This window comes from Muscardinus avellanarius (genome assembly GCF_963383645.1).
Source record: "Muscardinus avellanarius genome assembly, chromosome: 7".
Taxonomy (NCBI): domain Eukaryota; kingdom Metazoa; phylum Chordata; class Mammalia; order Rodentia; family Gliridae; genus Muscardinus; species Muscardinus avellanarius.
In genome coordinates this window covers 4,508,744-4,569,317 of record NC_137793.1, presented here as the reverse complement: position 1 = coordinate 4,569,317, position 60,574 = coordinate 4,508,744, and the positions used below count along the sequence as shown (strand labels likewise).

At 51.6% G+C, this 60,574-nt stretch overlaps 1 protein-coding gene across 1 annotated transcript; it reads left to right on the top strand.

Annotated features, from left to right (window-relative positions):
- Window positions 1-29,984: 29,984 nt before the first annotated feature.
- Window positions 29,985-56,365, top strand: SLC36A2 (solute carrier family 36 member 2; the record flags this gene model as incomplete). The annotated part of the gene is made up of 10 exons (XM_080698403.1): window positions 29,985-30,148; window positions 33,670-33,760; window positions 34,146-34,234; window positions 35,470-35,565; window positions 39,074-39,158; window positions 43,721-43,939; window positions 46,300-46,398; window positions 51,684-51,850; window positions 54,640-54,809; window positions 56,094-56,365. The coding sequence occupies 10 exons, from the start codon at window positions 29,985-29,987 to the stop codon at window positions 56,363-56,365; spliced, it is 1,452 nt and encodes a 483-aa protein (XP_080554529.1).
- Between the last annotated feature and the right edge of the window lie 4,209 nt (window positions 56,366-60,574).

Here is a 60,574-nt window from a genome sequence, read left to right as displayed (position 1 = left end):
GGCGGGGGGCTTGGATATCCCAAGCACTTTGGGCTACAGGAGCACTGGGGGGGGGGCAGGAGCAGGCTCAGCAGTCTCCCCACCCTAGATGTGCCTCCCCAAGGTGCATCTAGATCCTAGAACCCCTCTCCCCTGAAGTGGCCACAAAACCTAGAAAGGCCCCTTGTCCCTTCTCCCAGAGGACCTATCCAGGGCGGAAGGAGTCCTGCACGCAGGGGTCACGAAGAACCTGGCCAGACCGGCCCTGCCAGCTCCCGTCTGTCCCACTGCCTCGGACCCTGCTGGCCAATACCCCATTTCCCCAGCATTGCCCACACTTCAGCAGACATAGGCATTCAAACACACAGTCTGAGCAGGCGTGATGGTGCACGCTCGTAACCCCGGTACTTGGGAGGCTGAGATAGGAGGAGCGCGGGTGGGAGGACAAAACCTCAGCAAACAGTGACACTTTTACCAACCTAAGTGAGACCCTGTTTAAAAAAAAATAGGGCTGGGATGAAGCTCGGAGGTAGAATGTCCTGGATTCAATCCCTAGTGCCACATAAAAAAAAAAAAAAAGTAGTCCGCCCGGGTCCAGGTCTCATTTCTGAAGACAATGTATCCCATAAAACTTGGGTTCCGTGTCACGTTTTCTTGTTAACCTGCCTTGTCCCAGGGTCACATTTTCTTGTTAACCTGCCTAGTCCGGGCTGTTGGCCATGACCTTTACGATGGGGAGGGAAGGGAGCACACCGTGTCCACTCTTCCACCTCCCTCCTCGTTCTCCCAGATGTGCTTGTGTTTAAAGGATGAGGTGGGAAGACGCCCTTCCTGCTGTGTTGGTGAAGAAGGTGAGGGGCGGACTCGCCCCGCAGTGCTATTCCAGAAGGGAGGAGAGAGGGCCTCTCTCAGACGCAGAGTAGGCCTGGACGGCGGCCGAGAGCCCTCACGGGCCACGCCACGCCGTCACTGGACAGGCGAGGGATGAGCCCCCAGGTGATGCAGCGCTCAGCCGTAAAGCCTCAAACATCTCCGGACACCCTGTCTGAAAACAGACTGAACAGAAAGCCCGGCACCATGAGGGGGTGTCACAGTGAAAAAGAGTCAGACTCCAGTACTTGGGAGGCTGAAAAGGGAGGATCGCAGGTTCAAGGACAGCCACAGCCACATAGCAAGACTCTAAGAACCTAAGAAGATACTGTTTCAAAAACAAAACAAGAAAAGGGCTGTGGGGTGTATGTAGCTCACGGGTAGAATGGGGCTAGGTTTGATCCCCAAATTACAAATAAAATCCTGACAGTTGGCAGTCTAGCAACTCCTAGCCCAGTGCTCTCCTCCGGCAAGCCCGGCCCCCACGCCAACTCTGATGTGCTGTCTCAGAAACCTGGGGAGGAGAGAGGCTCTCCAGCGGCCATTACAACACCCATTTGCCCGGCATCCAACACCAGCTGCCGCCGGACAGCTTTCGGCCCTGGGGACTCCTGGAAACTGGCCCCAGCCCTGGGCACCAGAGAGCACATGCTCTCCCACAACTGTGATATGGAAAAGACTCCATGCAATCTTACCAGAAAACCCTGGGTGGAAAGCCAGCAAAGGGCCTGCCTTACTTTCTGTCCCGTAACAAAACAGCCGCGGCTGGGTAATCTGTAAGCAAAAGAGCTCCCGGCAAGCAAAGCCAAAGAGCGAGTGCCCATGTGCTCAGAGGCCTGGGCTCTACGCCCGCTCGGGGGCCGTTTGATTTGTACGTCTGAACAATTATCTACGGCCAAGGATTTCACGTTGTCACACAGCAGAGGGAGGCTGGAGAGTCGGCCGAGACATCTCTTAGCTCCTCTCTCCGGCTAATGCTCCAGAAGCCAGGGTTGTCTCCAGCCTCTGCAGACATGCCTAAAACATCTGTATGTGTGAGCAGAGGATGGACTCGGGAGCGCTCACCCCCCGCCCCTCCCGGTCCACCACCACCGGGGAAGCACTCAGCCACTCCCTGGGGACAGAGCTCGGCTCATCTCAAATACCGGAGAGAGGCTTATTTATGTCACACATAAAGACTGCAGCTACCCACAGCAGAATGCTGCTTAAAAAAAAACAAACAAGAGGCTGAAATCTAAAGATCTGAAGCCCAACAGACAACATGAGGATGTGGGAGACCTGGCTCAGCGACTGCACACTGAAAAAAAAAAGAAGAACCCAGCTGTATCACTCCGGGGCGTCTTTCCAAAGGGACGGACACCAGAGTATTAGCGTAAATATTTATATCCATGTTCACAGCAGCACAATTCACCATGGCCGAACTATGGAACCAACCTAGGTCTCCATCACCAGAGGAATGGATGGCAGCACTGTGGGGCATCCGCACAATGGAATTCTACTCAGCAATACAAAAGAACAAAATAATGTCATTTGCACAAATTGGGGGGTCCAGAGAACATTATGTTAAGTGAGATTCGCCAGTCACAGAAAGTGCAGGGTCCCGTGTTTTCTCTAATATGTGGAAATGAGAAAGTAACGGGGAGACCAAGGGGCTTCAGAATGGAGGGGACGCCGCAGTGGAACCAGGGTGAACAGGTGTCAGGGTGCACGGGGAGGGAGCCGGGAAGCCCGAGTGCTGGGCTATGTCACTATCACTGAGAGCCACGCTAGGATGTGAGGCCATAATGTACCAATAAAAGTATTTTAAAATGAAAAAGAAAAAATATTACTTATGGGCTTTGGTTAATGATAAGCTCAAAAACAGTCAATAATATAACAATAGATGCCAAATAAGCAGATATGACTGTAGGTCACAGCAGGAAGGGCGAGGGCCAGGTGGAAGGTACCCTGACTGAGCCTGGCCAGGCCCCGCCCCACACTGAGGGAAGACCGGCACATGCCGGGTCAGGGCCAAGGTCAAGAGGGTGTGCAGGGCAACTCCCCAGGAGGCTGGCAGCCCTGCAGAGGCACAAAGAAAGGCCTTTGGCGAGTGAATTCCATATGTTCTGTGGGGCCCCCAAAACCCATCAGCACTAAGGGTGAACAGGCAGAAAATACAGGAAGGCAGATCTTCGGCTAGACATCGGGAAGAACCATCTGTCAAAGACAGAAATCAACCGGCCGAGGAGAATCACACTTCCCCTCCCCAGAAAAGTGGAAGCAGGAGAGCGCTCCCAGATGCCAGTGTGGACACCTGCAGGCAGAGAGGGAGTGTGGGCACGGCCACCCTCCTTCCGTGGCTCCTTCCGGCAACCAAGGCCCGCCTGGTCTCCGGCTGGCCCACGGGTCTGGCCGGGGGCTCCCCTGGGTGAAGCCTGGTGTCCAGGTCGCTGGTGTCTAAGCCTGCCAGTTCCCACCTGTGGGAGGTTTTACTAGGACCTGTTCACTGGTAGAGTGAGGCTCGTAATTCCTGAAAGGTGAAGACAAGCCCGTCTTTCAGGTTCTTGAGGGCAGGGGACAGAGTTTGTGCATCACGTGTGATGTGTGGTCCATGAGCACGTCAAAGCCTCCACCAGATGTTTAGACCTGGAAAAGTAAACCATTACGAAAAGTCTGTTGGGGAGTGGGGGGGGCTTCAAGAGTAGATCCAAGCAAAACTGCATTGAAAGAGCAGCTACTTGTATAACCTTGATATATTTCCTTTTTTCCTTATACAAACTATTTTTTAGGTGTATCAAAGATAAAAGAGTTGTGCCGGGCGTGGTGGTGCACGCTTGTAATCCAGCGCTTGGGAGGCTGAGACAGGAGGATCGCACAGGTTCGAAGCCAGCCTCAGCTACTTAGTGAGGCTCTCAGCAACTTAGTGAGACCCTGTTTCCAAATAAAGTATAAAATAGGTCTGGGAGTATAGCCCAGAGGTAGAAGGCCCCTGGGTTCCATCCCCAATACCCCAAAAGTAAATAAATAAATAAAAATAGAAAGAGTTGCTCTTTTATCTTTTTTTCCTTTTTTGGCACTGGGGATTGAACCCAGAGATATTCTACCTTCAAGCTGCAGCCCTAGCCCGATTTTATTTATTTAGAAACAAGGTCTCACTAGGTTGTTGAGAGCCTTGCTAAGTTGCCAGGCTGGCTTTGAACCTGCGATCCTCTTGTCAGTCTCCCGAGTACTAGGATTATGAGCGTGCACCACCACATTAAGTGTGGCACTAAAAATGAGCAGAAGGAATCACTTTGTACAATGAATAAAGTATGGGAAATGTTTACAAATTAAATTAAAAAAAGAAATCATGTCTTAAGTTTTCTGGAGATGGTCAATCCTGAAGGGAATTTTGTAGTGATTTTAAGGTAAACACAAAAGGTTCCTTTTTTTATTCAAAGACTTTCTGTTTTTGTTTTTGGTTTTTTTTGGATGGGGGGGTTACTGGGGATTGATCCCAGAGGCATCCTACCTCCAAGTTACACCCCCAGACCAATTCTTTAATTCTTATTTGGAAACAGGGTTTCACTAGGTTGCTGAGATACTCACTAAATTGCCAAAGCCGTCTTCCAGCCTGCGATCCTCCTGTCTCAGCCTCCCAAGTACTGGGATTACAGGCATGTGTCAACACGCCTGGCTTTGTTTAAAAACAGTTTGGTGTATTAAGGGTCAGTAGAACATAATCTAGCCATCAAAGAGTGCTGTGGTCCAGACGCATTTTATTTTGGTATAGAATTGAGGACATGATTCCTAAAGTACAATTCTAAAATTCCAGGATTTCTATTTCAATTTTTTTTATTCAAAATAAAGGAGGAATAAGTCTCAATAGACAGTACATATTCTAATGTGGCGCCGTCCAAATCAGTAGTCACGACCTCCAAGTGGCCACTGAGCACTTGAAACAGGGCTGATAAAGCCAGGATCATGGCCGAAGGGCAGGCGTCATGGCCGAAGGGCCAGGCGTCAAGGCACAAGGCTGTAATTCCAGTACTTGAGAAGCTGAGCTAAGAGGATGAAGGTTCAAGGCCAGCCTGAGCAACTTAGCAAGACTCGATTTCAAAATAAAACAGAGCCAGGCGTGGTGGCGCACGCTTGTAATCCCTGTGCTTGGGAGGCTGAGACAGCAGGTTCACAGCCAGCCACAGCTACGTAGTGAGGCCCTCAGCAACTCAGTGAGACCGTGTTTTACAATAATTTTAAAAATAGGGATGGGGGTATAGCTTGGAGATAGAATGCCCCTGGGTTCAATTCCCGGTACCAATAAATAAATAAATAAATAAATAAATAAATAAATAAATAAATAAATAAAATAACAGGGCTTGAGATGGAGCTTGGAGACAGAAGCCCCTGGGTTTAATCCTCAGTACCACTAAAATAAAGAAAAGAACTGAACAGAAGGAAGGAAAAAAGGTGGACAGGCAGGCAGGTGGGCAGGCAGGCAGGCAGGCAGGCGGGCGGGCGGGCGGGCGGGCAGGCAGGCAGTTGGTCAAAACTGCAATACATACACACTGGATTTCAATGACTTGGGACAAAAAAATTGTGTAATGTATAACTTTATATTGAGTATACAATTCATTAGTATTTTAGGATAGATGGAATTAAATCAAGTATATTAAAATGAAAAAGAAGCCATGGTGGCATATGCCTGTAATCCCAGCATTTGGGAGGCTGAGACAGGAGGATCCCGGTTCATGGCCAGCCTCAGCTACGTAGTGAGGCCCTCTGCAACTCAGTGAGACCCTGCTTCAAAAAAAACAGGGCTAGGGGTACAGCTTGGAGGTGGAATGCCTCTGAGTTCCATCCCCAGTACCGCAAATAATAATAATAATGATAATAATGATAATAATAATAATAATAAATGAAATGAAAATCCCACAGATTTCTGGGCTCCACCTGATTGTACCTGAGCACTTTTTTAAAACAGCTTCCTGGGTGATTCTGATGACAAGAAGAGTTACATAAAACACTACAAAAAAATATGATCGTTTTACGAAGGCTACACCTCGGGCCTCACCTTCTACCCGCGGTCAAGCATAGGGTGATATTTGCGAACTGAAGGGGCTGTCCCTTGTTTTGAAATTACACTGGGTTCTCTGGACTTTGGAACCCAGCAGCAGCAGCGGATGCACTCAGCCTGGTTTCTCTTCTTCACTGCTGGAAGCCCGAAGACAGGAGCGGGGACAGAGCCGGCTGCTCTTGGCGGCCTAGAAGGAAGTAAAAATGTCTGACTTTTACGTGAACTGATTTGGAAACAGCATCAGAGGGGCTCCATCCACGCCTCCGCACAAGTGCATTCCGTAAGCCCAGACTCCTGCCTGGATGGCTCTCCGCGAGCACGGCCCAGGCAGCCCGCCACACAGGCCGCCTGCTGACCTAGGCACGAGGTCGCTCGGTACAGGACAGGCACCACCAGCTTCCCATTCAGAAGTGAGAAAACCAAACTCCAGGTAGAGGCTGCCCCAGCCGGGCCGCTGCTGGCCAAAGGTTTGCGATTAGAATCTAGCAGACCAGGACTCCCAGGCCAAGATTCTTTCTACCACACCATGTTCTCCACCCTCTTTAAACTCCAGAACAAAACTGCCATTCTGCAGAATAAAAAGCTTACGCGTCCATCTCTGAGCCAATGACCAGAGATGCCTGACTTTCCCTCAGCGGGAAGATGTCATTAGGGGTTACGAATCACAATTCTGTTATGAAGAGAAACACGAGAGAAGTCATCCGGCACATAAAGAACCTCATTTACCAGAGCCACCGTGACTCTGACCACAGGCACACTCGTGGACGAGAGCACGAGCACTCAGGACAGAAACTCGGCGGGACCTCTCCACCCAAGGCTCCGGAGAGCTGAGCCGGTGCCCCTCGTGGCAACAACGATCCAGTGCCACCAGAACTCAGCAGCTCGCAGATTTCTAACTTCACGGCAAAGGGAGGCTCGGAGGAGCCCTTCCTGAAAGACAGGTGGCTCTGGCATTCAGGCTTCCAACAGAAATGTGACAGGTGGCAGGAAAGGAACAGCATGAGACGCGGCCAGAGGAACACAAGGTTTGTTTTTGACATTATTATTATTGGGGGGGGGGATCAAACCCAGAGGCATTCTACCTCCAAGGTACACCCCTGGCCCAATTTAATTTTTTTGTTTGTTTATTTTGCAATACTGGGGATGGAACCCAGGGGAATTCTACCTCTGAGGTACATTCCCAGCCCAGTTTATTTTATTTTTGTATTACTGGAGATAGAACCCAGGGGCTTTCTGCCTCCGGGCTACACTCCCAGACCTATTTTATATTTTATTTGGAAACAGGGTCTCACTAAGCTGATGAAAGCCTCACTAAGTAGCTGAGGCTGGCTTCGAACCTGCATGAACCTTCTGTCTCAGTCTCCCAAGTACTGGGATTACAAGCGTGCACCACCACGCCCAGCTTTTGAAACAGAGTCTCAATAAATTGCAGAGGGACTCACTGAGGAGCCGAGTTTGTCTGCTAACCGCCATCCTCCTGTCTCAGCCTCCCAAGTACTGGGATGACAAGTGTGCACCACCACGCCCGGCTTATCGGGAGGTTTCTATTCTGCCATACTTTGAATGGCCCATCCCCTGGATTCTATATCCATTAAACAAAGGTCGATTTCGGGGGCTCAACCCTGTAAGGCCTGGCCAAAGGAAGGTGGGGTACAGGGTTCCCCCAAGGCCTGCACTGATGTAAACAGACTCAACAGATTTCCTCCATGGGAAAAAGAAAAGCTGTTCCAGGTGTTAATCAGTGATACCCTTCTGGAAGGAGTTATCAGCACCAACCCCGCAAAAATAGAAACAGAAGGCCATTCTTCCAGGTACAGGATCGTGCTTCAAGTCACGGAGGAAGAAGAAATGTATCAACAGCTGTAACTGCTCAGCACCTCCCCCAGGAGATATGACGCTGAAAGAACCGGGCGTGGTGGGCACGCCTGGAACCGCAGCACCAGGGAGGCTGAGACAGGACGATCGCAGGTTCAAGGCCAGCCTCAGCAACTTAGCAGGACCCTCAGCAACTTAGCAAGATGCTGCTTCAAAATAAAAAGTAAAAAGGGTAAGCCGGGCGTGATGGCGCACGCTTGTAATCCCAGCATTTGGGAGGCTGAGACCGGAGGATCGTGGTTCGCAGACAGCCTCAGCTACTTAGTGAGGCCCTCTGCAACTCAGTGAGACCTGGTTTCAAAATAAAGAATAAAAAATTGGGCAGAGGGTGTAGCTTGGAGGTCAAATGCCCCTGGGTTCCATCCCCAGACACACATTTAAAAAAAAAAGGCTGGGCTAGGTGTCCACCAACAGATGAATGGATTACAAAATTAGATGGGGGTATACACACCATGAAATTCTACTCAGTAATAAAGAAGAACACAATTATATCATTTGCAGGAAAATGGATGGTTCTGGAGAACATTATGTTAGGTCATGCAGAAAGGGAAGGGTCCTGTGTTTTCTCTCTTATGCAGAAGGCAGGGAGTAATCAGGAGAGCAGAAGAAGGGTGAGAACCCCCAGTGGCAAGATGGAGAAGAGGGAGGGTGGTAGTGAGGGGAGGGAGAATTAACGAAGGGAACACATCCGCCGAAGTTGTACACATACGTGAAATTACCCACCAATATCGATATGGTGTACGGGGAAGGAGGGAGGAGCTCACCCCTGCTGTGGGCATGTCCGTCCCTATCACTCTGGGCTACATTATGGTGTAGCCCACAAAGCACCCATAAAAGCACGCATGGGGGGCTGGGGTACAGCTCAGAGGTAGAATGCTTCATGTGTAAAAAAGCCCCTCGTGGTGGGGTGGGGTGTGGGGGTAACAAAACTTAAAACTCTATCTAGGCCAACCCTCTACCAACACTTTAATTTTATGTGCAACATCCCCCAAGGGAACAGCCCAGTGGCAATTACCTCCTGCGACAGAGACCTCAGAGAGCTCGGTGCTCGGTGTTCCGGGGCAGGAACTAATTCTTTGAAAGTTGCCATGCCCACCCCAAATCCCAGTTCCCTCACAGCGCGTTTATCGCTGATCCTAACTTGCAGTCTCTGAAATACTACAGAGGGAGGGGATTCCGCCTTCCCTGCTCCTCCTGGGTAATGGACCAAGCCGGCGCGGAGCACTTCGGGCTCCAAGACACAATCCAGACGCCGAGGGAGAGGGCACAGCAGGCCCTCACGGAGCGGTCCCTGTCCCTGCGACCCCCATAAACAATCTCACACTCAAAACAAAGGACCCGGCTTCTTGGCCTCAGAGCATCTCTCTGATATTCTAAATACACGAGTTAATAATTGCAAACTAAGATCGAAAAAGCATCAAAGGAAGGCCCTGGTCATTTCTTCTGTGGGCACTGAGCTAAGATGTAATAGGAAAAGAGAGACTTTCATGGTAATTTAGGAGCAAGTACTAGAAGCTGCTTCCTGGACAACGGGGTTAGTTTTTCGTGTCTGCAGAGAGGAGAAGAAAATCTCTATGAATAAGAGGACAAACAGACCTAATGCAGAGGATGCCAGCGCAGAGAGAGGGGCCCTCAGGGATTCAGCCTTATTTGTAGGGATCAAAACACCGAAATCCAGGCTGGGACGAGCGCCACCTAAGGTGGCCCAGGAGGCGGCAGAGGTAAAGCAATCCTGGTTCCCGCCTCGGTTCTCCCTCCAACACCACTCCGCGCTCTCATTCCAAGGAGCCTCCGGTAACTGCAACGCATCCACTCGAATGCCCAGTCGTCCCCAAACCTGACAGTTGCAGAAAAGAAAAAATAATAATAATAAAGCCCAGATCTCTCTGTCCTCCGAGCTAAGCCGGGGCTCCCCTCCCACTCAGCGGGGCCCCTCTCCTCCCAATTCAGACTTCACATTTGGGGCAGGTTTTACACCAATTTTGCAGAACGGTTAGAAGCCAACGCCGCACAATGATGAGTTTGCAGAAAGCTCCGGAACGAATAGGGAACCACACCCAAAGGCCATCCGACCCCCGCGATGGAGACAGGGCTGGGAGGGGAAGGAGCAGGAATGGGGTGTCCTTTGACACCCGAGGTCTCCGCCTGCGGGCGGCGTGGCAGCGACGCCTCCGCTGCGGCGCTCGGGGCCCCGGACTCCAGTGGCAGGTGTCGCCGGGTGACCTCAGGCTGCCCGGCCCCTCCCCGGGCCTCGGTTTCCCGGCTGTGGGGGGAGGGGGCTGCAAGGCTGACTCCCCGGGTCCTGCAGCTGGGATACCGTGCAGAGCCCCTGGCTAGCCAGGCGGGCCCAGCACCCCGGCGGGAGAGGGAGACCCGCCCGACAGCAGGGCGCCCTGGGGGCGCGGGGCACCCGACGGGGGGCGACCTTCCCGGCTCGGGAGCTCAGCCGTCAAGTGCGAGCGGGAGACCCCAGCCCCGCGAGCAGGCGGGAGCGCGCAGGGGCCGGGGGTCCCGCGGCGCCTCGCATTCGGGGAGCCCGCGCCCAGCCGCAGCGGCAGCGCGGAGCCGGGCGCGCCCGTCCCGGCCCTGAGCATCTGCAGAGGGGCGAGGCGGGCGGCCGGCTGCAGGACTCACCGCGCGGGCTCCGGCTCCCGCTGGCGCACGGCCCGCCGCCTCAGCGCGGAGCCCTCGCCATCCTTTTCGGCCGCCCCGGCCGCCGCTTCCGGGCGCCGTCACGTGACGCCGGCGTGCGAGCCCAGGTCACGTGCTCAGCCCCGCCCCCGGCGCCGGCGTGGTCCGCGGCGCCACCTGGCGGCCCACTGCTGCAGCTGCAGGAAGGACCGGGCTCCGGGGTCCGCAGGAGGGATGTCCAGGGGACCCAAGACCACTCCTTGGACCAAGGGAAGAGTGGAGCGTTCCCTTAGATGTGGGCTTGGGAAATAGTCCTTTTTTTTACCCTTGCTATGTCTTCTGTAACAGATCTCAAAGGAGCACATTATCTTTTTTTTAAAAAAATCATCTCGTCCTATTTTTAGAAACATATACCTTCACTGCTGCTGGAAAGGAGACTGTAGAGGTAGGGCCGCTGCCTCTCAATATGTTTTAAGATTGTAAGTCATTTATAAATGAATGGCGGCATTTCTTTAAGTTTGAGGTGTATTATGGGTTACCTAGGCTTTTCTTTCCTCGTCTTCTCTGCAGATTTTTGCTTTAAAAATTATACAACGAATAGACTTCAGGTCACAAAACACAAAGAAGGCCATTGTTTAATGATAATGGAATCAATTCATCAAGAGGTCATAACAAGCCGGGCGTGGTGGCGCATGCTTGTCATCCCAGCATTCAGGAGGCTGAGACTGGAGGATCGCGGTTTGCAGACAGCCTCAGCTACTTAGTGAGGCCCTCTGCAACTCAGGGAGACCCAGTTTCAAAATAAAGAATAAAGAATAGGGCAGGGGGTGTAGCTCGGAGGTCAAATGCCCCTGGGTTCCATCCCCAGACCCGCAAAAAAAAAAAAAAAGAGGTCATAACAAGCCTGCATTGTGGTGCAGAAAACAGGAGGATCACAGGTTCAAAGCCAACCTCGGACACTTAGCAAGGCTCTCAGCAACCCAGGGAGACCCTGTTTCCAAATAACATATAAAGTGAGGCTGGGGAGGGTAGTTTGGAAGTAGAATGCCTCTGGGTTCAAGCCCCAGTACAAAAAAAAAAAAAGGTCATAGCAAATATTTATATACATCCAATATCAATATATATGCACCCAGGGGCACAGCACCTAAATACATACAGCAAATGTGAATGACATAAAAGAGAAATTAACTGAACTGGAATCACCATAGAAGATCTCAATGCCCCCGCTTGTAACAGTGGCTAGATCAACCAACCAAACGAAGAAAATGCCGGATGGAAAGAGGCCTCAGACAGAATAAAAGAACAGTGATATGATTCTTTATTAATAATTAATGTTTATAAATAATTAACTCATCTGTTTGCACCCAATCCCACCGCATTTCCAATCTCCTTCCCCGCGTCCCCACCCGCACCAGCCCTCCAGGGTAAGGAGCCTCAGATGTGACTGGAGCCCCGCCCAGTGTCCCGCCCCTCTCCACTTCATCCCAGAGCTCCCCTGCGTCCTCACCCATGGTCCTGCGCCTTCTATGAGTGATGGCCCCTTTCCCTCCCCTCCTCTCCTGGAAGCGCTGCCCTCTAAAGCTGCTTCTGGTTCTAAAGTTCTAAGGTTTGGGATGGTGTGTGTGTGTGTGTGTGTGTGTGTGTGTGTGTGTGTGTGTAGCTGGGGATTGAGGCCAGGGGCATTCTATCTCCAAGCCACATTCCCAGCCCAATTTTATTTTTTTACATGGAAACAAGGTCTTGCTAAGTTGCTGAGAGCCTCTGTAAACTGCTGAGGCTGTCCTTGAACCTGAAATCCTCCTGCCTCAGCCTCCCAAGTACTTGGGATTACAGGTGCAGCCATCTCCCCCGGCAGGCTTGGGGTCTTACAATGTACGAGGAGCCACAGCAGGTTTCTTGTTTATTACGTGACCTCGGCACCGCGCTGGCCCTTTGGGCACACGGCAGGCGCTGTTGGTGCCCCTCCGGCATCAGCTTCACCAGAGCACCCCCTTGGGCCTGCTGAGATGTACCTGGAGCCGCTCTCATTACGTAGTGTCGGTGACGCAGGGCCCGAAGGTGGCCACTTTGGCTAGGACGCAGAAAGGCCCACCCACTCTCCTCGTCTCCAGAGAGCGGTCCACGCCCCTGGGTCATCTGCGAGTGGGGAGTTATGTGCGAGCGTGTGAGCGTTGGTCACCGTCCTAACCTACGCCTCGGCAGGCCACAGCCACGTACTTCAAGAATTCATGGTGTGGTGCGAATGCTGGACGACAAATTCGAAAATCCTTAATCTGGGAATGGAAATGAGGAAAGGTCCGATCGCTGGGGAGAATGCCAGACACCTGCGGCCGTGTCCCAGACAGTGCCCTGGAAAGGGGATGGACGCCGGGCGGGCCGAGCGGAGCAGCCAGGAGGGCAAGAGCGCCCCCCAGCGGACACAGCCGAGAGGCCGACAGGGCGCTCGGGCCTGGGACCACAGGTCGCCTGGGCTCCTGGTGGGACCTGTGATGATCTGAAAAGACGACACAAACATTTTACCAATAGTGTGTTCTGTGGCGAATAAAGTACAAAGGGGGAAACATGCCACCTGGCAAATGGGTGTGTGCGCTCTTGGGAGTCCACAGCCTCCTGGCTCTTGGTCTTGCATAGGCAGGGCCAGCTGGACCGTCCCCGAAATAAGTCAGGAGAGGGCGGCGCTGGAGGGACACACCCAGCAGCGGCCGCAGTGGAGGATCTGAGCAGAGCCCCATCCCTGGGGCGGGCAGACCCGCCAGTGGTCACCCAGGCCTGGGTTCAAGGGTGAGAGGGCGTCTCCTGGGGCCCCAGAAGAGGCTGGGCCCGCTCTGCCCCTGCCGGCTCACCCATTCCTTGCCGAGACATGAGCAGAAAGAGGCCCCATCCCAATCCTCCGGCTCTGTGAGGCCTCAGCTCCCTGCTCTGGCCGCCTCCCTCCTTCCAGAGACGAATGGGGTGGCGCCACAATGCCCCCAGGACCATTCTCGGTCTCCATCGTACAGGGAGCTCCCTGGAGGCAGCCATTGCAGTTCCATGGTTTTACACTAAGGGAAATGGAGCCTCTGAGAGCAGGGGGCGTATGTTCAACATCACACTTGGTAATGAGCGTGAGAATCTGTGAAGAAGGAGAAGAAGAAGAAGAAGAAGAAGAAGAAGAAGAAGAAGAAGAAGAAGAAGAAGAACAACAACAACAACAACAACAACAACAACAACAACAACAACAACAGGAGGAGGAGGAGGAGGAGGAGGGGGGAGGAGGGGGGAGGGGAGGGGAGGAAAAGAGGAAGAGGAGGAAGAGGAGAAGGGGAGGAGGAGAAGGAGGATGAGAAGGAGGAGTTGGGGAGGAAGAGGAGGGGAGGAGGGAGGGTGAGAGGACAAGAGGAGGAGGAGGAGGGGAGGAGGAAGAGGAGGAGGGGAGGAGGACTTGGGGAGGAGGAGGAGGAACCCTCAGCTGCAGGGGCTGCGAGGGCTGAGCTAGACTTCAGTGTCCTGTGAGGACGCTCAGAAAGCATCGCCTGACTCCATCCACCAGAAAGACAAGTCAGGCTTCAGCCGGAGTGACAACCATGCTAACAGGGGTCTCAGACCAGAAGGCCCCGTGAGACGGCGAGCCCCGCGCAGCCTTCACAGCGCCTGGCGCACCGAAGCCGCTCGGCACAAGGTTAGCCGACACCATCGTGGACCAGACTAGCTGCAGAGAGCGGCACCCCAGAGGTTTGCAAAGCGGAGAAGCAAACAAGGTGGGGTCCTCTGCGCCTGTGTCTTAAACTACATGCGAGGGCAGATGTGAGGACGAGCACGCTTGAACCCTGGAAGGGATCTGTAAAGAAGGCTGTTATTGCCAGAGATCCTGTAAGAACATCAGCCGTCGTCGGTTCCTGGGGGTTTCAGGCTTGAGCGTGTTCAGAATGTCGGCAGAAGCTTGCCGGCTTGGCTCACAGCAGGAGAAGGTGAGGACGGAGGGAGGTGGAACAGGAGGCTGAGGTTCCAGGGAACTGAGGGCAGGACCACCGGAAACTGCCTCAGATTCCAGGCCTCATTCTGCAGCTTGCCTATGGGCTGCGCAAGCTTGGGGACCTCTCCTCTGAGTCACAGCCTTGTGAAAGTAGGGGGGAAGAGTGAGGAGGAGAATGTCTTAGTCTAGTTTCACTTGCTATAACCGAATGCCACAGACTGGGTGACTTATAGAGAATGAAGGTTTAAATCAGGCATGATGGCACACAACTGCAATACCAGTGCTTAGGAGGCTGAGACAGGAGGATCCCAGGTTTGAGGCCAGTCTCAGCACACGCAAGGCCAGTCCCAGCAATTTAGCAAGTCCCTCAGCAACATAACAAGACCCCGTTTCAAAATTTAAAAGGGAGAGGAGAATGCTCGAGGTATAGCTGAGAAGTAGATTGTCCCTGGGTTCGATCTCGAGTACCAAATAAATAAATAAGGAACGAAGGCATATTCAGCTCCCAATTCTGAAGGCCCAAGGTCAAGAGGCTGCCTGTGGCCAAGGGCTTCCTGCTGGGAGGGACACAGCAGAGCTGTGAGGCGGTGCTGGATCACATGGCTAGAGGGCCGCAAAGGAGACAGGGCCAAGCTGGCCTCTGTGACTCGTGACTCCACTGACCCACAAATGGTCTGGCCCACTCGTGAGGGCAGAGACCTCACAACCCAGGCACCTCTCCAGCTGTCTCCTCGGGGCAGCCCTTAATGCACCACAGTGGGGTTGCAACATGAGTTTTTAGTGGGGTCGTTAAAACTCTAGCAAACACCCCTTGCTTAGAGTTAAAGAGAAACGAGGTCAGGAGTATCGGGCCGCAGAGGCAGCACTTACGCCGAGGGCTTCTCCCAGCACCCTGCGCCGGGAGACCGGAGTCGGCGTCTGCCGTCTTGGGGACCGGGGCCGTCCACGTCGGCAGCTGCTGAGGCCAGTGTCCCCGTCCCGGGAACAGCCAGAGCCGCAGCTGGGACTGGCCCCAAGGAGGCAGGAAAGACCCAAGGACCCGGGAGTGCCACGGGCACACCCCGCCCAGGGCCGGGACAGCCCTGGGAGCCCTGGGAGCCAGCACCCCCGCTCTTCCCTTCCCAGGACTGACCCCATGTCCCTCCAGACAGACACCTGTTCCCGAAATGTCACTGCTTCTCCGAAGGGTCAGGATCATGATGTCATGGACGCCGTGTAGGACGGCACTTGGCCGAGGTCATCTGTACCCCCTGGGTCCCGTCCGTCAGGGTTTAGGGTCGGAAATGTTACAGTGGTGACGACGCTGAGGGTTCTTTTCCTCAACTCAACTAAGATTTGTTGAATCGGGAAATTAAAACTAATTAGCAGCTCAGCTGTAGCTTCAACGATTCTTTCTTACAAAGTCAGTGGGAAATAGAGAGGAAAGAGAAGAAAAGCAGCGTGCCTGGCAGACACACTGGGGAGCCCCAAATGGAACTGTGCCCCCTCTGACCCCGGCCCTTAAATCCGGTTTTCTTATGGGTATGCTCGTATCCGCGTTACCAAGGCAACGGGCTAGAGACTTCTTTCTTAGGCAGATGGTGCCTCCTCTCTCTGGGCAGGGCACTCACTCAGCGCAGGGGTTAACCTCCCTGCTTTCGCCTCTGTTGCGCTGGGCTGCACTGGTTGCCCATCGACTGCGTGTGCTTTGAAGCAGCACACGGAGGTCACCTTTCTGGGTCCCAAAGAATAGGAGGGAGACAGGCAAGAATGACAGCCAGTGCGCTGAGCGTGGCCTCTAAGCGCCAGGCGTGAGGCCCTTGCTATCTGAAATGCGCCAGGCAGAGTCACGGAGATCTGAGGGTTTGCAATTGTCTCTACATAGTTTTGAGGCCAAAGGACCTACTGTGGGTGAACATTGGGACACAGGGCAGAGGGGCGGGGGAGCTTGAGGAGTCACAGCTGCCGCCCTCCCTGCCTGCGCGCCTGCGCAGCACCCAGCCTCTGACTGCCTTTCACATTTTATTGGAATTCAATACTGGAGCAATTTTCCAATGCCGGCACAAGAAACAGTGTCCTAGACAGAACCGCGCATGTGCAGAATGAGTCCTGGGAGGTGAGGCTGCTGGTTCCAAGCCCACACTCTGAGCGCCCAGCTCCAACGCACCGTGGACACGTCCAGGCTTCCAAGCCCTCCGTAACGCTAGAGGACCGTGACGCCCACCGAATTCCAAAGAGTGCGGCTGGAATAGCACCACTGCTTCTTCTATTAAACAGCCAGTAGCAAAGTAAGGAAAGGGAAGAGCCGGACGTGGTATCATCCCGGTACTTGGGAGGCTGAGACAGGAGGCTCAGAGGTTCGAGGCCAGCCTCAGGAAATAGCAGGGCTCTCAGCAACCTAGCAGGACCCTGTTTCAGAACAAAACAAAACAAATAAATAGGAAGGCCTGAGGGTAGAGCTCAGAGGTAGAATGCCCCTGGGTTTAGTCCCCAGTAATACACACACACACACACACACACACACACACACACACACACACGCTGAGGCTCATCTGAACCTGAGATCTTCCTGTCCCAGCCTCCCAAGAACTGGAATTACAGGTGTGTGCCGCCTGGCCCAGCTGGTCAGAGGATCTCTAAGGCCCCTCCTCCCTTTCCTGGCCACCCCCCCCCCCACTGCTCCTCCTCACTGAGCCCAGGCGTCCGTGCCAGGGAGTGGCTGAGGGCAGAAGGCCGACTTGCACCTCACCCCAGGTCCTCGCTGTCCTTTACCCACAGAGAAACTGAGGCCCAGAGGCCTGCCTGGCGATTCAGCCTAGAACTCAGCCCGCTGACTCAGTTCCTCCTCGAGCCTGGGGTCTCCCGCCTCCTCTGGGAGCCTAAAGACACAAAGTCTGAGCCAGGTGCAGGTGACACATGCCTGGAATTCCAGTGCTTGGGAGGCGGAGTCGGGAGGATAGCAGGTTTGAGGCCAGCCTCAGCAACTTAGCTAGACCCTACTATTTATTTATTTATTTATTTATTTATTTATTTATGTGATACTGGGGTTCCTGGAAGCCCTTCTACCTCCGGGCTACACCCCCAGACCTATTTTATATTTTTATTTGGAAACAGGGTCTCTTAAGCTAGCACGGCTGGCTTCGAACCTGCGCGATCCTCCTGTCCAGCTGAGTTTCAGCCCCTGCCAGCCAGGGCCTCTACAAAGTACAGACGGTCCACAACAGTTAGAAACACACGACGCCATCCCTCGGGCTTCACCTCTCACACCTGTCCTTAACAGGAGAAGGAAGCACGAGTCTCCGGGAGCTTCACAGGTACTAAGTGGCTTAGTCACGATTTCATTTTGTCCGTATCACTGTCCACCTGCCGCGAGCAGGCGGCCCAGGTGCAGGAGTCCTGATGCCGTCTTCCCCAGCCTGCGGAGAGGCCGCGTGACCCGGTGAGCACTCGCTTTACGGGAACCCCAAAGAAGGAGGCTCCATCCTGGCCCCGGGGGGGGGAGGGCATCGCAGACACCCCGAGAGTTGGCCTTGAGCAGGACTGGGCTGCTGATGAATTCGGGGGCGGGGCCGTCTTGGCAGAGGAAATGGGTTTGCAGAGACCTGACTGTGCAAGGTCTGTCAGCTCAGGGAGTGCGCCTCGTGGCCTGGAGCACGCGAAGGTGCAGGCCGAGGGAGGGGAGGACCGCGCCACGCTCCAAGCGTGACCCGGCTCGGCCATTAGAACCGCGGGACCCGATGCTGCGGGCTTGGGACTCCGGGCTCAAGTTGGGAATTCTCCTGCAGGCAGTAACATTCCACTGACGCCATCTGAGCATCTAGAGTAATATAAGCCCCAGTCTTTCTCTTGTCTTATCTCTACTAAAAGGCTTTTTCCTATTTGTGTGTGCGTGTGTGTGCATGTGTGTGGTACTGGAGTTTGAACCCAGGGGCATTCTACCTCTGACCTAACGCCTATTTTTTACTCTTTCTTTCTTTTCTTTCTTTCTTTCTTTCTTTCTTTCTTTCTTTCTTTCTTTCTTTCTTTCTTTCTTTCTTTCTTTCTTTCTTCTTTCTTTTCTTCCTAACTGGGGATTGAGCCCAGGGGCATTCTGCCTCCGAGCTACACCCCCTGCCCTATTTTTTATTCTTTGTTTTAAAACAGGGTCTCACTAAGTTGCGGAAGGTCTCACTAAGTATCTGAGGCTGTCCGCGCACCGCGATCGTCCTGTCTCGGCCTCCCGAGTGCTGGGATCACAGGTGTGCACCACCCGGCTTGGCTGGACCTCCCGCCCCCTTGGCTTCCTTCCCAGGCTGCACCCTCTGTCGAGCGTCTCTACCTGGTGGCCCTTCCCCCACCTGACCCTACAGGTCTGTGAGGTCATATCATGGTGCCCTTCCCCCTTTCCCAGGCCCCGGGCACTGGGTCTTCACGATAATTTCTGTGGGTTCTTGGCTTCCATGATGAAAAAATTTCAACACAGGCCTGTCAGAGAAAAGGACAGGCCTAATTCAAGAAAAGCAAAGGCACATGTTCAACAGAAACGTTGCTTCTGGGAATCTTGAGGGCAGCCAAGAGGCTGACAAGAGCTGCCCGGCGCGGCCGAGGCTTCCCGGGCCCCCACGTCTACCCTTTTATCGTACGGTCCGCAAGAGGGGGATGGCCAGGGGCACAGGGGCTGGGGGGCTCCTTCTTTGAAGCTTAGGGTAACAGAAGGTAGACATTCCTTTTGGTTAAGAATCCCAGGGAGCACAGACATGAAGCTGGGGTGCAGGGCTCTTTAACAAAAAGTATGACTTTTGGGGGGAATCTTTTCCTAGAGGCCAGTGGAACTTTGACAAAGACCAGGCTCCTCAAGGATTGAGGCTCCTCAGGAATTTTCCATGTGGATCCAGCCCATTATGATTTAAAAGTATGGGCCTGGCTTTAAAGATAAACAAGCTCTGCTAAAGTGAAGCCAAAAATTATGAAGCTTTTCATATGTTAAAGCCACATTTTTCTTTCCTTCCCAATCTGTCTCCTTTCTATTCAGATTTTTATTTCTTCTATTCTACCTCATCAGACCCTCTATCACACCTCCATGCCTGTCTCCCTGGGTTGCTGAGAGTCTAACTAAGTCTGAGGCTGGCCTCAAACCTGCAATCCTCCTGTCTCAGCCTCCCAAGTATTGGAATTATAGGTGTGCACCACTATGCTGGGCCTGGATTCCATTTATTTTTAGAAAAATGGGGTTATACGTTATTTAGTGTGGTTAGCATTTTCTATTCGACGCCCAAAAGACAAAGATATATCTCTAACACCCCTCCACATCAGGATGCAGATATACTTGAGTCTCTTTAACAGCAGCCAACTTCACTGAACAAAATTATAGTAATTTATGGCACCACCATTCCCTTGATGCACGTCAGACTGTCTCCATTTTCTTGCTGTTACAAAGAATGCTTTTATAAACACCCAGGTGTGGAGCTGCACGGGCTAGGATGGAGTCCTAGATATGCAATTGCTGAGTTCAAGGGAATATATATATATATATATATATATATATATATATATACATTTTTTTAATTTTTGGTGTGTGTGTGTGTGTGTGTGGTTCTAGGGATTGAGTCCAGGGGCATTCTGCCTCTGAGAGCTACACACCTAATAACTCCATACCCTTTAAAAAAAATTTTTATGAAGCAGAGTCTTGCTAAGTTGTGGAGGGCTTCACTAAGTTGCTGAGGCTGGCCTCGAACCTGCAGTCCTCCTGTCTCAGCCTCCCAAGAACTGGGATTATAGGTGTGCGCTACCATGCCTGGCTGGAAACATGCCTTTTAAAATTTGATACACATTACCAAACTAGATCTTAGTGATGTTTCTGAATGTGCTTTTCCTCAGCCAGTGGAGAGGGCCCGCCAAGCCCTCTCTTGTACTATAGCTCCTAATGTTGAGTTTCTTGTCCTCTCTCTTGTGACCATCTGTTTCTGCTTCCCAGTACTCACCTTCCCTCTGGTTCTTTTCCTCTGGTACTTGTTCCCTGTTTTATTGTTTTTTTTTTTGTTGTTGTTGTTGTTTTTCTTTTTCTTTCAGGAAGCCACTTCTACTGCCTCCCGTCTATAGTTCCATGGAGGCTGACTTTGCCCCAGGCCCAGTGATGAGCATGCTGGACCCTTGGAGTTCCAGCCATTAGTTTAGGTATATGCGTGAGTGGTATGGTTAAATACAGAATGTCTGCCGGGCGTGGCAGCGCACGCTTGTCATCCCCGTGCTTGGGAGGCGGAGACAGGAGGATCGCGCAGGTTCGAAGCCAGAGGCGCTGGCTTGAGAGACCCTGTTTCCAAATAAAAATATAAAATAGGTCTGGGAGTGTAGCCGGAGGTAGAAGGGCTTCCGGGAACCCCAGTACCACCACACACAAAAAAATACAGAATGTCTCCCGAAGAGCCCATGTATTAATGTTCAGAGTTGGTGGAAGTAAGTCACAAGGGTTGCAATCTCATCAGTGGAGAAATCCACTATAACGGGCTTACTGGGCAGCCACGTAGGCAGATGAGGTGTGGCTGGAGACGGTGAGAGCCGGGAGTGTGGGCTTGGGGACTGGGCCTGTGTCTTTGAATCCCCGTGCTTGCTGGCTCTCTTGCTTCGGGCCTCCACGATGTGAGAGCGGAGCCCTGCTCCCTCCCTCTCTGCTTCCCGCTGCCATCTCCTGGGCTCCGCAGACCAGGCCTGACATGGACCGAACCCTGAGATCTCCAAAATCTGTGAGCAATTAAATCCTTCTTCCTCTAAGTTGTGTGGTCAGTTGTTTTTGGATTACATCCGTGAGAATGTTGACCGAGACGGTGTGCGTGTGCCGTGGTCTACCCAACAGCAGCCGACGCGAGCTCTGGGGGAAAGGAGAGTTGGCAGAAAGCCACCTGTCCTTCCTGTCCTCACCCATGCAGAGACCAATCTAAGTGACACCTAACTCCAGCTGAGGGTCGGGGCCCAGGCAGGACAGGGGCAAGTCCCTCTGTGCCTTAGCTTCCCCATACATAAAATGAAGAGTTTGGATCCTGTGATTTCTAATTTCGTTTCGGCTCTGTGACTGTGCATGCATCAGATACAGGAAGCACAGGGGTTTGCCTGAAGTGCAAACATTACCTTGACAGGAGGAAATTTCCCTGGGAGTGATTGCTCTGCAAACCCAGCCGAATAATATGATGATGTCAGTAGGACCCAAATGCGTGGAAAATTCCTGTCACCCACAAAGGCCTGGCAGAGCAGGGTGGCAGCAGGGTAAACTCCCCAGCACTGTCTCCCCAGGGGCACATCAACTGGGACAGCTATTTACTTGCAAAACTACCTTCCCAAGTACTAAAAGGAAATCAGATAGAAGATCACACTACTTGCTTTTAGCATAAGAAAAAATGTACTGAAGAAGGCAGGAAGCTGACCATCACACCTCCCTCCAACTCCAGCAGAGAGAGCTCTTGCTTGGGGGATAGAGAGAGAATTCATAGCAGGTGGGAGACTTGGAACTCAGTGCCAGGAAGAGCCCCACCTCCCTGCCATGTGGACTGGAGCCCAGTACCGGAGCCTCTGGACCTGCCTTAGCACCAGCAGAGAAGAACTACCCTCAGCATCCTTCCCCCAAGCGCAGGCAAGACGCCATCTGTTGGTGTGCAGGATGGGGAAGAGTAAGGTAGCCTTACGCCTGTGTGGTGAAACCCAACATGGACAGAACTTCATGGCCCCTGTCCCCAGCCCAGGGCCCACAGTCAGAGACCCTGGAGCCACCTAGCCAGGCAGAGCTGTGTCTCAGTGGGACAGACTCACGTGTTGACCTGCATCACCACCAGTCAGAGTGTGGGCTTGGGCTATGCCGCAGACACTGTGCAGGTCTTTGTAGCCAGGAGCATTAGCCCTGGCCATCAAGGGCTGCTCCATCCCTGTCCAGCCTTGGGCAGCAGAGCGCAGAGGAGATTGTACCCAGCGGCGGGTAAGACAGAGATGTTAAGGGAAAGACTTGGCCTTGGGACTCAGTGCCAGGCTCACCAGGGTGAAACCCAACATCGGGCAGCTAGGAATGGCCCTGCCCCCAGGCCAGGCCAGGCCCACAGACAGACCCTGGACCAACCCAGTGCCACGCAGAGACCTGTGGCCTGGTGGCACAGGGTCACATTCCGGCCAGCTACAGCGGGCTCAGGTCTTAAATTCATCACAGCAGCGTGGGCCTTGGTCCTTCCTCGTACGGTGCCGGTGTTGGCAGGAGGTGGGCTCTGGGTGTGACTCAGCCTTGAGGCAGCCATGGTGACCATGGAATTGCCCACCCTGTCCCTCCTCCCAAACTTCAGATGGCACGACACCGGGAGACTCACTGTCCACTCGGGGGAAGAGGGGAAAGTAAGCGTAAGTCATAGGCTTGGAACAGAACTAGGACCAGACCTTCCCCGGGGCGGCCCAGTGCCAGGCAGAATCGCACGGCACCTGACCACAGGCTGGTGAGTGTAGAGGAGGCATCTGGGCCTGCCCCAGCACCGGAGAGAGACGCGCGGGAGTGGATAATCCTCGTCAGGTACTTCCCAAACCATCCTAAACCATCGCCATGAGAGCGCAACAGAATCAGGCCGCGGCCCGGCTAGTGCTGAGGTGTGACCACGCACCGACTGTGGGTCACAAGAAACTCAGGACTCCATCTAGTGCTGAAATAGCAGAACTGACCCTAGACTTGGAGAAAACAAGCAGCCTGCTTAAACTTCCTGGAAGGATGGAGAAAAAGGTAAGCTACGTTATGAAGACTACAATAAATAGCTAATCCTTCAGTGAACAGACATTGGCATATGCCAGTGGGCATCAGGAACTTTCAGGGAGCCATGGCCTCATCTAAAAGACGAAACAAAGTACCAGAAACCAACCAGAAACCCACTGATGGTGTGAACTCAGAGAATTCAAAATAGCCGTTTTATTTATTTTTTATTTATTTATTTATTTATTTATTTATTGGTGGTACTGGGGGTGGAACCCAGGGGCTTTCTACCTCCGGGCTACACTCCCAGCCCTATTTTATACTTTATTTGGAAACAGGGTCTCACTAAGTTGCTGAGAGCCTCACTAAGTAGCTGAGGCTGGCTTTGAACCTGCTCGATCCTCCTGTCTCAGCCTCCCAAGCGCGGGGATTACAAGTGTGCGCCACCATGACTGGCAAAATAACTGTTTTAAGGAAATGTAATAAACTTCAAGAAAACACAATGGAACAATCTAGTACTTTATCAGAGAGAGAGAGAGAGAGTGAGAGAGAAAGAGAGAGAGAGAGAGAGAGAGAGAGAGAGAGAGTTACAGAATACAGTGATTTTTTTTTTTTTTGGTGGTACTGGGGTTCCTGGAAGCCCTTCTATCTCCGGACTACACTCCCAGACCTATTTTTACATTTTTATTTGGAAACAGGGTCTCCTAAGCCAGCGCGCGCGACTGGCTTCGAACCTGCGCCATCCTCCTGTCTCTGCCTCCCAAGTGCAGGGATTACAAGCGTGCGCCACCACGCCCGGCCAGAGTACAGTGATTTTTAAAAGTAAATCCTAAGGCTAGAAAGCACACAAAGCAAAATGGAAAAAACTGTGAAGGAGAAGGGAAGAAAGACAAAGATATTCCCTGTAAGTGCAATCCCCCCAAAGCGAGAGTGCCCAGGCTCACTCAGGGAAAGGAGGCTTCAAATCAAAAGCAGTAAGAAGAGACCAGGAGCTCTTCGTAGAGCGATGCCAGGATGGGTTCGGCAAGAGGAAGTAAGCATTTGGATATTTATGCACCGATGTCGGACACCTAAATATAGAACGTAAATATTAGTAGATCTAAAGAGAGAGGCTGACTCCAATATGATAACAGTGGGGACCTGAACGCCCCATGTCAGCAAGGGACAGATCACCCAGACAGAAAATCAACAAAGAAACAGAGTCAAACCGCATCCCAGACCACTCGGGCCTGACAGATGCCTACGGAACACTCCGTCCAGCAGCCGCGGAATACAAGTCTTTCTAACTCGCACCGCAAACGGTCTCCGAGATAGACGGCACGATGGGCCACAAACACGTCTCATCGTGTTTTTCTAAGAGGTGAAATCGCATCGAGTAGCTTTTCTAGACACAGTGCGTAAAACTAGAAAGCAGTAACAAGAAGAAAACCTTGGAAATTACAAAAATTGCGTGGAAATTAAACAACAAACTCCTGAACGATGCACGGATCAAGGAGAAATTAAGAAGGAAATTTAAAAACATCTTAAAATAAATGAGAATAGGAGCACAGCCTGCCAAAACCCTATGGGACCCAGCAAATGCAGTTCTGAGAAGGAAGTTCATGGCAGTCAACAAGAACATGGAAAGAGCTCTAACAGCCTGCCATTGTGCCTAAGGAACTCAAAAACAAGAACAAAGCCAGCTTATTATAAACAGAAAGCAGGTCAGCATGCAGTGGAACGTTCCAGAGAGAGACAGGTGAGGCTGGAGGGGCAGGAGGGGCTGGATCCTGGGGGCCTCGTGGGTACGGTGAGAGCATTAACCCATTGCATGCCTTCGTCCCAGAAGTGGGACACCTAGGAAAACAAGCTGATGTGCCATATCATACTATACCACTGTGGTGACCTTTGAAATCAGTATTGTGTAGAGTTCTGTTATTTTGAGAAAAGTAATAGGCGGAACGATGAGAACTTTTGAAAAATATATATATATACACACACACATACATATGTAGGTGTATATATGAAAGAACACACAACATAAAAGCTCTAGATTATTTCACGCGCACGTGTGTGTGTGTGCGCGCGCGTGTGTGTGTGTGTGTACAGTACTAGGGATTGAATCCAGGGGCATGCTACCTTTGAGCTACATTCCCAGCCCTCTTTTATGCTTCTGGTTCGGAGCAGGGTCCCACTAGGTTGTGAGAGTCTCACTATACTGCCGAGGCTCGAACCTGCGATCCTCCTTGTCTCAGCCTCCCAAGTCCTGGGGTAACAGGGCTGCGCCTCCCCACCCAGCACCTCCAAGCCATTTTAATGCACCTGTGTCAATGCTGTTGAATATTCACAGAGTTGAGAACCTGAGACTCGATGAGTGGATGGTGGGTTCAGAGCAACGTGGACAAGGGAGTGGCTTGGCACAGGAGCCCAGGGAAGAGAGCAGGCCGGACGGCAGGCAGACACTGCCTCTGCCTTTACAGAGAAGGTGCTGGATTGGCTGAGCCTCCGCTGTCGAGGAGGAGGGGTGCTGTGCACGTCACACGTCATGAGCAGGACCAAGTCCCGGCACCCGGGGATGGCTCACAAACAGTGCCGCTCACTTGGGATAATTGTGAGGACGACGGCTGTCCTGCTGAGCCTCTGTGGAGACAAACGCTCATCGCGGGCGGCCGGAGCGGAGCTGACACCGCAGCAGGCGAGGGGCCCGCTGTGAGGCCGCTGACCACCCACCCGCCGTGGTCCACCCTGCGCGGCACGTCCAGACCTCGTGCCCACACACGGACGTATGTGACCACGCCACTTGGGGGGCTGAGGGACGGCTTTTGATGTTTACCAGTGCTCCCAGGGTCAGGCGGACCTCTGGAGATGAGACCTAATATGTGCTTTGCATGAGAACACCTCAAAACATCCTCAGCTGGCTCTCTCTCTCTCTCTTACACAAGCATACACACACACACACACACACACACACACACACACACACCCCTCAGCATCCTAGGTTCAGGCTTTCTTCCTAACCCTGCCCTGCCTGAGCTTCACCCCAACAGAACCGCCACTCCGTCCCAGCTTCCCGATAAGGGCCTCCTCGTCTTGTGTGTGTGTGTGTGTGTGTGTGTGTGTGTGTGTGTGTGTGTGTGTGTGTGTGTGGTGTTGGGTACTGGGGTTCCTGGAAACCCTTCTACCTCTGGGCTACACTCCCAGACCTATTTTATATTTTTATTTGGAAACAGGGTCTCTTAAGCTAGCACGGCTGGCTTCAAACCTGCGCGATCTTCCTGTCTCCGCCTCCCAAGCGCGGGGATTACAAGCGTGCGCCACCACGCCTGGCTGGGTCTCCTCTTCTCTTGGACTTAGCTGTTCGAAGTCCTTTTCTGACAAGCCCATCTCAGTGGTCTCTTTCCTTCTTCCTCCGCCATCCTCCATGGCTGCACCAGCTCGCTTCCCTCGAGGTGTGGACCACAGTTCACCATCATTACTTATTACAACATGATGAGCCGGGCGTGGTCGTGCACACCTGTCATCCCAGCATTCTGGAGGCTGAGACAGGAGGATCACGGTTCGAGGACAGCCTCAGCTACTTAGTGAGGCCCTTTGCAACTCAGTGAGACCCTGTTTCAAAATAAAGAATAAAGAATAGGGCTGGGGGCGTAGCTCAGAGGTAGAATGCCCCTGGGTTCCATCCCCAGTACAGTTACTGTCACCCCACAGAACAGTGGATCTCAAACTCTGGCCAGTGTCAGAATCAGGTGGCGACCTTGGCGGCCACACAGAGGCCTGGATCCCTGCCACGTCGAGCCTCGGTCCCTATCATCTCCCCAGATGTGGTGATCCACACCAAATTTCACAACTACCACGAAAGAATGAGCGAAACAATATCTCCCATAACTAAAGAACCATGCAAAGGATGATCACTCTTTCACCCCCACCCCAGCAGGGAGCTGGCCCGCGAGCTGCACCTGCCTCCCCTAGGACGCCTGCCTCCCCTAGGACGCCTGCCTCCCCTAGGACGCCTGCCTCCCCTAGGACGCCTGCCTCCCCTAGGACGCCTGCCTCCCCTAGGACGCAGGCCTGCAGTTCTGCATGACAGAGGACCCACCCAAGACCCTCCAGGCTCTGGAAGTCATCTACAATGGACGACCCAGCTCACACAGGGAAGCGCGAGCTGGAGAGGGACAGTACCCTCCCAGGCCACGATGGCTTCACGGCCGAGCTGCACAGGACCGGAGGCCCGCTGTGTGCATCGGTGCTCAAGGCTAAGGTAGGCGTCCTCCGCCCCAGGAGAGCCCCTCTCCCCTGCTCACTCGAGGTACCAGGGGTTGGGGGTCTGCAGCCAAACGCTGACCCCCAGCAGCGCTTTCCCAGAGGGCGTGAAGATTCCCACAGGTTCCTCTGGAATGGAAAACAAAAATCAAACTCAAATTCGAACCTCGCTGGCTCCTCCACGGTCTCACGTCACCGATCCTGTCGCCGCAGCAGAAACACAGCTCTGTCGGCAAGATGAGATCTAAGATTAGAGACAAACTGCGGCATCTCAACTGCAGGCCACAGAGCACGGCCTGCGGGTTTACGCACCAGGAAGAGAGTGAGTAGCCCAGCAGCAGCCCCAGACCCGGCGCTGGAGGAGGTTTGGAGGAGGTTTTGTCAAGCACAGCAAGTGTTTCCATTGATGCAGGGCGAGGATCCTGAAGGGTGCGGCCCCTTTAAAGCCAACGGGGAGTGTGGTGTGGTGGTCACAGCTCTGCTCTGCCGCACTAGCTGTGACCTTTGACAAACCATTCTTTGCCTCTCTGGGCCTCAGTTCCCACCTCTGTAAAAATGAAGTAACAGCCGGGCGTGGTGGGCACGCTTGTCATCCCCGCGCTTGAGAGGCTGAGACAGAAGGATCGCACAGGTTCGAAGCCAGCCTCAGCTACTGAATGAGGCTCTCAGCAACTTAGTGAGACCCTGTTTCCAAATAAAGTATAAAATAGGTCTGGGAGTATATCATGGAAGTAGAAAGCTCCTGGGTTCCACCCCTAGGACCCCACCCCAAAAAAAAACCAACAACAAAGTAACAATACTACCCAGAGCAACAGCCAGGCTTCAAGGAACCGGAAACTTAAGCCACAAGAAATTCAGAGGAGGGTGAGAGGTGGGGAGGGCCTCCTTAGGAAAAAAATATACAAATTCAAAATTGCACATAGAACCCCGCATGGCAGGGCACACTTGTAACCCTAGTACTTGGGAGGCTGAGACAGGAGGATCGCGGGTTTGTGGCCAGCCTCGGCTACCTAGTGAGTCTCTCTGCAACTTAGTGAGACCTTGTTTCCAAGTAAAAAATAAAATAGGGCTGGGGGTATAGCTCAGAAGTTGAAGGTCCCTGGGTTCAATCCCCAGTCACACACACACGCGCGCGCGCATGTGCGCGCACACACACACACACACACACACACACACACACACACTGCATATGGGGCTTTAGAAAGAGCTTTCTATGGGGAACGGCCCCAAGAAATCTATGTTGGAGTCACCAGTTAGCAACGAGATTCTTTAAGTAAAGCTCTTGGCACATTGTAATCCCTTCATAAATGTTAATGTGGGGGATGAGATGTTGGAAGGGAGAGTGCCACGGCTTGAGGAAAAATGCTATAATTTCGTGGCAGGAGGATATTTTGGGTCACACGCATCTGCAATGGGCAGAGATAATGACAGAGAAGGGACCCCAGAGAAACTCCCAGGCCCTTGCTGAGCCGCAGACTTCTATCCCAAAGGTCATCACCCTTTCCGGGCACCTCGTCCTGCCCAGTTAAAGGCCACTGGGGACTGTACAATCTCTGCTTCTTCCTTGTTCCAAAGAGCGCCCTGTCCTCTCTCCCCAGAGCCTCACAAAGCAAAGGAGTAGTTCTATGAGCCAGAAAAGCGTGTCCCTTTCCTAACTTAAGAAAGGAGAGCTCCCAGGGGGTGTTTTACCGTAGATCGAGGGGGGCCAGGGAAGTCGAAGTCCTGCCTGGAGATGGATCCAGAGAGGGATGACTAGATATTTTCTCAGAGGCAGAAATAGAGCATTGGTTAAAAACCCTGACAAGCTGGGCTTTCGTCCCAACCCTGTGGCTTCCTAGCATGTGAGCTCAGCCCGATTCCTCTTGCAAGACACGTCAGTGACTGAATTTAAATGATTAAGTAAGAAAACGTAGAGAAGACAGTTAGAGGGATGTGGGTCCCTTAGTAAAATGCTTAATACATATGGAGTTTACTAGCCCCATGTGGTGGCGGCACATCTGTAATCCCAGCACTTGGGAGGCTGAGACAGGAGGATGGCAGGTTTGAAGCCAGCTCTAATAACTCAGCGAGGCTCTGAACAACTTAGCCATACCTTGTTTCCAAATATAAAATAAAAAAAGTGGGGCATGATGGCACAGGCTTGCAATCCCAGCATTTGGGAGGCTGAGACAGGAGGATCACGGTTTGCAGACAGCTTCAGCTACTTAGTGAGGCCCTTTGCAACTCAGTGAGATCCTGTTTCAAAATAAAAAATAAAAATTATGGCTGGGGGTGTAGCTCGGAGGTAGAATGCCCCAGGGTTCCATCCCCAGTACCACAAAACATAAAATAATAAAAAAAATAAATCTAGAGGTGTAGCTCAGAGGCAGAATGCCCCTGGGTTCAATCCCCAGCACCACACACAAAATGGAACTAACTACTAGTTAATAAAAGTCATCCGCATCGTAGAGGCTGTTCCTATCGCTGTTATAGGTTAATACCAATAAGGGCTCCTGACTCCTCAGATTCCTCCAGCCTCTCCTCCTCCAGGACCTGCTCCTCCTCCGCAGCTCCTTCTGGCAGCAGGAGGCTCCGCCCCCTGGGGAAGGTGGGCGGGGCCTCGCCATCGCGGGCCCGGAGCCGGCTAAGTCACCAGCCACAGAGCTGGGTCGCATGCACCTGCGCCAGGCACCTTCCCTCATCCCTCCTTCCAGCGCAGACTTCCCGGGCACACTGGTCTCTCCCTCTCTGAAGCAGTCATGTCTGTGACAGAGAATACCGGGGACCCCCAGGGAGCTGTGACCCTCAAACTGGACCATCTGTCCTCTCCGGAAAGTACCAAGAAGATGCAGGACAAAGACTCCAGTTTCTTGGATAACAGCCCTTCAGAGTCACCGGGTTCGGAGAAGACCAAGGGCATAACGTGAGTGCTGTTTTCTATCTAGCACCCTGTTTCTGTCTCGGCCTGGAAGCTTGCTCGTGGGTGAAGATCTGGAGGTGGGTGTGTCTGACACCCCACTCCCCTGCATCTGGTCCTGCCGATGGGAAACCACGGCTGCAAAGGGCACGGAGCTTATAGCTGGAGCAGGAATGGGCCCAGAAAAGCCCTTAGGGATGTGCATGGCGGCAACTAAGGCCCAGCTACCCTGGGCCACACGCTGAGCCTCATCACATCCTCAGGATACAGGCTGGGATCCAGGTCTGGTTGGAAAGCCCACCTGCAGTCCCCCCTCGTGTTGAAGGAGGCTGACCCCCCAACTTCCGGCAGGGGACTGTGAGCCCCGAGCCTCAACCCTCAAGGACGGCCAGGCGCAGCCTCCTTTCCCTCTCAGCCTGGAAAAGCAATTCCACTCCCCCTGGGAATTGCTGGTGATCGACTCCCAGCCGCGAAGTTGGTGGGAGACTCTGGTCCCTTCCATGGCCCCAGGGGAGGGGAGCCTTGCAAAGGGAGGTATTCAGGAGGCTCCCAGAAGGAGGCTGAGAGGGAAGCCGCCCTCCAGGGCTCCGGCTCCCCTTCCCCGCACCTGACCCCACCAATAAACCAGTCCAGCTGGAACTGCAAGGCCAGATGGCGGAGAGGTGCTGCTGCCGGGAGAAGGAAGTTTTGACACCACTGGGCCCTGGACAAAGAGAGCACTGGCTGTGGAGTCCGGGGCCCTGAGTTCACCGGAGGCTCTGCGGGGACGAGCAGGTGTCAGTGTAGACTAAGGGAGGGTGTCCACAAAAGCTAATATGGATGACGGGGGGGGGGGTGCGGCGGGAGGAAGCGGTTACTAATAAGGAGTGGGGGCGGTGGCGCCCCCTCCCAGCCACCCCGCTGGACACGCTAGGGGAGGACGAAACCACTGGCAGGGGCATGGTTCCTTGCCCTAGGGCTGGTCCTAGGGTTGCTAAGTATTAGCTCGCCTCCGGGCAAGTTCTTGGGGCCCTGGGGCTGCCGGCTGCGCCAGAGCAGGGGAATTTCTCAATCAGAGGCCTTGGGGAAACCAACTGACTTGTGTCCTGAAGAGACACATGTTTGTGGTGGCAATTTCAGCCACTTAAGAATCAAAGGAATAAATCCAGTGAGAGTCAGAGGGGGCCTCTGAGCTTGGAGAAGTTATTTAACAGGGTGGGTAAGCATGGCACCTATGGGGTTGGCCCCCTGCGTTTGAATGCCCACTTAGCTGCTTACCAGATTGAGCAGGTGACAGAAGCCCAGTGTCTCCTCTGGGGAAATGATCGCTGGCTCCTCCCAGGGTGGCCCCAAGTGCGGTCCCTGTCCACGCAGGCCACGGGAATGCGACACTGGTGGACCAGGGTCCTAGGAGTCAGGGATGGAACCCAGGTCTCCCGGCGCCCGGTCTAGAGCTTGGCCGAATGGCTTACAGCTGAATTCTGATTTCCCAAGTCCCTTTAGTTAGAAATTTTCTAAATGACCCATTGACCCTTTCCAAGTTGCAAAACAAAGCCTTCAGCGGGAGAGCGGGGCTGCAGGGTGCCGTGCACAATCAGCGGGTGTTGACGCCCACAGGGAGAGAGAGGGAAGACACCGGGCACTCTCCACCCGTCTCCTTCACTCGTCCCCTTTAACCATTAACAAATCCATGGGCACAACACATGCTGGCTAGCTGGAGGGTTGAGGGGTTTAACAGAGATAGGGTGCTCGAGGCAAATTCTTTCAAAATGCCATCGCCCCTAACGTTTGAGAGGTTCTGCGACATTGAATCCGCGGCCCAAGATAACACAGGTAAGCAGTGGCCTGAGATTTAATCCCTGGTTTGTCCAATTCCAGAGAATTCCTCCGGAATCTCTCTGCTGCTTCTAAGACTGTCTTCTGGCTAGAAGGCTTTTCTGGGGGGTTTCCGAGGTTCCTAAAGTCATATGCATGAACCCCGATCCTCAGATTTATTAACCAGGCCCAGGTACAAGGAGGTATCAGAGTGAGTTTGTACTGTGATTTGCCAGCGGGGAGGGGATCTTTCTGGAGTATTTTCCTCTGGTGGTTTAGAGCTTGTCCCGTAGACCAACCTACACATCTATCCTAAGGAATGAATGGGAGTCAGTCCTTGGGAGGCCGAGACAGGAGGATCTATGTTCACGGACAGCCTCAGCTACCTAGGGAGGCCCTTTGCAATTCAGTGAGACCCCCTTTCAAAATAAAAAATAAAAAATAGGGCTGGGGGTGGAGCTCGGAGGCAGAATGTCCCTGGGTTCCATCCCCAGTACCACAAATAAATAAATAAATAAATAAATAAATAAATACCCTATTTCAAAATAAAAACTAAAAAGGGGGCTGAGGCTACAACTCAGAAGTAGAATGCTCCTGGGTGCCATCCCCAGTAACACACACACACACACACACACACACACACACACACACTGAAAATGAAATAGAATGGAGAGGGAAGAAAGAAGGAAGGAAGGAAGAAAGGGAAGAAGGAAGGAAGGACAGAAGGAGAGAAAGAAAGAGAGTGAGCTGGGTAGTTTGGCTTCTGTTTTTGTTTTGTTTGGGGCAGGGATCATGCCATTCTCCAGCCTTGGTACCTTGAACTAACGGGGAAAAACAAAACCCTCAGGAGACCAATCCCCAAATGACCCAAGTCATCTGGTCTGCTTATGAGAAGTCACATTTCTTTTCCCTGCCTGCCCTTTCGCCAGTTCTTGGAGCTGAGTCCTGTGTAGGCGACTAGTGCAGGACCCGGGGCTGGCGCCATCCCCTCTCTGAGCCTCAGGTTCCCAGCGATGAAGCAGGGCTGTCCTTGTCTTCACTCTCCCTGGGTCAGTCTCCAGTTGGCAGTTCAGCAAAAACAAGAGACTCCGAAGCTGCCACAAGTTCACATCCTAGCTCCCAGCCAGGCGTGTGCTCGTAATCCCAGGGAAGGAGGCTGGGACAGGAAGATCGCAGCTTCGAGGACAGCCTCAGCAAGTAGTGACACTTAAGTCAACCTAGCGAGACTCTGTTTCCAAATAAGAAATAAAATTGGGCTGGGGGTATAGCTTGAAGTTAGAATGCCTCTGGATTCAATCCCTAGTACCACACAAAAAATAAAAATTACATTAAAAATTTTAAGAACCCTAGCTTCCTAATATATCCTTGGACAAGCCATTTTAAAAAAAAATATCTGTGCCCTCGTTTCCCCTCCTAAAAATGAAAGATGACTATAATACCTCTTTCATCATCTCGACAATTGGATTAAATGAGATAATACGGGGAACGTACTTCCTCCAGTGTCTCAGAACAAGTGCCGTCGTAGTGACATAAATTGATCGTTAGCCGCTGAAACTAGAACACTTGTGGGCAGACTGGGATGGCTGGTCGTCTTACCAGAGATCCAGGTGTGCCGGGCAAGGTGCAGGGACTGAGAGACGGCCAGGAGACCCCCGATGTGGCCCGCTGCGGGGGGGGGGGGGCTGCGGCCCCTCCCCCCACCATCACCCACAAGTCTCCTTCCTCTCTTTTAGAGGGTTCCAGACGCTGGTGCATCTGGTGAAGGGCAACATGGGCACGGGCATCCTGGGCCTGCCCTTGGCGGTGAAGAACGCGGGCATCCTGGTAAGAGGGGCGGCTGCACGCGGCTGTGTCGGCGGGATCATAGGCTGGAGAGGGAGGAGGCGCTCTCCCCTGGGGCGTTAGTGGTCTTGGCCAGTCACTTGGCCGCTCCCTGGGCCTCAGTTTCCTCCCTCGTAGATTTTGAGGGTTGGACGATGACTGGGGAGGACACCAAGGGATGCAGGGTCAGGATCCCACTGGCCCCGCCCCAGTGGAATTGCTGCGGTGCTTCACTGCAACCCCTGGAGGTGATACGCGAAAATGGTTGCTGTGCTAGAAGTGGCCTGCAACCTAGTGTGCGGGAGGAAGTTCTCGGGGCTGCCTGCGTGTTCCTCATGACCCCGCACTCTTTTCTCTCCCCGGTCCCCCGCCTCTCCTCCTCCTCCAGATGGGCCCGCTCAGTTTGCTGGTGATGGGCATCATCGCCTGCCACTGTATGCACATCCTGGTCAGGTGTGCCCAGCGCTTCTGCCAGAGGTGAGGACAGAGCGGTCCTGCGTCAGTCCCTCAGCGCCCGGTTCTCGGGGTCACCCCCGGCCATCTTACACACAATAAGAACAGCTGCGGCTTCTTCTTCTTCTTCTTCTCCTCCTCCTCCCCCCCCTCCTCCTCCTTCTCCTTCCTCTTCCTCCTCCTCTTCCTCCTCTTCCTCTTCCTCCTCATTCTTTTCCTCCTCTTCCTCCTCATTCTTCTCCTTCCTCTTCCTCCTCCTCTTCCTCCTCATTCATCTCCTCCTCTTCCTCCTCCTCCTACTTTAGTGTAATGCTAGAAATGTAACCCAGGAGCTCGCTCCCCCCAAGGCACATCCCCAGTCCTATTTCATTTTTTATCTGATAACAGGACCTTGCTGGTTTGCAGACGGCCTTGCAAGGTTGCTGAGAGCCTCGCTAAGTTACTGAGGCTGCTTTGAACCTGCGATCCTCCTGTCTCAGCCTCCCAAGTACTGGGATTACAGGCCCGTGCTACCATACCTGGCAAGAGCATGTTTCTTTTTTTCTTTTTTCTTTTCTTTTCTCTCTTTGTCTTTCTTTCTTTCTTTCTTTCTTTCTTTCTTTCTTTCTTTCTCTCTTTCTCTCTTTCTTTCTTTTTGTATGTGTGGTCCTGGGGTGGATCCCAGGGCATTCTGCCTCCAAGCTACACGCCCAGCCCCATTTTTTATTCTTTATTTTGAAACAGGGTCTCATTGAGTTGCAAAGGGCCTTGCCAAGTAGCTGAGGCTGTCTGCAAACTGCGATCCTCCTGTCTCAGCCTCCTACGTGCTGGGATGACAAGCGTGCCCACCGCGCCGGCTAAGAGCTTGCTTCTTAACGGCCTCCACTAAGGCCAAGAAAAGGGGAGGTGTTCAGGGCCCGTCAGCACCACAGGGGTTCTTCAATTGAGTGACCTCAATCAGGCCTCTGTGCTCAGCTGGTCGGCTGTGCATTGGATGTCAACAATTCTTGCCTAACCCTGAGGAGCCGAGCGGCCCGGGGCATGGGCGCTCCGGCGCCCACACAGGGTGCGTCTCCTGACGCTCACTGTATAGTAACAGCCTCATCTGAGCAGGTAAGGAAAACAAGCCACCCGGGAATCCGTGCCAGAGCATGAATTAGAACACAGACCTGCGCCCCGGGCTCTCCCACTCAAGCTCCTTCCCCGGCTGGTGGCGTGCGGTCTGAGGCTCCCCTGCCTCTCACAGGCCTGTTGGTGCTCCCTCTCCCTTTCTCTTGCAGGCTTAACAAACCCTTTATGGACTACGGGGATACAGTGATGCACGGACTAGAAGCCAGCCCCAACACCTGGCTCCAAAACCACGCCCGCTGGGGCAGGTATCTCCTTCTTGCTTGGTCTGCGGCAGGGTGGGACACGGGCGGAGAAAATGCTGCTGCCCAGGATCCCTTCTTCCCTGGAAAGGGGGCTCCTGTGGCTCAGAATGTATTGGGAAGGGGTCCATCGGCAAGATCCAGGGCCTTTGGATACCTCAGTGATGGGGTGTTCATCCTTGATTATGTAAGTTTACATTTTTCTTTTCTTTTCTTTTTCGGAACTGGGGTGAACCCAGGGGCATTCTACCTCCAAGCTACGCCCCCAGACCTATGTTTTAGTCTTTATTTTGAAACAGGGTCTCACTGAGTTGCAAAGGGCCTCACTAAGTAGCTGAGGCTCCGCGGACCGTGATCCTCCTGTCCCAGCTTCCTGAATGCTGGGATGACAAGCGTGCGCCACCACGCCTGGCTGATTATGCAAGTTTAATATGATGGTTCTCTTATTAAACCACATTTTTCTAGTTCTTCCCTACCAGGCTCTGGAAATACGACAGGGCTTGGTCCTCTCAGAATCCACTGTGCAGGGGAAGGCCAGCCATTATACAGCTTGGCACATAGTTATTTAGTAATCACCGGGGTATACAGAGTAAAGGAAAGTTCTGGTGGCTCCGGAGCACGTGGGAGGGGGGGTTATGAGGGGAGGGGCTGGAACTGCTGACTGAATGAGCCTGAAGGGACCGCCCAGGGGAAGGCAGGCTGGGCCTGGGCTTTCCAGGAGCCCGAGCTGGAGTGACTGCCCCCAGCAGGAAGGTGTGTTCCGCAGTTCCAGGAACAGAGAGACCAGGTTGCTTGAGGGAAGAGAGTCCAGGGGGTGAAACAGAAGGAGGAACCACGCCCAGCAGAGCTATTCACTATAGACCCTTTGGAAGGTTTTGTTATTTCCTTTCTTTTTTTTTTTATTTTCTTAATAATACAACCAGGAAGCCATTAGAGGGGATCCATCAGGGACGTGATGGATTGCGTTTGCATTGTTTAAAGACCTGCCTGGCTTCTGCAAGGAGGAAAGACCGTAAGGGAGCGAGAGCAGACTTAGAGCCATGGTGCCTCGCGCCTGTAGTCCCAGGACTTGGGAGGCTGAGACAGGAGGATCACGGGTTCCAGGGCAGCCTCAGCTACTGAGTGAGGCCCTCTGAAACTTAGTGAGACCCTGTTTCCAAATAAATAATAAAATAGGGCCCAGGGAGAAGCTCAGAGGTGGAATGTCCCTGGGTCCCCTCCCTTGTAACGCACACACAGAGGAAATAAATAATAAAGACTAACTGAACGCCTACAGTGTGTTGGGAGGTATGTCAGGCAGTGGGTCCACAGCAGGAGCCAGCTGGGCCCCACTAGCTCGCGCTTCAGCTGCAGAGAAGAGAGCGCCCTCCGATGCCACCCCAAGGCCCGCTCACTCCCCCAGGCGGCACCGCTCTTCCTGTCCTCCTGATTCTCCTGTCAGCTCCGGCTCCATCCTGAAAGGCCTCCCTGTGCCTTCCCTGCTCAGAGCCTCTCGGCAGCTATGGGGGTAACTGACTGCTCTCCCTTCAGCAGCCCCTCCAGTCCCCGGCCCCCCCAGCTTCCCCGTGCCCTTTCTGACCACCCCTGCACACTTGCTGTCGGGGCCTTGGTTGGCACCAAACGCCAGCTTGGAAGGCTGCTTTCTCTGCCCACCCTGCTCCGTTCCAACACCATCCGCCTCTCAAAGCTTGCTTCCGCGCCACGGTTCCAGACCCTGCTGCAGAGTCCTCTCCTGGAGGAGCCCGAGCTCTGCAGCTCAGACACTGAAAGAACGGACGTGTGGTCCTCCCCTTCCTCCCAAAGCCTGCTGTCTTTCTGGGCTCCTCCACGCATTTGGTAACCCAAGTCAGATGCCTGCGAATGTCCTGAGATGTCCTTTGCCTTTTCTCCGAGTTCAAGTGGTCCCCAAACACTGTGAGTCCTCGAGCGCTGGCGTCTTCATTTTTTTTAATTTATTTATTTTGTGGTACTGGGGATGGAACCCAGGATCATTCTACCCTTGAGCTGCACCCTCAGCCCTATATTTTATTCTTTATTTTTGAAACAGTATTTCACTGAGTTGCAAAGGGCCTCACTAAGTAGTAGCCGAGGCTGTCCATGAGCTGCGATCCTCCTGTCTCAGCCTCCCAAATGCAAGCGTGCGCCACCACGCCCGGCCACTGGCATCCTTCAAATGCGGTCATGGCTCATCCTGACGGGCCCATCTGTCCAGGCTGCGACCTTCGTTTCTCTCCATGATTGAAAGTCTCCCCACCCAGGCTCCCCACCCTTACTCCGCACCCGGGGCTGCTGGGCACGGCACCCAAGGAACCCCCTGCTCCCTCTGCCAAGTATCCTGGCCATTTCCTCTTCTCCTCTCTCCCTCCTCCTTTCCTCTTCCTCTTCCTCCTTCTCCCCTCCCCTCTTCTTCTCTCTTTCTCTCCCTTCCCAAGGGACTCTTGTTCAGATACTGGGGTTGTTTTCCCGTGTGTGTGTGTGTGTGTGTGTGGTACTGGGGATGGAACCCAAGGGCATTCCGCCTCTGAGCTACACCTCCAGCCCTATTTTATTATTTTTTTATTTTAAAATAGGGTCTCACTAAAGTTGCAGAGGGTCTCACTAAATGGCTTAGGCTAGCCTTGAACCTGTGATCCTCCTCCGTCAGCCTCCCAAGAACTGAGATTACAGGCTTGCACCACGGTGCTTAGCAGATACTAGTCTTCCTTCCTTCCTTTTTTCTATTCTTTCTTTCTTTCTTTCTTTCTTTCTTTCTTTCTTTCTTTCTTTCTTTCATTCTTTCTTTTGTAGTACTGGGGGATAGAACCCAGTGGCTTTCTACCCTGGGCTACACTTCCAGAACTATTTTATATATTATTTGGAAACAGGGTCTCACTGACTTACTGAGAGCCTCACTAAGCTGCCGAGACTGGCTTCAAACCTATGTGATCCTCTTGTCTCAGCCTCCCAAGTCCTGGGATTCCAAGCGTGCGCCACCACACCCGACTAGATACTGGTTTTTCTAAGGAGACTCCCTGTCTGGCCGCGGTTTAGATAGAAAGTAATCTTTATGCTGTCCCTTACAGCCATAGTGCGAGACTCATTTCTGTCCCTGTCACCCACTTGTACATAAACAACCAGGGTAAAGAACCAAGCATTCTTTCTTTGCATAATCTGTGGCTCACATAGTGCCTGGCACATGGTAAAGAAACTATTTTAAATGTTAATGATTGCTAATAAAACATTGTGTTTGCGTCCTCCATCAATGCTCAAGTGATGAGGAATGTCTTGGCGCCAGGCAAGGGGGAGAGGCCCTGGCCAGGAAGAATTTCCCCGCTCCCTGGGCCCGGAGTGTGAGGGGGTCAGAAAGCCACTTTTGAACAAGAACTATTGTCACAGGCGTTGTTGACTGTGGCGGGAGGACAGAGAGTGCTGGGCCAGGGCCGCCCACCCCCGGGGACAAGAATGGCAGAAATGGCGCCCAGGAAGAAAGGAGCTTTAACTAACGTAAGTCTCCCTCTCCCCCTCGCCCATCTAGGCACATGGTCAGCTTCTTCCTCATCGTCACCCAGCTGGGCTTCTGCTGTGTGTACATTGTGTTTCTCGCTGACAATTTAAAACAGGTACAATCTTCGAGAGAAGGCAGGAGGGGACAGATGTGGAAAGGGAGGCCCTACGTGAAGCTGCTGGCTTGAGAGAGTGTCAACATCTCTGAGTCCCAGGATCCTCAGCAGTGCAGCCGAAGGGGTCAAGCTGGGTGTTAGCAGAGAGCCCAGCCTCCTGCCAGCTCACACAGCTGCAGACAGATCTCTGTCTAGCTACTTTTGCCAGCAATAGCCTCTGTCCAGTGTCGTGGATATGTCCTCCAGGTTATCTCTAAGATCCTGAGCCAAAGGACCCTTGGAATTTGTCAATCCTCCTGCCTCAGAGCTGAATCTTAGGGGATGCTTCTAAAATGGATGGGTGTCATTTTGGGTGATACTTAGTCTTTGGGCTACATGTAGATACTTAACAGACAACTTCACAGTGGTTATTCCCAAGAAGTCTTTCTGATCTAACCTAGAAGTTGTCTTGTAGCAGCGCTCTGAACAATATAATACAGGTAACAGCAGTTTAAAAAAGAAAACTATTCCTTGGAGGGTTTTTTTTGTAATACCAAAAATTTAGAAATATGAAGAAATCAGGAGGAAGAAAAGAACAAGCGAATAGTAAGGGTTAGTTTTTATCAGGCATGGGCACACTGCTGAGATTGTTACATTCTTTCCCTCATTTAATTTTCTCCTTAAGTTTATAAGAATAGATGTTATGAGCCAGGCGTGATGAGGCACGCTTGTAATCCCAGCATTTGGGAGGCTGAGACAAGAGGGTCTCAGTTCGCAGACAGCCTCAGCTACTTAGTGAGGTCCTTTGCAACTCAGTGAGACCCTGTTTCAAAATAAATCATTAAAAATAGGACTGGGGTTGTAGCTCAGAGGTAGAATGCCCCTGGGTTCCATCCCCAGTACAAAAAAAAAAAAAAAAAAAAAGAGTAGGCCAGGCGTGGTGGCGCACGCTTGTAATCCCAGCACTTGGGAGGCAGAGACAGGAGGATCGCGCAGGTTCGAAGCCAGCCACGCTGGCTTAAGAGACCCTGTTTCCAAATAAAATATAAAATAGGTCTGGGAGTGTAGGCCGGAGGTAGAAGGGCTTCCAGGAACCCCAGTACCACCAAAAAAAAAAAAAAAGAGTAGATATTGTGATTATTCCCATTTTTGCAGATGACAACATTGAGATTATAAACTTTAAAATGTTTACAAGGTCACAGATCCAAGGTTAAAAACACAAGCAGCTTGGCACAGTGGCACGCACCTATAATCCCAGTGGCTTGGGAGGATTGCAGGCTTTCTGCCAGCCTCAGAAACTTAGGAAAAACCTGTTTCAAAATAAAAAATAACACCTCTAATCTCAGTATTTGGGTGGCTATGATAGGAAGATCACAAGTTCAAAGCCAGCCTCAGCAACTTATCATAAGGCCCTCCACAACTTAGTGAGAGTCTGTTTCCAAGTATGACATAAAATGGGGCTGGGGGTATAGCTTGGAGGTACAATGCCCCTGGTTTCAATCCCTAGCACCAAACAAATAAAAACCCCACAGTCTCTCTGGACTGATGCTCACGTTCTTAAGCAGTATGCTATATTTCCTCTCCAAACAAAACTAGCAAAACGATTCTCAGTCCCACCATTCATGGTTATAGTTTAATATCAACTGGTGCTATGGATTGGATGTTTATGTCCCCAAAGGCCCATGTGTTAAAGGCTCGGCCCGGTGCCCCAGGAGGTGGTGGAGGCTTTGGAAGGAAGGGCGTCCTATGTCACAGAGGGGTGCCCTTGGAAGGGATGTGAGCCCCCAGTCTCCCATTTGCTATCTGGATGATAAGGGGAGCAATTTCACTCTACTCCCCTTGTGATAGGCCGCCTCATGACAGGCCCGGCCAATGAGGGCATTCGGCATAGACTAGAACCTCCCAAACTGTGGCAAATTAGCCTTTCCTTTTTAAAAGTTCATTATGTCCTGTATTTCATTACAGTGATGGAAAGTGGACTAACACAACTGGCTAACCTTTGGCTAGGGCTTTACATTTTTAAGTGCTATTTTTAATCATTCTAGAATTTTCCATAACAGAGTTTAGCCATACCATAATCCACCTTTGATTGCTGGATATTTCCTTAGTTTTTTTTCTCTTTCTACTGTAATCTATTGCCACGACACACAAGTCTTTGCCCAGCCCTTTATTTCTTCAGTATATTTATTAAAGTAAAACTACTGAATCAAAAGTGGGCCTAGTGGTGTACCCCTGTAATCCCACCTACTCAAAAGGCTGAGGCAGGAGGATCATAACAAGTTCAAGGCCAACCTGGGCAACTCAATGATACCCTGTCTCAAAATAAGATGTAAAATGCTGAGGGTGTAGCTCAGGGGTAGAGGCCCCGGGTTCAATTGCAAGCACCAAATACTGAGTCAAAGGGTTTGATTGTTCTGAAAACTCGTAAAACACATTGCCAGATGGCTCTGCAGGAAGCAGTCTGATATCTGCGGACCTGTATTTATCATCTGCATTTATTATTATCTGCATTTATTTGTGAGCGGCAGTCCTTATCAAAGGCAAGCACTGTCTCGCGTTTATGAGCTAACCGGGGTGTGCTCTAAAACATTTAAAGTCAACACGCCACTCACAACAACCCGAGGTCAAAGAGCTGCGCTGTCAAGTCCAGGGCTGAGGTCCCTCGAGGGGAGGCGACCTGGGGGCCAGGCACCGAAGGGCAGCGTGGAGGAACCCTTGTGGCCGCCATGATGGGAGAAAGGAAGAGTGAAAGCCCAGGGGCAGGCACGCGGGGGTCTTGCTCAGGGGAGGCAGCACCACTGACGTCCAGGAAAGTGTCCTCCAGGCTGAGGAAGCGCCCGGGAGGCCGTCGGGAGCCGCTGAATGAAGGGAAGGCTCGTCCTCCAGGCTGCGACTTCATGACTCACGTTGTGTCCCTGATGTTTACTGTGGTAACACAAGGGTTTCCACATAAAGAATACGTGTTGTGATTGCCACCTTACAAAATAGAGTGTGCTTCGCCCGAGTAATTAGTGATGCCGTATAGAGAATACACAGATGAATGTACCGCAAGGTGTGGCCACGGCTGTCCGCCCTTGCGCTCTCTTCTTGCTCACCTCTGGTCCCTGGCTGCTCTGCAGAGAGCTCTGTGGTTTGCACACTTGTTTATAAGTCATGCTGACTTTTGACCTTGGGTATACCATTCACGCACTCCTGAATTCGCCAGCGTGGTGCGTAGACTACGTGTCTGCGCTGAGAGAAGGCGTTTCTTGTGTATACAGTCGTCGGAGAATGATAATAGCTTTCACTGGGTGGCGATCTGGGAGGTTAGATGTTCAATAATAAAATCCACGAGAAGAGGAGTTATCATATTCAAAATATTAGTATTGAGCTGGACGTGGTGGGCACGCTTGTAATCCCCGCGCTTGGGAGGCTGAGACAGGAGGATCGCGCGGGTTCAAACCAGCCTCAGCTACTGAGTGAGGCTCTCAGCAACTTAGTGAGTGAGACCCTGTTTCCAAATAAAGTATAAAATAGGTCTGGGAGTATGCCCGAAGGTAGAAAAGCCCCTGGTTTCCACCCCCAATACCACCAAAAAAAAAAAAAAAACTAGTATTGAGCCAATTAATTAAGAGATAGTGACTGTATAAGTCTCTGAGAAAATGACAAGCGATGGGTTTGTGGGTTTTGTTCTTATTTTTATTTTATTTATTTATTTTGTTGTTGTTGTTGTTGTTGTTGTTAAAAACCAAAAGAGCACAGACACACGCCTGTGATCCCAGTACGTGGGAGGCTGAGACAGGAGAATCCTGTGTCCAAGGTTAGCCTCAGCAACTTAGTGAGACTCTTTCAAAATAAAATAAAATAGAGCTGGGCAGTGTAGCTCAGAGGTAGAATGCCCCGGCTTAACCCTCAATAGCCACCCTCCACACACACACCACAAGAAACAGGTTCTGGGGAAGGTTAAGTAGCAACTAAGTTTAGTGGAAGGATATTAGCTGGCGTGTGCAGTGACAGAGAAAGCTAAAAGGCAGGTTTCAGAAGAGAACCGGGTCCGGAGCCGACAGGAGGGCGCAGAGAGGAGAGCAAGGCGGGTGTCCTGGGGACGCGTGCCCAGTCCATCTTTACCCGATTCTAGTCGGGCCTCTGTGTCACTGGCTGGAGATCTAGGTTCTTGGGAGGGGTCCTGAGCGCCTTAGCTTGAGTCGAAGGCCGGGTTTAGCTCTGCCGAATGGTTGTGATTGATAGCCTGCCAAGGCCGCGTCTAGGGACAAGAGAGAATTCACAAATAAACCGATACCAGGAGGGATGGATGCCGGGTTCCCCAAAACCACTGTGAACCCAGTTATTTGTCATTAATTTTTCTTTTGGAATAGGGATTGAACCAGAGGCATTCCACCTCTGAGTTACATCCCAGGACTTTGTATTTTTTTATTTTGAAACAGGGTCTCACTAAGGTGCCGAGGGCCTCACTATGTAGCTGAGGCTGGCCGCGAACCTGCGACTCCCCTGTCTCAGCCTCCCAAGCCCTGGGCTCACAAGCACGCGCCATCACACCGGCTTCGGAAGACTGACTTTCTCCCCGGGATCGTCTCACTGCTCAGGTAGTGGAAGCTGTCAACGGGACCACCAGCCGCTGCCATTCCAACGAGACGGCGATCCCCACGCCCACCATGGACTCCAGGCTCTATATGCTCGCCTTCCTGCCCGTCCTGGTGCTCCTGGTCCTCATCCGAAACCTCCGGGTCCTGACCATCTTCTCCATGTTTGCCAACATCAGCATGCTGGTCAGCCTGGTCATCATCACCCAGTACGTCGCCCAGGTGAGGCCGGTGCGTCCGAGGAGGCACCCGGAGGCGGGCGTGCTCCTCCCCTTCAGCCTGGAGCCTGCCCCGTAGCAGCCTCTCTTCAAGATGTCCCTGCACACTCTCAGATCTCCTCACTCCTGTTTCGCTCAACATCTGTTCTGATGGCTTGTAACAATTATGCTTGTTTTGTAAGGAAGGCAGCTCCAATGGCAGGCCACAGAACTTCTCTGTATAATGGCTGGCTGGCAGCCAACCCGACGGAAAGCAGATACTCCTTCCCTACTTTTCCATCCTCTAGATTAAAATTCCAAGCACCAGAAATTACCCTCTGGGAACACTGGAGGAGAAAATACCTAGTATATTGTCACAGGGCATAAATGGATGTGAAAACAACCACACACGTTTTATGTTATCGACAATGTCTTTCATGTTTCTCGAGAGATGAGTACGATTTTTCCTTGCCTTCTCTAGTTCCTATCCTTACTCGTTTTTCTTCTAGAGTAGGCATCACTACATAGAAAGAGAAGCCCCCGAGTTCCCTTGGGACACCCAAAACCTTTTAGATGGTTTTCTCTTCGAGAAAAGAAAAATTGTATTGTTCCCAGAATTTAGTAAAAGTGGTAGTTTGCTCAAATCGTGTAGGATAACTATAGTTAAGTCTTGTGTTCCTTGGGAGTTACTGATAAATTCTACAAAATTAAATTTCCTAATGAGGTAGCTACTGCTGGTTTACTTTGGGACTGTTCCGGACCTTGTCCGGTTAAAAAAAAAATTGTTCTTTAATTATTTTCACATTCTGGTCCCACAGTGTATAGAATATTTACTCCACACAGTCTTCTTCCTAACACTTGATTGCTCATGAAAGAAGAAAACAAAAACTATTTCACTGCCGGGCGTGGTGGGCACGCTTGTAATCCCCGCGCTTGGGAGGCGGAGGCAGGAGGATCGCGGTTCGCGGACAGCCTCAGCTACTTAGTGAGGCCCCGCCGCAACTCAGTGAGACCCGGTTTCAAAAAAAAGAATAAAAAATAGGGCAGGGGGTGTAGTTCGGAGGGCGAATGCCCCTGGGTTCCATCCCCAGACCTGCAAAAAACAAGAAAAAAAAAAAAAAAAGGATTTTCTTGTGGAGGTTTCTGATGAACCAAACTCCCACCATGAGATACTTTGATGATCCTCAATATTTGTTTTTTTTTTTTGTTTGGTGGTGTTGGTGACTGAACCCAGGGGCATTCTACCTCTGAGCTATACCCTCAGCCCTGTTACTTACTTATTTATTTATTTATTTATTTATTTATTTTAAATTTAGAAACAGGGTCTCACTAAGTTGCAGAGAGCCTCACTCAGTTGCTGAGGCTGGCCTCTAACCTGCAATCCCCTTGTTTCAGCCTCCCAAGGACTGAGATTACAGGCGTGCAGCACCATGCCCGGGTGGTTGTGGGTACTGGGACAGTACCTCTGTTCTTCCATGCCCTGGCTCTTTGGCATCGTGCAATGGTAAAAGTCAGTCACGCTCCTTGCCTACCTCCCTTTGGAGTTTTCTGAGCTTCTTCAATACCCTTCCATTGGTGCACTGCGATGATACGGCCTCGCGAGGTGCAGTGATGTGCACATGCGCACAGCGCTCGCTGCGCCTCCTTCTGCGTCCCCGCTCGCTCCTGGTCACCTTAGCGAGGCTGGCAGGGAGGCCGGCGGGCAGGGAGGCCGGCGGGCAGGGAGGCCGGCGGGCAGGGAGGCCGGCGGGCAGTCGCCAAGAACACAAACAAAACCAAGGCTGGAGACGGAGCGGGGAAGTGGAAGCTCACCCACGCTGCTGGTGGGGTTGTAAATATTTAAACCTCTTGGCATTCAAGTGTTTTTAAAATTCAGGATTCCCCTCAGAGTACCCCCACCCCCTCTTGTGGTACTGGGATGGAACCCAGGGGCACTCTACCTCTGAGCCGCATCCCCAGCCCTATTATTTATTTATTTATGTATTTATTTATTATTTTTGGTGGTACTGAGTTCCTGAAAACCCTTCTGCCTCCGGGCTACACTCCCAGACCCATTTTTATATTTTTATTTGGAAAAAGGGTCTCTTAAGCCAGCGCAGCTGGCTTCGAACCTGCGCGATCCTCCTGTCTCCGCCTCCCAAGCGCGGGGATGACAAGTGTGGGCCACCATACCTGGCTTTATTCTTTATTCTAAAACAGGGTCTCACTGAGTTGCAAAGGGCCTCGCTAAGTAGCTGAGGCTGGCCTCGAACCGAGTTCCTCCTGTCTCAGCCTCCTGAAGGCTGGGATGACAAGTGTTTGCCATCATGCCCGGCTTGAGTACCTCTCTTTAAAGAGCCCAGGTGTGCTCTGAGGTTGACTGTCTCGGATTTCTCTCTCCTGCAGGGAATTCCAGACCCCAGCCGGCTGCCACTGGTGGCGAGCTGGGAGACCTACCCTCTCTTCTTCGGAACGGCCGTTTTCTCCTTTGAAAGCATCGGTGTGGTAAGGCCCAGAGGGGGTGGCCGCCCTGGTGCTGTGGTTCTGGGTTTCTGCTTCCTCTCTGCCATTGTGTCTGCCCGCTAGGAAACACACCGGGGCCCTAGTAACCTCTGGCCTTCCCTGGGTCGTTCTCAGCAGCAGGAGAAAAGTAGGTTATAACAGAGAGGTCATCAGGAGACCATTCTATTTTCGGCTCAAAATGTCAACTAAACATTTAACTTCTTCTCAAAAGAAGTTCCCTAAGCTTTTAAAATCAAGAGTAGTGGTGGTAAACAATCTACATGAAAGGATTTTATTTTTTTGTGGTACTGGGGATTGCGCCCAGAGGCATTCTGCCTCTGAGCTACACTACTCCAGCTCTATTTTATTTTTTATTTTGAAACAGGGTCTTGCTAAGTTGTTGAGAGTCTCACTACTCACTAAGGCTGTCCTCCAGCCTGTGATCCTCCTGCCTCCGGGGGGAGGAAAATACTATTGTTTCCCCATTGACTAGGTTTCAGTAACTGTCAAAAATCAGTCGGCCATAGATATATGGGATTATTTCTCTAAATTCTCAGTCCTAGCCGGGCGTGGTGGCGCACGCTCGTAATCCCCGCGCTTGGGAGGCGGAGACAGGAGGATGGCGCAGGTTCGAAGCCAGCTGCGCGTGCTGGCTTAAGAGACCCTGTTTCCAAATAATAAAAAAATATATAACATAGGTCTGGGAATGTAGCCCGGAGGTAGAAGGGCTTCCAGGAATCCTAGTACCACCAAAAAAAACCCCAAAAAAACCCTCAGTTCTATTCTCTTGGTCTATATGTCTGTCCTTATGTCAAAACAAGTCTAGATTTACTATGGTTTTTAAAAAAATTTGAAATCATAAAGTATTGAGCTCTCCAACTTTGCTATTTTATCAAAATGTTTTGGGTATTTGGGGTTCTCTGCACGTCCATACTGGTTTCAGTATCAGCATACCTATCACTGCCCCAAAGGCAGCAGGAATGCCCATAGGGTTTTGCCGGCCTTGCGCCAGTTTGGTGAGTGCCGCCATCTTGACAGTACTGAGTCGTCCACGGCGTGAGCGTGGTGTCTCCCGCTGACGTAGGGCTTCTTTGATTAAACAATGTTCTGTTGTTTTCATCATATAAGTGTTGTACTCCTTGGGTAAATTTCTTTCTCAGTATTTCATTCTTTTCCGTGCTGTTGTATATGGTATTGTATTTTGATTTTCTTTTCAGAATGTTTATTGCTAATATATAAAAATATGAATGATTTTTGTATGTTAATTTTGTATCAGGTGATTTTGTTAAGCTCATTTAGAAGGTGAGAGAGAGAATGAATTTGGATACCTTATGTTTCTTTTTTTGTTTAATTTTTTTGTTATTAGCAGGATTTTTTGTGTGGTACTGGGGATTGAACCCAGAGGCATTCTGCCTCCAAGCTATATCCCCAGCCCGATTTTATTTCTTATTTGGAAACAGGGTCTTATTAGATTGCTGAGAGCCCTACTAAGTTGCTGAGGCTGGCTTTGAACCTGTGATCCTCCTGTCTCAGCCTCCCAAGTACTGGGGTTACAGGCGTGAACCACCATACCCAGCTATTGTCTAACTTACTAAAAATTTCTAGTGCAATGTTAAATAAAAGTGATGACAAACATCTTCAACCCAGTATAAAACCATCTAAGAGAAACCTACAGCTAGTATACTACTGGTTAAAAAAAAAAAGTATTTCACTTAAATTCAGGAATAAGACAAGGATATTTATAAATTTTTTTGGGTGGTGGTATTGGGGTCCTGGAAACCCTTCTACCTCTGGGCTACACTCCCAGACACCTATTTTTTATATTTTTATTTGGAAACAGGGTCTCTTAAGCCAGCGCGGCTGGCTTCGAACCTGCGCAGTCCTCCTGTCTCCGCCTCCCAAGTGCGGGGATTATAAGCGTGCGCCTCCACACCCGGCGACAAGGATATTTTCTAAATAGAGGTGATGACAAAAAATATCCTCGTCCTGTTCCCGATGTTTATGTGCACTACCTTCCCTTTTTGCACCATCAAGTGTAACCTTAGCTAGCTTAGGTTTCTCCTAGATGGTTTTTATTGGGTTGAAGATGTTCCTTCTCTTCCTTGTTGGTTGAGAGTTTTCATTATAAAAATGATGTTGACTTCTGTCAACTGCTCTCTCTGCATCAATTCAGGTGACCATCTGGTTTTTTTTCTTCTCCTTTGTTCTAGTAATATCAGGTGTTATTTTAATTGATGGCATATATTAAACCAACCTTGCATTCCTGAGATAAGTTTCCTTTGGTCATGGTATACAATCCACAGTCCTCTTGAACATGCTACTAGATTTGGCTTATTGGTATTTCACTGGGTGATTTTATATGTGTCTGTGCTTTTTTCTTGAAGATTTTTAAATTCTTGATCTTGTACTTTTTTTTTTTTTTTTTTTTTTTTTTTTTTTTTGCGGTACTGGGGATGGAACCCAGGGGCATTCTACCTCCGAGCTACACCTCCAGCCCTATTTTTTATTCTTTATTTTAAAGCAGGGTCTCACTGAGTTGCAAAAGGCCTCCCTACGTAGCTGAGGCTGGCCACGAACCAGGATCCTCCTGTCTCTGCCTCGCCGATGCTGGGGTTACGAGCGTGCCACCACGCCCGGCTCTTATTTTGTACTTTTGACAGTTTAATTATAATACGAGCAGGTGAAATTCCTTTCTGCTGTATTTGGAGTGGTACAAGCCTCCTGTTCTTGGATGTCCAAATCTTTCCCTGCTCTAGGGAAGTTTTCTACTATTATTTCATTGAATAGGTTTCCTATGTTCTTATCTCCATGCCTTCAGGTTTTCTACAGATCTGGAAGTTTTTTTAAAATTGTGTCCTAAAAGCCAGGCGTGGTGGTGCGCACTTGTAATCCCAATACTTGGGAGGCTGAGACAGTAGCTCACAGTTTCACGGCAACCTCAGCTACTTAGTGAAGCCCTCTGCAACTCAGTGAGACCCTGTTTCAAAATAAAGAATAAAAAATAGGGCTTAGGGTGTAGCTCAGAGGTAGAATGTCCCTGGGTCCAATCTTCAGTATCACACACACAAAAAAAAAATGTGTCCTAAAGATCTTGAATGTTCTTTTCTTTCCTTCTTTTTCTTTGGGGGGTGTCAAATGGGATCCTTAAGAAGACCCGTATTTAGGTTCAGATATTCTTCTTTCTGGTTGATCTTCTGTGTTGTTGAGTCTTTCCACTGTATTTTTCTTTGACTTATTAAGCTCTTCATTTTCATACTTTTTGCTGAATTTCTCATTCACATGTAGTATTATCTTCCTAATTTCTAATTAACGGTTTCTTCCTAATTAATTGTTTCCTCTTTTGTGTCATTGGGATTTTTAGATTAATTCCTCTCCGTTACTTATCAAGCATTCATCCATTTCAGTTCCCTTGGACTCTCTTACCAGAACAGTATGCTCCTGTGGAGGCCTCACCCTACCTTGTTTTTATACATGTGGTGCTCCTACCGTGATATTTGCATATCCAATGGGTCACACATCCTACGAGGTAGCCTTTATAGTAAGCAGCTTTCTACCAGAGATGTGCCTTGGGGTGTCAGTGTGCTTTGATCTAGCTGGGCACTTCACTTTCCCTGAAACTTCCTTGGCTCTGGTGAGCGCTTTGGCGCACAGAGCACACCATATTGTTGACAGCCCCACCGTCTCTGCAGGCAATGCCAGAGTGCGGACGCTAACAATTCAGGAAGGTGTGGTGTGGCAGCGGGATGAGGGGTGCTCACTGGGAGTGGTGGCAGATCAGGGCTGGGGGATTCCTCAAGGGCTGCCGCACTGGCAGCCCCCGCGGAGCGGAGGCGCCTGACACACTTGTCCTGTCTGTGTATAGCTGGAGCGCCCCCTTGTGGGACTCACATGGAGTCCCAACAGCAGGACAGAGCAGAAGAGCTTCAGGGAAGATCCTTTATCCAGAAGTTAAAGAAACGTAACTCCTATCATGAAAACACGTGAGAATACCGATCCCACTAGAAGACTAGAAAGATGTGGAAAAGAATCAGATGTCATCAATACACTAAACCATAAAGAGGGTCAAGAGAGGAAGGGAAGAACGAGAACTAGAACAGCTAGGAGAGAAGCCGCACGGCAGCAGGAATGAGCCTGTGCCCGTCACTAGTAACCGTGAACGTGCCTGAGCCGGGCTCTCCAATCACAAGATAAAGGCTGACCGAACGGATAAAAACACCAACAATAAACTGCCTACGAGGAATTCACTTCGCAAGTAAAGACAGACATAGGCGAAAAAGAAAACGATATTCCACGCAAATGGAAACCTACAGTAGCTGCGTTTATATCTGACAAAACAGACAGGAGGAGACAAAGAGACGCACAATCTAATGATCAAGAAATCAATTAAAAAGACGTAACAATTATAAAGCTGTATCCAACATAAAACATGAGTAGACCAGTAAGAAGCGATGCGATTGGCTCAGCCGCACAAAGCCTGCGCCCTCCCTCCCTCCCTCCCGCCCGCCTCAGGGAGCCCCCATCCCACTTACCTCTGTGCACCTAACTCCAGGCACCTCGCGTAAGTGGACCGCGTGGTATCTGTCCTTTCAAGGTTTCAAGGTTGGCCGGCTTCACTTACCCTCGTGCGCCGAGGTTCACCCACGTTGTACCCTGCGTCACTTTCCTCTTTTGGGCAGCACTGGTCATTGATCCCAGGGCCGTTCTACCTCCGAGCTATACCCTCAGCCCTATTTTTTAATCTTTTTATTTTTGAAACCGGGTCTCACCGAGTTGCAGAGGGCCTAGCTAAGTAGCTGAGGCTGTCCGCAAACTGCGATCCTCCAGTCTCCACCTCCCAAATGCTGGGATTACAAGCGTGCGCCACCTCGCCCGGCTCCCGGCCCTATTTTTTATTTTGAACCAGGGTCTCTCTAAGTTGTGCAGGGCCTCACTAAGTAGCTGAGGCTGTCTATGAACTGTGACCTTCCTATCTCAGCCTCCCAAGTACCGGGATTACAAGCATGAGCCACCATGCCCTGCAGAATTTCCTTTTCTTAAAGCCAAATAGTATTCCAATGTGTAGATAGACAATGTTTTTTTATTTATCCATTTTCTGTTGATTAATACTTGGGCTATTTCTGCCTTTCAGCTATATGAATGATGCCGCCATGGATAGGAGTGTGCACCTATCTTTGAAGCCCCTGCTTACCATTCTTTGGGCTATTTGGTCAGAAGTGGACCTTCTCTGTGTCCGTGGTCGTGTTTCTTTTGCTTTGGTTTTCTCTCCTTACACGCTGATATTTCTGCAGGTTCTGCCTCTTGAAAACAAGATGAAGGAGGCCCGCCGCTTCCCAGCCATCCTGTCTCTGGGGATGTCCCTCATCACCGCCCTATACATTGGCATCGGGGCCCTGGGCTACCTGCGGTTTGGAGATGATGTCAAGGCCAGCATAACCCTCAACCTGCCCGACTGCTGGTACCTGCTGGGCCTCTTGGGGTGGGCACCGAGGCCTGGGTGGGAGCACAAAGTCCCTTCCCTCCCACACTGGGATGGGCATCTAGAGACACTTCCCCAGGGAGAAGCGAGTTGTCACTGAAGCCGTGGGCTCCAGAGTTCCTCCTTCAACAGCTGAGTTAGGTCTTGGTGTCTTTGTGTTAAAAGGGGGGGGGGGGACAAGCCAGGCGTGGTGGCTCACACTTGTAATCCCAGCATTTAGGAGGCTGAGACAAGAAGATCCGGGTTCACAGGCAGCCTCAGCTACTTAGCGAGGCCCTTTGCAACTCAGCGAGACCCTGTTTAAAACTTAAGAATAGCCGGGCGTGGTGGTGCACGCTTGTAATCCCCGCGCTTGGGAGGCAGAGACAGGAGGATCATGCAGGTTCGAAGCCAGCCGCACGCTCTGGCTTAGGAGACCCTGTTTCCAAATAAAAATGTAAAAATAGGTCTGGGAGTGTAGCCCGGAGGTAGAAGGGCTTCCAGGAACCCCAGTACCACCAAAAAAATAAAAAATAAAAAAAAATAAAACTTAAGAATAAAAAATAGGCTGGGGATGTAGCTCAAAAGTAGAATGTCCCAGTACCGGAAGAAAGGAAGGAAGGAAGGAAGGAAGGAAGGAAGGAAGGAAGGAAGGAAGGAACAGAGCTGGTGTGATGTTACACACCTGTAATCCCAGTGCTTAGGAGGCTGAGACAGGAGGATGGCAGATTCAAGGCCAGCCTCAGCAACTTAGCAAGACCCTGTTTCAAAAAATATATTTTTTGAAAAGGGCTTGGGGTGTAACTTGGAGGTAGAATACCCTTAGGTTCAATCCCCAGTATAAAAAAAAAAAATGAGGGTCCGTGGTCCCCTAAGAGGAGAAGGAAGGCACACGGAGGAGGGCAAGAGGTGGGGCAGCCAGCTCCACCCACCAAGGCCTGGCCCGGGCCTGCAGGCCGAGTCAGTGCCTCGCCTCCCCTAAGGCTGGGAAGCAAGGGAAAAACAAAATTCATATAAAACACACACCAATATGGGGGATCAGTGGAATCTATAAAAATGTTATGTTCAAGTATAGCTGGTTCGAGGAGCAGGTAGAAGCTCCAGGCTTCGTCAGCGCCATCTCTAAGTAGACGCAGACCCCACTACGCCCTGCCGTTTCTCCTCCCACAGTGAGGCCTGACGTTAATGATATGATGCTTTTTTTTTTTTTTTTTTGGTACTGGGGATTGAACCCAGAGACATTCTGTCCCCCAGCTACACCCCCAGCCCCACTTTATATTTTATTTTGAAACTGGGTCTCACTAAGTAGCTGAGGGTGTCTGAGTTGCTGAGGCTGGCCTGGAACCCGCGAGCCTCCTGTCTCAGCCTCCCAAGTACTGGGATTACAAGCATGCGCCACCACGTCCGGCTGTGCCTCTGTCTTTTTACACACGCAGTCACTTGAAGACCTAATTTGCCTGAATCGGGCTCCTCTCCTAAGATGCCCGGTGTAACTCACGGGCCAGTTTCTGCGTGCCAGTTACACACATATGCCAGTCTGGAGATGGGGGTTGTGAGCTCCCATCTAGGAGTTTCACCGGCTTCACCAGCTCAGGAGTACTGCCCACTCGCCTGCACTCACAGATGTTAACCTGGCCTTCAGTGCTAGAAAGCTGGGTGAAGGGGCACAGGCCTGTAATCCCAGTCCTTGGGAGGCTGAGCGTGGAGGATCACAGGTTTGAGACCAGCCTCAGAACTAGTGAGGCTCTCAGCAACCAAGTAAGACCCTGTTTCAGAACAAAAAGTCAAAAAGGGCTGGGGATGCAACGCTGAGGTAGAACGTCCCTGGGCTCAATCCCCAGTAACTAACAAACACACACACACACACACACACACACACGGAAACACAGAAATGTAGAAGTTAGCCTTTTTTAAGAATGGCCTAAACACACAGGCACACATATGCACATCTCTTGAATGCTTGGGGATGGAAGGAAAATAGATCCCTCTCCACTGGTCAGAAAAAAGCCTTTGCGAGAACTCCGTATGCCCCGAGTCTCACCCCACTCTGCCCTGGCCACAAGCCTGCAAGTGACCTCATCTCTCCTTTAATTCACTCCCCACCCCCATCCTCCACACGACCCCATTTATAAGCTCTCCTCCAGCCAGGCATGGTGGCGCACAGAAAGACACACAGAAAGGCGGGCGTGGTGGCGCGCGCTTGTGATCCTGGCACTCGGGAGACTGAAACAGGAGGATCGCAGATTCGCGGCCAGCCTCAGCTATTTAGTGAGGCCCTCCACAGCTCAGTGAGACCCTGTTTCAAAATAAAGAATAAAAAATAGGGCTAGGGGTGTGGCTCAGAGGTAGAATGCTCCAAGTTCAATCCCCAGTACCATAAAATAATGATAATAATAATAATAATAATAATAATCCCTCTTCCTCTAAGGATGGGATTCTGCGGTTCTCTTGGCCAAACAGAAGCTAGTGGCAGGCCTGCTCTGGGCCCCCAGCTTTTGGGGATCCAGAGAATCCCTAGGAACTGAAGGGAATCAGAAGACCAGAGTCCTGGACGTCCAGGACTCGGGGTGCCCCACTTGTCAGCTGCGTGGGCCTCTCTTCGCTAAAACCCCAGCCGCGAATGAGAGCGGTCTGTGAAGGTTCCCTGACCAAGAAACAGCCCCCGGGAGCAGTGAGGGCGACTCTGCGGTGGGACTCGCTCTGGTCCTCGGCCCCGGGGCGCTGGCCCGCGGTGGGAGGTGATGGCGACCTAGGCGCGGGGTGACCGAGCTCCACGGGTTGGTCTCTAGGCTGTACCAGTCCGTCAAGCTCCTCTACGTTGTGGGCATCCTGTGCACCTATGCCCTGCAGTTCTATGTACCCGCCGAAATCATCGTCCCCTTCGCCGTCACCCTGGTGCCCAAGCGCTGGGCGCTGCCCGTGGACCTGGCCGTCCGCCTCGCCATGGTCGGCCTGACCGGTGAGTAGAGAGCAGCCCGGCTGCTCCTGACCTTTTCCTGAGCGCTAACAGAAGTCAGCCAGCCGTGATGGCCAGCACTTATTAAGCGCTTCCTGTGTTCCAGGACTATTTAAAGCATCCGAACTCATTTGAGCCCCAACAACCCCCCCCCATTCATACCGGTACCCTATAAGCCAGATTTATGGACGCCCAGCCAAAGGAAATGACACTGATGATCAAATAATAATTGTAAGGGACTTGAACACTGTTCTGTGCTGGGCTCTTCCTAGCCCACCGCTCATAATATTTTATTCGGTCCCCACGAGAACACTCAGGAAGTAGGACTATGCTAAGCCCTACTCTACGAAAAGGAAGGGAAGGGAAGGGAAGGGAAGGGAGGTCGGTCTATTATAAAAGAGAGAGGGGGAGGCAGGAAGTGATGGTTGGTTAGCAGGTGTCAGAAGTGGGATCGACCCCAAGTCCTGGAAGCCCACAGTCAGTGCCCTTCGCCTCTAAAACAAACACTCAAAACAGGTACCAGGGAGCAGAACCTTGCAATGGCTGTTCTTTGACCTTTGCAACATGATATAAATTGGGGCCAACATGACAAATGTGCGCTTTAGCGGCATATAGATTATTTCATGCTAAAAGCATTTGAACAAACAGACGCTTACAAGGAAGAAGCTTTATCTAAACTTCCTTGGCTGAGTTAAGCAGGACATCCTGGGAAACAGGGCCTCCATAAATCCCTCTCCGGGAGGTTTACAGCCAGACAGGAGGCCGACGTTATCACTGGGGAACCAGTCACTTAATCAGACCCGCTGACACCATCAGACCTCCTGCGTCCCCTTATTCCGTGAGTACGGAAACCTGCGTCCTTGGCCTGGAAGCCAGCTCATCTGACGTTTCATCTGGAACTCATATGTGCACTTTTTTTTTCTCATTAATCTCTCTGTTGTTAATTCTTTCTGCAGACCCCCCCCCCAAAATCACGGAAACTAGATCAGTACAGAAAAATATTTTCCTCCCAACAGTATGAATGTAGATATCGCTGAGCGTGGTGGTGCAGGCCTGTAATCCCAGTACTCGGGAGGCTGAAACAGGAAGGGCCGTGGTTCGTGGACAGCCTCAACTACTTAGGAGGCTCTTTGCCATTCAGTGAGACTCTGTTTCAAAATAAAGAATACAAAATAGGGCTGGGGTGTAGCTCAGAGATAGAATGCCCCTGGGTCCCATCCCAGTACCAAAACAAAACAAAACAAAAACAAAAGCCCTGGCTTTTGTTTCCGTCCCTGTCCCCCACAGGCGTCCTGGCCATCCTCATCCCCCGCCTGGACCTGGTCCTGTCCCTGGTGGGCTCCGTGAGCAGCAGCGCGCTGGCCCTCATCATCCCGCCCCTGCTGGAGATCAGCACCTACTGCTCCGAGGGCCTGAGCCCGCTCACCATCGCCAAGGACGTCCTCATCAGCGTCCTGGGCTTCCTGGGCTTCGTGGTGGGGACCTACCAGGCCCTGTCCGAGCTGGTCAAGTCTGGAGAGACCGCCACCTTTTCCAACGGCACCATCTTTGTCCAGTGAGAGCGGCGCCCTCCTCGCCCACAGCACCTCTTGCAAGGACACAACACGGATCCCTTCCGCACCCACGAATTCCTTTACATGTTCATCTTGGCCCAGTCCCCGTACACCGAGCGAGGACTCACAGCTACGAGGTCTAAACGGCAGTTTTTAAGTTGGTGGTTTCGTCGTTTCTTTCCTTTTCTTTCCATCTCGAGCTTTGCGCTACATTGAGAGCCCTCTGGGGAAGGTTCTGGATTCTGCCCACCTGCTGGTCATTCCCGGGGTGCGGTCCACGCCTCAGGGGAGCGATGCAAGCGGCAGCCACTGGGGGGGCGCTGCGTGGAGAGCAGAGGCTGGCGGTGCTTTGGCTGGGAAAAGGTTACCCCTTTCCTGATCAGGTCAAAGTGCAGAGACAAGGAGTGGGGGCGTGATCGCTGACTGGGGGAGGCTGCAGAACTCCATTATGGAGACGATGGGGCCAGAGGGCCAACGTGAGCTCCAGCGCTCAGACAGAAAGGCACCGTTTGCGGGACAGCTGAGGGCAATCAATTTCCCCAACCACTGGGTAAGTTGCCAGAGTCTTAGCCCCGCTCAGAGATCCCGACAATGAACAGGAGGGGGTGGAGGTACCCGCGCTGGGAGCAGGGGTGGTGGACACAGGTTTTTTTTCTGGTTTTGATGGTACTGGTACTGAGGATTGAACTCAGGGCCATCCCACCTCCAAGCTACACCCCAGATCAGTTTTATTATTATTTTTGTTTGTTTGTTTTGAACGGGGTCTGGGTAGGTTGCTGAGAATCTAGCCACATTGCTGAGGCTGTCCTCAAACCCATGAGCCTCTTGTCTCAGCCTCCCAAGTCCAGAATTATAGGTGCGCACCCCCACACCAGCACACGCACATGATTTGAATAATTTTTACCTCTTAATTTTCATAATACACGTTCCTTTTGAGTATGTGAATGTGTTATTGGAGACTGATCCCAGGGGCTGTCTACCTCTGGGTTATACCCTGATTTTTAGCTTTTATTTTGAAACAGGGTCTCACTAGTGGTAGAGGACCTCGCTCAGTTGCTGAGGCCGGCTGCGGACTGCTCTCTCCCTCCCCCAGGTACTGAGCTCGGGCAGAGGCACCTGGGTGCTGGGTAGCGGTGGAGCCCAGAGCCACAGACCTGGGCTCCTCGTCGTCCTTTCTGTGGTTTATGGGAGTGATGTGCTGTATGCTTGTTCCAGCCTGAGTGTTAAGAGAACATTTGACTTTTTGTTTTCTATTTACGTATATATCGTACCGGGGATTGGACCCGGGGGCATCATTCCCCTAAGCTACATCTCTAGCCTTCTTATTTTTTATTGTGAAACAAGACCTCAGTAACTTGCTGAGGGCCTCACTAAGTTCCTGAGACTGGCCTCGAGTTTGCAATGCTCCTGTATCAGCCTCCCACCTACCAGGATGATGGGTGTTTGCTACCATGGCCAGCATGTGTGCGCGTGCGTGAGTGTGTGTGTGTGTGTGTGTGTGTGTGTGTGCACGCGCGCGCGCGCGCACAGGCTACTGGGGGTGGAATCCGGTGGCCTTCTACCTGCAGGCTATACCATCAGCCCTATTTTAGTTTTTATTTAGAAAAAGGGTCTCACCAAGTTGCTGAAAGCCTCACAAAGTAGCTGAGGCTGGCTTCGAACCTGTGATCCTCCTGTCTCAGCCCCCTAAGTACTGGGATTACACCACCACTGCAGGACACAGGCAGCTTTTAAAAGAATATTTGTGGGGTTTTTTTTTGTTTTGTTTTGTTTTGTTTTGTTTATTTTTGGTGGTACTGGGGGTGGAACCCAGAAGCTTTCTACCTCCGGGCTATACTCCCAGACCTTTTTTTTATATTTTATTTGGAAACAGGGTCTCCCTAAGTTGCTGAGAGCCTCACTCAGTAGCTGAGGCTGGCTTCGAACCCATGCGATCCTCCTGTCTCAGCCTCCCAAGCGCGGGGATTACAAGCGTGCGCCACCACGCCCAGCTTAAAAGAATATTTGAAGCCAGACATAGTGGCTTGTACTTGGGAGACTGAGATGGGATCACAGGTTCGCGTACAGCCTCAGTTACTCAGTGAGGCCTCCCTAATTTAGTGAGACCCTGTTTTAAAATCAAGAATAAAAAAATAGGGCTGGGGGTGTAGCTCGGAGGTAGAATGCCCAGTTCCATCCCCAGTACAATGAAAAGAAAAAAAAAATAAATTGGCCAAAGCACACAGCTCTGATCTAGCAGAACCAGAATTCTAATAAGAATGAGATGTAAAGCTGGGTGTGGAGGTCCACACCTGAAATCCAGTACTTGGGAGGCTGAGACAGGAGGATCACTGGCTCAAGACCAGCCTCAGCAACTTGGTCAGACTCTCAGCAACCTAGCAAGACTCTGTGTCAAAACAAAAAATAAAAATAAAAAAGGGCTGGGGGTGTAGCTTGGAGGTAGAATGCCCCTGGATTCAATCTCCAGTAAAATGAAAGGGAAGAAAGAAAGGAAAAAAGAAAGGAAGGAAGGAAGGAAGACTGGCTAAATGCAGCAGCCCCTTTTACCCGTGGGATACTTTCCAAGCTCCCCCATTTGTTGCTGAAACTTTATAGGACACCACACCCTATGTAACCTGTGTCTTTCCTATACACGCACGCCGGTGGCAAAGTTTACTTTCTAAATTAGGCACAGTAAGAGATCAACACCAATAACCAATGCTAGGATAGCCACAATCTATTGTGATAAAAGTGTGTGAACATCTGCCTCTCTGCCCCACCCCCGACCTCCGCTGCCAAGGGGGGGCAGCGAATACAGCGAGGCCCCCCAGACAGGGGGGTCTCTGCTCAGCATATGACCAAGCAATCCTACTCCTAAATCTTTACTAAATAATTACAAATTTTGACCTTGGTTGACTAGACCATGACTGTGGAGAGATGGGAGGTTGTGGCTCAAGAACCTAAATCACCCCGGGCTGTCTCAGGCCCTCAGATAGCCAGGTACGTTAACTTCGGTCTCTGACGTGGCATCCGCGGGCCTAAGAGATAAACTTCCCAGAATGCCTCACTAAGCCTAGCAGGACTCCCGCGTCCACCAGCCCTAAAGCTACGGAGGCTTTGAGATGGCGTCTGAAGCCAACAGACGCGATCCCTGCCTTGATCTGGGCCTCCTGCTGCCGCTGCCACCAGCTCAACGGCAGATGTATCGATTTGACTTTCTCTTGTTCTGTGACATGAAAGTCCCCGTGACCTCTCCTACAGAGGAACAGTCATTCGGGGAACCTGAGTCTGTGTTCCTGGGCCGTGGTCCCTCAGATTTAACTCAGAACAAACTATTTTCTTATTCCCTTTAAAGCAGATTTGTTATTTTGTGTCAACCCAGTGAGCTCCCACCGGAATGGCCCAGGAGGCTTCTTTTTGTTTTTGTTGTTGTTGTTGTTGTTGTTGTTGTTGTTGTTTTGGTGGTACTGGGGTTCCTGGAAGCCCTTCTGCCTCCGGGCTCCACTCCCAGACCTATTTTATATTTTTGAAACAGGGTCTCTTACGCCAGCGCGGCTGGCTTCGAACCTGCGCGATCCTCCTGTCTCCGCCTCCCAAGCACAGGGATTACAAGCGTGCCCACCGCGCCCGGCCCCAGGAGGCCTCTGATGCCCTAAGCCTCCTCTATTCTCTATTCTGCTTCTGCAAACACAATCCCATTCCAAAGGCTTCCGATGGGGTTGGGGATTTGGCTCAGTGGCAGAGCGCTTGCCTAGCACGCGCAGAGCTCTGGGTTCGATCCTTGGCCCCATAAAAAACAATCGAAAAAAAGTATTAAAAAAAAAAAATCCAAAGGCTTCCGAACCACGTGATCAGATGCAGTCCCAGCAAAGACCAGCAACTCTGTCTCCTGGGTCGGTCAGCTTTGCGTCACTGAGACAAAAATCCGGGATAATGACAGAGGCGGGAGGTCTCTCCCCAGCTCGCGGTTTCAGGGGTGCAGGCCCTGGCTGCAGTTTCACGGTGCCGTCACCTGGGGCCTGCCGGTGACATCATGGCAGCCGGAAGCAGAAATAAGGAGGGACGGAGTCCCCAACATCCCCTTCAAGGGATCGCCCCAGAGACCTGGCTTTCTCCCACCAAGCCCCACCTCTTAAAGGCCCCGCCAGTTCCCCAAAGCACCACCAGCTGGGGGCCAAGCCTTCAACACATGGGTCTCCAGGGGGGGGACACTTACGATCCAAATTATACCACTAC